Below are 72089 nucleotides of genomic sequence, written 5' to 3'. Positions count from 1 at the left end.
GTTGTAGTTCAAGTGCTAAAGCAAATAGCAGCGTTCACAGAATGCAATATCAAACATTCAGGGAGTCTATTGCCACGTCCAACAGATGAGAGTGCTAAATTCACTGGAAGTTAAATTCAAATCTAGATGTTTGTATTAAATCAGATCAAATAATTATAATCAATTTCAAGAGTTATTTTAAAGTTCTTAAAAAAGATATTAATTTAAAAGCAGTATAGATAAAAATGAAAATAATTAACTGGGCTCTTCCTGGATTGCCGTTTCATCCCAGCACTTGACAACAGATGTCTGCACTTGCCCTTGCACTTGCCACCAGCTGGCCGTACATACTTATTGTTATTCTATTATCCAATGTGCTGCACTTTTCCCCCCTCCTCTCCCCTGCACTTTTCCACTTCCCTCTTCCCATGCACTTGCACAATTTGAATGACACTTGGCCTAGTAGGATCGCTCTCTGTCTTCTCTCTGTTCCCCCTCTCTTGCCTCGTCACACCTTGAAACTCTTGTGTATAGGTGCGTTATAAATGCCATATCATATCATCCCACATCCTTCTTCCCAGACTCAACTGCCATAGGGCGATTTGAAACCGCTGATCGTGCTGTGAATATGCCTCACTGAAAGTATTTTTGTGAATTTGTATTCCCCCGGGTCCCAGTGAGTGCCCGTAAACCTGGTTCACCGACCTTGTATGTATCAGCTGGGTCAGTTCCCAGTGACTGCTGTCTCCTAGGTACAGCCAGCTTGAATACTTCTTCCAGCACCCCACTGACTTAGAGTGTATGCACAATTTTTTCCATGTGGCCTATCAAGCAAGGCCTCTCTGTGTCACTCCCCTGTGATCAATTTATCTGTGGTTTGTACCTGACGCTGACGATGCGGCGACCCACCACATGTTATGCCACCATATTTATCTCAAACCCCTACCCCACACACCCAGAGCCTCTCATGTCCCCCCTTAGGCGCACCCTCCCCAATGCTGTTGCCCTAAGCGCCTTTTAATACAATTGTCAATGATACCCTGTCCTGTGCCTGTAGTGCGCGCTCCTATTCCCCTTATTCCCGCAGATGGTAGGTACCTTTACTACATTCCCCCCTTTGGTAAATCTATCAACCAACGCTCTTTTGCCTGCCCACCATTTATTTGCTCATTGTTTTGGGCATCCATCGCATCCTTACCCTGTCCATGTCCCCTCCTTCTTCTTCGTACCCATCCAAGGTGGACCCTATAACCATGTAATCCTGCCCATTTAAAGAACATGCCACCCAAAAGGCATCATAATCTTCCACATTTGGTGGGGCACTGCAAAGACCACCTGCACTTGATCTTCACCATCATTCACTCCAGGGGGCTGAACCTATTTTTTGCTTCTCCCCTTCTTCACATCAATAGCAGACATTATATACTGAACTTTTTTCCTGCTGCAATTGCAGTTTTTAGAATCAACTCTCCTGTGCAGAAGGCGATGAACATCAAGACAAGCATGGGGACAAGTATCTTGAATATTCAGACCAGCCACTTGTACACCCAAGCAAACAATAAGTTCAGCCAACTGTCTTATGTGGTATCAATTGTCTCTTTGGTCATTCTTTTGTGTAGGTTGCGGATCTCTTCGACAACCTCCATGAGTGTCCCATTGCCAGCATTGTTAGTGTGTATTGCTGTGCTTCTGATGCCTATTTTGTGGCAGACTTGCCCCTCCATGGCTGTTATCATCTCCAAAACAAAACGGTTTTGAAGTGCTAGCAAGTGTAGGGCACAGAGTTCCTCCCTTACTGCATTCAATCGTTTCTCGGTTGCATTTGTCAGCTGTAGCACCTCGTACTTGGTAATCTGCAGGCACCCCAGGAAGTAGCTGCAGTGAGGCAAAAAAGACACATAGTTTGCTGAATAGCTTGAAGTGATGTGGAATGGCATTCAGGCTTTGTGACAATTATTCTGATATGTAATTGCTTCTTCTTTTCCTTCTGGTCATCGTTTTCTCCTGTCCACCCAGTGCACCCTGCACTCTCCTGATCTTCTTTTGTCAAAATGGGGGAAGGTTTTTGAATGGTAAGAAATCTGCTTGAGGCATGACCAAAGCAGGGTTGTGGAGCTTGACAAAGGCACACACCCGTCCCCAATCTGGACATATGCTTTGCATCCACAGGCCCACCAATGTTCCATCACTGCTGCTGTCCCACTCTGCAGTGCCAGGATGCTCATCATCTTCTTGCAGCCAGCGTTCACCCCGACTATGGCTGTCCCTGATGCTCTGAAACAGAAAAGAAATTGTAAAAGAGGCTTTATGTGAACTGGTTGTTGTCTCTCTTATCTATCCAAGTGAAAGCATGCATATGTGCATTCCATACTAGCCAACATCTATCATTCATTTTTATCACCACCCCGTTCTCAAATCCACCTAATCCCTCTGTGCGACACTACACCATCCCCTGTTCCCATTTTCCATCATGAAACACCAAATCTTGTATTCTCATCAGTGGTCTTCGTGGCACCAAGGGATATCATTCCCTGAAGAATGTTTGCAGTACACCCTACCGTGGGCCATGAGCAATTGCTCTCCCCTCAATGTTCCTTCTGTGACATATGCTATTATTATATGCTTTGTGGTTTTGTTAAGTATTTCAATCAGGCGATACACCCTGGTCCCAGCCTAGTATGCTGCACACAAATGAAATAATGATTTTATTATGTCTATAGGTTCAATATTCTGAGTGATATACCACTCATATCACACCCCTTCTCAAAATACCCCCAGGTCACAATGGACCAGGAATCAGGCTGGTTGGATAACAGAAAAGGATGTCATGTTTTATGGTGTTACTATCATAATGTCTAGGAACCTCCCCCAGCTCCTATAACCAAAATCTAATTTTCCCCCAAATACATATTTATACAGTGATGACCTCTGAGTAAATCAGATGCACAGGTTACACATTTCAAGGGTCACATTTCAATCCAAATCCCCAGTCTGTGGGACGTGGTTTAGGCTTTCTGTGACATTTTGGCAATTTTAACCATGACAGATGTGGCCTAAAAGTTTCCAATTTTGTGCATAGATGTGTGTTTTCCCCTGGGATATGTGTACAAAATGTCATGTGTGCAATTTCCATACTTTACCCACAAACGGTTATTCTTCACAACTTCTGTTCCTTATGCAGTAATGGGTTCAATCACGTCTTCAAAGAAAGAGCATAACATTAGATTTAAAACTACCAACTTTCAGATTTTTCCTCATTCTTGTGGCAAAGTTAAATGTCTTTAAAGTTCAGTTACAAATAGGCATTTAAATATCAAATGTCCTTAGCAGTTTTTTTCTTTTCTTTCAACTGGCAGCAGCTGTCAAATTCCTTTGAAACAGGATGAGGGGCCTCTTTCCATTCACGGAAGTTTCCTGCCTTTCACACTTGACAGGTGACAGTCTTAGCCTGCTATTGTCTCAGCCGTAGGCTGAGACAAATGTCTGATGCACTGGGGAACCCCCCCATTGTCTTGGGATTCAAAGCACCCATGCTTGCAATTAGCATTTCCTGCTCCAGAGGTTTATGAGGTGTCACCCTTTCTCAGGGCTGGCACTCTGGGATAGCAGGTTTTGTAGCAAACCCTTTCACATGCTTGAATAATCAAGCCTTTACACAATAATATACTTTTAAAATAGGCAATTTTGATCTTCATTCAGGAAAAGCACATCTAACTTATTTCTTTTAAATTCGGTTTTCCTCTTCAGCAAATACCATTTTAGTCAGCTCTAGTCCTTCTCGTGAGTGCTGGAATGGTTTGCACCATGGATGTATTTATCAAGCATTTGTTTAGAGTCTTTCTCTGGACAGCTGATTCTTGATACTTGTTGCAAAGTTTTAGCCGCGTTTCCCGTGGAAAGTGAAAAACACAGTCCCTGGTTTGCTTTTCCAAAGATACTGTTGCCAGGAGCTGTTATTCAAATGAGGCCCGGTTCCTCTGAGCCACAATGGATGATCCTGAGCATTTCAGGGCCTTTTTGATCACAGTGGTTTATGAGAAATGAGTGGATTTGGAGCCAAACAGCACTTTGAAAGATTAGGAAAGTGTCATATAAAAAGTCATTTTCGGGTTTTCGGCACAATGATGCTGTTACATTCACTTTGCTCCCTGTAAAATGTGGCAGAGCCCACTGGCATGCACCTGCAGGGAGAACTCTGTTTTCACCCCACCTGAACCGTGTGTGGCAGGGTAGGCAGCCTTTCTCTGGTTGAGACACAAACACAGTTTTAAAGATTTTGGCATGCACAGGAAACAGCGCAGTCATTTCGGGCTGTTTCTTTCACCATGGCAGTAAAGTGATGTAGTGAGGCTCATCTGAGTGGGTCAAAATATCCCACAGCTTCTTTTTTTAAAAATTCTCTTTATCTGTATATAATTATCAGCATATACTTCTTCCCCTTCATCTATACAAAGAGCAGGCCCTTTGTTTTAAGAGACAGGGGAATTAGCATCCCTCCTCCCCTGCTACTACTTCTTGAGGTAAGAATAGTTTTGGTGTCCCTGTTACATTTGGGATCAGCAAGCACACATAGCAAGTGCCATTAGCCCTCTCTCGTCCCACACATTTCCTCTCATCACACCAGACATTCCCAGATGCCGTGCCCTGTCACCCAAATTGTGTCATAAAACCTTTCTATGCTAAATATACTTCTTCTGTTGCACATACCTTTTGCACAATCTTTACTTATGCCACCATAGTATTTATGCAATATAAACCAGAAGAGAGAGACAGAAACATACAAAACAATCCTATTAATGGCACATATTTTTTACATTTTCTTCCATTCCCCCCAATGTTGACACACCCTATGTGCTCTTCCTCTATGGGCCTTCTGTAAAATCTTATTGCAGAAAAAAGTGTTAGTGAGATTTAATGAATACTTCCCATCAACCTGTTGCCCTATCTTCCTCTCTGGATGGGGTGATGTTGTCTCTACAAATGTCTGAAATGTTAATCTATGCTGTTCTTTCTTTAATCTTCACTGCTGTAGGTGTCAAAAATACCACTTTGTGAGGACCCATACATTTTGGTTCTTACCACTTCCACACAAAGTTGCAGACAAATACTATGTCACCAGATCGAGGGGTGTTGCTCATGTAAAAGAGTCCTTGTCGTGTGCACTTGCAAGTGTTATATTGTTGGTTGGCTGGCTTGTTGGTCATCGTATCTGGCAGGACACGTATTTCAGTGCTTTAGTGAGTTCATAAAGATATACTTGCAATTCTCTCCCAAAACCTGTGCTTCTATGTTAGCGTACATAATTGTACATGTAGGAGGCAAGGCACATGCATCCTTCTGCCAGTAACAGTTTCATGCAGTCAAGTGATGATCTGTGCCAGTAGAGTTGCATGATGCGAAAAGCACTAAGGGGAGGCAATAAAGACACATTTTGTACAAAGATGTTAGCTTTGATAAGCGTTCTTTAAGCAATCCTTTTAAACACTCTACCATACCATTTGCCCGTGGCCGTTACACTGTGCAAAAGTAGTGCTTGATTCCAGGGAGGTTTGTAATCTCCTTGAATGAGTCATTCCTAAAATGTTGCCCATTGTCGACCTTAGTTCATCTGAAACTCCCCATCTTGAGAACACTTCCCTTACCAACAATGTTGCTGCCGACTTTGCGTCAATGAGTGCACAGGGCCCGTCTCAAGCCAACATGAAAACGGACAGACAATGACAAGCATGTACCTATAAGAGGTACATCTGTCTTGCATAATGACATAGTTGATATGCAAGTTTCAGAGGGCCTTTCTCATCAGAGTAGCATGCCTCTTATTGTTTTTAATGTTTGACCTGTCCGAAACAGTTATTACACCACACACTTCCCTGTAAACTTTGCTAAAAAAGTTAATGGAGCTTGTGGACAAACCACCCCTCATTTATTTCTGCTGCCACATGCTCTTTGGACACATGGGCGGGAAAATGTAATTGCCCCAATGCTATAGCCAAAAATGTTCTAGGCATTACTGGTTTCCCTGTCATAATTTTCCTCCAAATCAGTTGGGAGAGGGAGCGTCTCCTCTGTGTCTATTGATCTTTTTCTTCCTGGAGAGCTTCCTTCTGCATGTCATTTATCTGTACAATTGTCAGGTCTGGGTCTGGTATAGAGTAGATTGAACACCGTTTTGTACACAGGTTGTCCGAATGACCATTACTATGTTCATGAAGCTTTAATTTATCATTGGCTGTTAATAATGTACATTTCATTTAGGATATTGGCAACAGGTTGGTTTGGCCTTAACTTTACTTTTTACAGAGGGAAGATTTACCAATCCATCATGGTGTCAATGGTGCTGGGAGCTGATGGGTTAAAGGGTGCTCTTCAAGACTTTACAGGCATTCTAAACTGTCTTTCAATGTCCAAGTTCAAGCAGGAAGGTCCTGTGTGGGAGAAGCTCTAAGTTTAGGCCTAAAGACACAGTTTAACAGGAATACAGGAGAAGAAGCATTTGAAGTTAAGACCCTCAGTGAATTCAGAGCTGCGAGGGACAAGAAAACCAGATTAATCGGTGGGAGTGCAGTGCCTTATATTTGCTGGAGAAGCTGTTGTAAAAAAGCAGTTTGTTTTAGATTCCCTTTTCGGTACTCAGTTAGATAATTTGATTTTTTAGCTACAGTTTTATTTTCCTATTTTTGTTGTAGCGACTTCTTCATTTTGTCCCTCAGAGAAAAGAGGTTATGTGATGTATATGAAGCATTTAATGCAGTGTTCATGAGCTGACTATCGTGTTTTCTGAAACTGACATTAGCTGAACTGGCTTCGCGTGCTGGGCAATTTGTGACTGAACTTCAGAAGCAAGACTTTAGTTAACCTTGCAAATTTTGTATTTGTTTCGAGCCAAGAACCAGCAACTCAGAGAGCAATGTCTCCATGTTCTATCAGTGCCTGACGGAGAGTAGTGTCTCTCGACTGATCTTTTAGTGCACGCGCCGGCAGGGGAGTAGCATCTCTACCATTACACAAATGCAGTAAAGAGCAGTGCCGTTGTTTTTTCATTGTGATTGTTTCAAAGCTCTGGAGAGGAGTGTTTAACGTTTAATGTGCAAGAGCAGTGACTATAGTATATTTCACACAGCCAGCAGGCTTTGATAAGGAGCCTTTTTAAAAGAAAGCAACAAAGGAAAATATAAGAATTAATTAATATGCAAAAAAGTTTTACTGGATATAAGGCAAGGTTACTCTAAACACGTGTGAAGTTACTGAGACTTCAATCTACTGCCTAAGAACTCTGTATTTCGTCAGTGAAGCTTGTAGTGTCTAAAAAAACGTAAGTGATAACCAAGTCCTATTAAGATTGTCAGAGGATTGGTTAGTTAACTTCACTGCTTTCAGCACTGAAAATTCTTCCCAGCCTTCAGAGGAGGAACACAAGTACAGGTTTTAATATGAGAATTGTGTTGGGTGAGTCAGGGGTTTTAGAGTGAATTTCAACCTGCTTGTCTTGTATTTTCTCTGCAGATTCCCGCCTAGCCAGTAAGCAGATGTCTGTTTTTTGTTATTTTCTCCACTTCCGCTTTCCCTTGAGGATGTTTGTTTTTCAGTTTTTAATATAAGCAGTTGTTGATCAGACGTCTTGAGGGGTCTGTGGGGCTCAGCAGCTCTGGTGGACAAGGACTCATGAGGCACAGACAACAATAGGTATTGAGCTGAAGGGCTCTGCGTTCTGTGACCCTTCATTCCTTTTTTCCCCTGCAAGCACCATTGGCACCCTCCCTTCCCCACCTGGGAATAGTCTGGTGTTCCATTCTTCAGGTACTCTGCTTATTTTGCTGCTTTGTGGGCCATACCGTTCCCTTACGAGCTCACGTCCTGCCCATACTTTATTATTGCTACCTGTACTGGCAATTTTAATGCTTCTATTAGCTCACTCAGTAATTCAGAATGTTGTACCGGGAACCCGTCGCTCCTCCTGAACCCCCCCTTCTCTCCCAGCGGACCAATCCTGAATGTATGGTGGACATGACAGAAGTAGAGCCTGAGAAAATGTTTCCTGCATGTCCCCCTGTTATGTTTAGTGCACATACCATGGCCACTTATTCTGCTGCCTGCACTGAATAATGCAATGGTAGCCTCATTTGGGAGGCAATTAGAAATCTCCAGTCCTTATAGTACACTACTGCAGCACCAGTGTGTCTTCTTCCTGTATTTGAGTCTATGCTTGAGGACCCATCAATGAAGACCATATCCCCTCCCTCTATTTATTTTTCTTTTATCTGAATGCTCCCTTCCATTCTGTCCATATATGCTGTGTAATCATGCATATAATCCCCTGACTCTGCTGGCCTTGCTGTGAATGTTGTTGGGTTCACCACACAATACTTTACTACCTGAATTGCTGGGTTTGTCAGTATAATCTTATAACCTGAAGCCCTCTTCGTGATATTACTTTTGGATTTCTCCAGGATGGCAATAAGAGAGTGCTCAACCTACCAAACCACCAGGCAGCCCATGGTGCTTGCTGCAGAGTTTTCTATCTCAAACCCAGCAGCTGCAAGTGCTTTCTCACACGGGAAGTGTCCCTGCATCTCTAGGTCTAGGAGACCACTGTAGTAGGCCAGAGGCTTGTGTCCCTGTGGCTTCTTCTGCCTGAGGACCGCCGTCATCACCGAGCCGTCAGAATGGGAAAGCAGATAAACATTTTCTTTGTAATTTGGGATAGCCAACACTGGCAAATGGGCCAATGCCTCCATGAGTTTGGCAACATTCTTGTTCATTTCTGAAGTCCATTTTATTGCCCTTTTTTCCTTCTGCAGCTCCTTGAGTGTCTGAAGGAGAGGGTTTGTGAATGTGGAGTAGTCAAACATCCATGCAATAGTTGCATAATCCCAGAAACTGCTCCATCTCTTTCACCGTGTGGGGGATGTGGGGTCTTGTGTATCACTTCTACTCGCTCTGGGTTTATCTTGCACCCTTTTTTGGATATAATCTGCCCCAAGTAGAACACTTCCTCCTGGCAGTACTGTAACCTGTCCTTATCAACCTCATACCCTTCGTCTAATAATAATGTCAAGAGGTAGACTTGCTCTGCCCGGCACTCCTCTTCATTCTCACTGCACCCTAATAAGTCATCTATAGTACTCGTCCTTTGCAGATTACTCCAGTCCATCTGGAGCCTCGGTTAAATATACTTGGGGCCTCGCAGTACCCTTGAGGTGTGCTCAAATAAGACCCCTGATACATGAACGCCGTCATGTACCTGGAATCTGGGTGTAATGGGATGGCAAAGAAAGCCTTTTTAAGATTGATGACAGTGAAATATATATATTTTTTTAATTTGATTATGTAGTTAAATTAAAAAATGCATGGTGTCAATCATCAAGAGATACATTCACTAAGATGTACAAATCACATTGTAATATGCGGTCATGCTTCAATTATAGGGATTACATCATAGATTTCATTCCATAGTCTGGAGAAAAAAAATGGATGCTTCCTTTTTGATTCCCAACATGAATAAGTCCCAGAGATCATTGGAACTTTCAATCGACTGGAGGCCAGCAGCAACGATGGCCTTCTGTCGGAGAGCTGCCATTGCACCACAATCGAAAAGGAGGTGCCGCACAGATTCAATAGCAGTGTCACCGCAGAACCGACAAAGTCTATGGTGCCTTTCCATCCTATGCCAGCGCCAAGTTGTTTCAAATGATTTGATAGCATTACACTTAATGCATAAATAGACCCATGCAAGATGGTTACCAATGAAGTTTCAATATGTATGGGAAAAAGCATTCTGAAGCCAATTGCGAGGCTAGGTCAACTATCATCTGGTCATAGCTATAAGAGTCCAACTGCAACCTCATGGTTTGTTTGTATTGGCCAAGTTTCATTGCCATGGGGTCCATTCTTAGTTTACCGAACCATGGGTCAGATAAGATGTTTGAGTGCAACAAGTGAGAAAATGTTCATGTAGGCAGATTTTAATGAAAAGATTCATTCAGAAGGCCCATGAGAGTATTACTCGCACCATGGGCAGAAGGTTAGACTCATCAGCATAATCCGTTAGCCTATAGGTGTAAGGCCAAATTCCAAATAGAGCATTTCTGGTGACACATAGAGTGGTAAACATAGTAGCCGCTTAAGGGTCATTTACTCTATTCTGGAGATGGCTTTCATTAACCCAAATGCCCATGCCTCGTATAGCAGATCATTGGCGCTATTATTATTATTATTATTATTATTATTATTATTATTATTATTATTATTATTATTATTATTATCATCGAATACAGCTTGACAACAGATCCCACTGAATAGCCTCCTCCCCTCTAAGCAAGTGAGCGAATGCTGCCTGATATTTGTGCACTACAGATTTTTTACTTACTCAGATGTGAGACACCCAGTAGTTTTGAATCAATTGTAATGCCCAAATATGTATATTCACTCACTACTTCAAGTGGAGCCCCTTTGAGATTCCATGTTGAAAGTGCCACTTTTTAGATTGGTGGCTTAAACACCATGATTTTAGTTTTGTGGTGTTTATTCTTAGGGAATTAGCTACAGAGAAGGACAAGCGGTTGTCTATGGCTAGTTGTACTCCATATGGTTTAAGATCCAGAATGGCGATGTCGTCAGCATAGCCAAACCATTGAACCTCATGATTGCAAAGGGCATGGTGGTATACATCTACTATTGGTTAGGTCAGAGCCCATGTCAGATAAGTACAGATTAAAAGTCAATGCAGCTAAGGTACAGCTCTGTTTGAGGCCCAGTTTTGTATTGAAACAACTAGATGTCCTGCCATTACTCTCTAGTCACACTTTAACACACGTCTCTTCTTGCAGTTTCATACTCATTTTCAATAGGCCCAGTGTAATTCCTCAGCTCTGCAATTTGCCCCATAGCCTTCTATGATCAACAGTGCCAAAAGCTGCACTGTAGTCAACACATGCCACATATGTGGGACATCTCTGGATCTTCCAGTCTTGTTGAATAATGGTAATGAGAGATAATATGCTAACTGACGTAGAACTCCACTTACAGAATCCGGTTTGGATCCAGGGAATTATGTCGGACCAGTCTGCCCAGTTTGTTAGTTCCTCCAACAATATTTTAGCAAATATCTTAGAAGGAACATCAAGCATAGCCAGGAGTTGATAATTTCATGGATCCGTGTGTGAACCCTTTTTCAATACAGGAACCAGAATACTATCACACCAGGACTGTGGGAGCAGTTGGGTAGAAGCTATGCAGGAGAACAGGTGGTTTAAAACTTTGGACCACAAATCGACATTGGATTTTATCAAGAGATTGCACAGACCATCTGGGCAAGGGACCCGTGATGATTTACTCTGACAAATCAATCGGGCCACATCTTATGTGCTGTTCTTATGTTGCCACTTTCCAGATTGTAGAGGAGGAGAAGAATGGGCCAGGTTGGTGCCATCAAGCGTGTCGTTGATATAGGCAATCCAGACGGCGTCAGACACACCATTAATTACTGAGGAACTGGTCTTGTTCTCATTGTTTATGATCTGTCAGAATGCTCTAGAGTCATTAGTTTGGACACTCCAGACTAGTTCCCTGCATTTTTCGCATGCCCGTTGCTGGCAGTATTGTTGGAGACTCTTGTTATAATTTGCCCTTATTGTTCTCTGCTCTAGGGCACACTCAGCATGGACGTCCTTGTGTGTGGCCAGGCAGCACAACTCTCTGTCACTTATCAATTTGTTGTAGTTATGCTTGTGGGTGTTCTTCAGTTCAGAGGCCAGTCATTTGTTGCTCATTACTTTGGGGACAATTGCTGTATTAATAGCAAACACACTCCTCATAATTAGCCAGTGTGGAGTGACCTTTGTGTATTTTCGGTGTCTCATAGTTTAGTTGAAACAGAGATGAGAATTGACCAAACACAGACGGTAGAATTGTTATATGATTCAAATACATTTGATGCTAGTCATGGCGTTATTAAGTAGGACAATCCCCGTTGTTTCAGTAATGAGTTTTTACTTTATCAAGACTTATTACGAGCAGAAGATGATCACTCTCATGACGTTGTATTATGGACAAATCGGTTACCAATAAAGGATTGTTTGCAACAAATGCAGAGTCGATGATACTGGAACTGGTGGCGGAGTGCCTTGTGTATTGAGGGGGACAATCAGATGGTTGGCCTCTGTTCATCATTGTAAACCCTCTCGACTATAATAAGGTTACTCCGTTTGATTCCATGGGGGCAAGTATGATTGAGCCTCAATCTTTCAACTGGTCTGGAGTGGCGTGGTACATTGGACATCTCATTGTGATTGTCGTAGCACGATATTCGAGAGTTGAAATCGCAACACATGATAATGGGAAAGTTGTTAATATCAGCTTCAAATCAATCTTCCATTCATTTAAAAATAGCCACGTGGGGAGCAGTGTAAGGACGATCATATAGTGTAGTAATGATCATTTGTTTCCGCTCCACAGTATCCACGGTAGTCATTTTGCCTACCAAGATATTCGGTGATAGGCATTGGATTTCTGTAAGAGTGTCCATTTTTGTTACATCAATTAACAGGCTACCTTTAGGTCTTCCCTTTTTACCTTTGGTGGCTGGTGTTTGGATGATGGTCCAGCCATCCATGACTAGTGGATCGACCATCCAAGTCTCCTGCAGTACTAATATATTGAACCCATCTACATGGTCAAACATACAATCCTGTTTGTATAAATGAGTGTGGCCTCGAGTGTTCCAATTTAGAGCAAGGAATGCGTTGTTAGGATCATTGCTGGTGTCGCTTTTGTATCAGACCAGCTAGCCATTCCCAGGGATCTTCATCGCTGCAGGGGCCCTGGGCCGCGCTTCCCAATTGCTGTGTGTTAGGAAAGATTTCCATTTATGTGTACTTTTCCCTCCAGTTGTGAGCCCCTCAACATTTTGCTGTTGTCTGACAATCCTAGCATGACTTTTGCCAGTGGAGCCCAGCCTTATGCTGTACTCCGCTGGGCTTTCGCTCACTTTGTTATGGGGAAACTGATATGCCCTTAAAGACAGTCAGTACTTCGAGACTTTGTTTGACTTTGTGTTTCATTTAGTTGCTTTTCTTGGCAACATTTTATCAGTGCACTAAGTATCTTACAGTACAGTGCGCTAGGGTCTTCCTTTCATTTGTAAGGCCCAAGACACCCTCAAAGGATTTTTTGGTAAATGTACAAATGGGCCTTCGACAGAGCTGAAATAGTATGGATAAAACCGAGCATACACGGTCACCGTGTCGCCCAGGTGTGTTGACAAACTTTATGGATGCTTTGCTGCTGTACCCCTCCTGTGCCCTCAGACTCGCTTCAGTGGAATTGGCCTGATCCATTCATCAGGAGCAGATAAATCACCACTATTCCACCACGGAATCATCCCTGAAAGCTGCAGAGCCGCACAACTACAGGATTTGAACCTGCGACTGAAGTGGACTCGACTGCCAAAGCTTGGCCCGGAGCATGCAGAGGGTCTGTGAGTACTTGCAACCCTTACCAGTGTCCCCTGGGGTATCCACCCATTATTACGCACAACTGTCCCCTGAGCCCACTCTTCTTTATCAAGGTAGCCTGTGTGGGAACTTATTCTTCACTGCCTCCCCCACCTTCCTGAGTTGACAAAGCCCTGCAAGAGACTCCATTTTGCCCAACCAAGTGATTGCGTGCACCAGCACCGATAGTACTTTTTATCACAATGCTCCACTCATCTTAAGGATTGGGCTGCCTCTCAGTTAAGGTTTGATAAGTGAAGGACTGCCTAAACGATATTTTCACTGTATGCTCCCTTTCTTAACAGGTTGTTGACCCTTAATGTGCTCTATTACTTTAGGAGGGAGGTTATTATCACACAGTATGGAAAAAGGGAGACAACCAAGCTAAAAGCTAGCCTTGGGGAAGGACACGCTGACCCTATCGGAGGTGTCTCATCCTAGGTGGCCTGTGGTGCAACACCTATCGAAAAGGTACAGTCGGACTGTCCACTACAAGACAAAAAGCTAAAATGGCTCTTATAAAAAAACGCTCACTCCATGTATGTGAGTGTGCAATCTGGTTAGTGAAATCAGTATCTCTAAATATTCATAGGAGATATCTGGCAGGTCATGAGAGCCATCATGAGATCAAGGGTCGACCGGTTTCGATGGCAATAAACAAGTGAGCCATCCTCTTCAGCACCAGGATTAGAGAGAAAAACAAATTGTACTTATCCAGCATTGCTGTACTGGAAACACCCGTGTAGGGTACATGCGTCCCCTGTGAGGAGACAAAAGGAGAGAGAGAGAAACAGGGGGATGAAAAAACAGTACCGGGCCTGAATCTCTCTACCTAGGTGGCGGGGGTTGGTATCCTGTATCTGAAAAGGCTGATAGGCAAACATCCTTAATGGGTACAGGTAATTGGGGTGCCTGATCACCTGGGTGGGTTAATGTGTAGGTCTCGTGGGCTGGGAGGGACAAAAGAAGAGAGGGCACCCAGAAATCGATGTGGGAGTGAAACTGAGTACCGAAGCCTGAAATCTCTGTGCTTCCCTGTCTGTCACCAGTGCTCAGGTAACTGTAAGGGAGTGGGGGCCTGTGGGCTAGTGCAGCATGATGTTTATTCCAGATTCCAGTAATTAAGACCCACAGGCTTAATTAAAACATGTTTGTACTTAGTTTGGAATACATTGAGTAAACCTGGCCTCCAGGTTGCTACCACGTAGATGTTATGTTATGTTATCTACATTTATAGAGCGCACGGTCGCCCGAAGGCATCATGGCGCTGAAGAGGAGGACTGCTCAGGTAGGAGAGGAAGCCGCGGAGTAGAGAGCTAAAAGAGAGCTTTTTTAAGTGCTCTTCTAAAACCAAGATGGTTGGGAATTTTCCTCATGACAGGAGGGAGACTGTTCCAGAGATTAGCTGCTGCTATGGAAAAAGCCCTACCACCGACCCTCGTACGATGGAATCTTGGAACAGCAAGAAAATTCACGGTACAAGAACGTAAATCCCGTTCGGGGAGATAACGGGAGAATTTAGCCTGCAGGAACTCGGCTCCTTGACCATGAATAGCCCGATGAACTATACACAGGGCCTTGAAATGAACACGCTGGCCGACCGGGACCGGGAGCCAGTGAAGGGAGCATTGCACCGAGGAGATGTGAGCTCCATACGGGGTACCCGTGGCCAGCCTAGCCACCAGATTCTATATGCGCTGTAGCCGCTGTATTAAGCCAATGGGCTGTGACAGGTACAGCAAATTAAAATAATCCAAGCGGGAGACAACTAGCGCTGCGACTACAGGAGGGTGCATGGGTTCAGGTAGCATGGGTAGAAACTTCTTCAATACCCTGATTAGATAGGTAGCAGCTTGGCACATAGCCGTCATGTGTTTATACATGGAAAGGGAAGCAGAGAGAATGACACCCAGGTTTTCTACCTTGCTTACTGGTCTGGGAAGATGACCCAGAGTGAGGGATCGGGGGGGACAGCCCACTACCAGTACCTCGGTCTTGTCACCATTGAGATTGAGCCAGTTCTGGTCCATCCAATCGCTGACGGCACTCAGACAGTAATATAATAATAATAATTTTAAAAAGTCTTCCAATAGCACATGAGTACTTTTTTGGCTCTGACAAAGGCACAACGCCACATCTACTCGATCCTAATCTAGGCGGATCAAGATTTTAGTGTCGTCAGCATAAGAGCAACAGTTGAGTCCATGGGCACAGATGAGGCGGACCAGTGCCCAGATGTAGATGTTAGACAGGATCGGGGAAAGTGAAGAGCCCTGCGGGACACCACAAGTGAGAGGACAGGACGAGGAAAGGAAAGGGGGGCATAGCAATAGTTTGTGTGTGGTCTGATAGGAAAGAGGTGAACCAAGCAAGGACTTGGCCGGATATTCCGATCTGTGCCATGCATGGCAGCAGGATGGGGTGGTCGACCATGTCAAACGCAGCCGACTGATCTAACAGAATCAAGGCACCAACCCACCCAAGTCAACTAGCCTGGACATATCGTCCTGCACGGAAACCAGCACACTTTCAGTTCCTCTCCCTGGTCTGACTCCTGCACAGGATTGAAGACCTTTGAGGATTCCAGAAAGGAGGATAGAAGAGGGGTGATGAGAGATTCCTATAGTTTGGAAAGGAAAGGGAGCAAAGAAATAGGGCGAAAATTAGCCAGAACCATGGGGTCGAGTGAAGGCTTCTTAAGAAGGGGGACAACCCTTGTGGATTTCAACTCCAAGGGGACAAGTCCGAGATTGACATGAATTAGTTATTGCCAATGTGAATTCCACCAGTAGATTTGGAGCAATCTTCTTCATGATTTTGATAGGGATGGCATCCTCAGGAGATGATGATTTGATTCTTTGAATAGCGGCTAGAACTTCCGTCTCAGTAAAGAGAGGGAAGGTCGACCAGTTAGCAAGGGGTTCAGTGGGGAGAGCAGGTGGTGGCTTGACAACCTTAGGAGTCAGTATAGCTGGAGATTTAGCAAAATTTGTGCGGATTACTTCAATTTTATTAATGAAGAAAGAAGAAAGATCATTGCACAGCTTTTGAGAGGGTTTAACCCTAGAAGTAAGGGTGTCAGAGGAACCTAATGACTTCACGATAGAGAAGATGGTTTTTGGCTCACATAGCGCAGTTTCGATCTTCTGAGAGAAGAAAGTGGCTTTAGCTATTTTTACGTTGGCCACATAGGTAGAGAGGCAGGATTTTTCATGATTCTCTAAGTCCAGAATCATAATTTTTGCACCATTTAAGTTCTGTCTGTTTTAGTTTCAGGTGGGCGGTTTTAAGTTGTTCGGAGAACCAGGGTTGAGAAGGTAGCCTACGACCCTGAACCAATTTTAGTGGGGCACAGATGTCTGCAGCGTCCAAGAGGGATTGAGAGAGTAGCCTCAGTGATAATGGCCTAGAGGGGGCACAGTTGATGGGTATTTGAGCACTGGGTGCTTTGGTATCGACCGAGCGCCAAGAGGGCAGCAGGGTTTTTGGAGGAAGGAGCTTACTAGGTGGACTCACAAGTTTGAATGTGCAGAATACTAAGTGGTAAACAGACCATACCACTGGTTCAATGAGCCCAGGGCATAGCAGTGAGTCCTTTGAGAATACCAAGCCAAGAGTATTACCATGAATGTGAGTGGGGTCTTGAACCAGTTGGTACAGGTCAAGATCAGATAAGCTGTCAAAAAAAGAGCTCAACTCATTCGATCTAGGGAGATTGAAGTGGAGATTGAGATCTCCTAGCACCACTAGTTTGGTATATTGTAGACTCAGATCTTCCACTAAATGCTGTAGAGCTTTCCCAAGGTACCCTATAGGTCCAGGGGGGCGATATATGAGCAGAAAGTGACTGGTGCAGGAAGGTTCAATAGAACATCTGAAGAATAATGCTTCCACATTAAGCTTATGAGAGCAAGATAACTGGGTGATAACATATTCAGCACGGAAAATAACAGTACCCCCAACACTATGGAGGTGGGCTGTCATGATGAATGAGACGGTAAGCAGAAGGTATGGCTTGAACCAATGCAGGCGCCAAACTCAGTGCCAGCCATGTTTCTGTCAGGCAGAGAAGTGCGGGCTGCCTGCTGGATAACAATTCCCAGATTTCACCAGTATGAGCTGGGAGGGACCGTGTGTTCAGTAACAGTAGAGTGGGTATTCCAATTGCAGACCTCTTGCCACTAGTAGTGTTATTAAAGGCAGGAGCAGTAGAGGGAGAGCAGTGGTTCCGCCCAGCTGGCGAAATTGTATTTACTGGAGTAAGAGAAAGCAAAAGGTTCCTATCAGGCTGTCCCTCCATCCCATCCCGGCACGGACGGGCACAGACAGGCTTGCCTTAAGCGAGCCTTCGGTGCACTGGCTCCGTGCCCGCTGCACCCGCCCACTGCACCTGCCCGCTGCGCGGGTGGTCGATCCTGCGCGGGTGGTCGATCCTGCACATAAGTGCAAAGATCGGCACGAAACCGAGGCAGAGGGCTGGTGTGATGGGGCTAGAAAGAGGACTCAAGAGTAACACAGACACCCAAAGCTGCCGTAATAGTTCAAGATAAAATTAAGCAGCATACAATTTTATAAAATAAAATTTCACTTCATTCAAATCACCAATTTAAAAATACAATCTCACCCAATTTAAAAATACTATCTCAACACTTTTTTTAAATTGTCAGAGAAATATGCAGCAGCACAGGCTCTCTAAATGTCTGTCTGCTAACGGAGCAGCCTTACCTTCAGAGCTGGCTGTGACAGAATTTAATACCCAGTTCTGTCTATTGCTGCAATAGCCAGTAGGAATTGTTCTGAATTTATATTACAGTGTTTGAAAAGGCATATGCCACCATTGTAGAAGGATAGGGACAGCTCTCTCCTCTATCACTTTTAGATAGGCATTGCACCACACACCACCTAGGGCGAGGCACCCCTGATAGAGTCAGGGTGTCCTTCCCCAGGGCTATCTTTTTCTTTGGTTGTCTCCCCTTTTCCATACTGTGTGATAATGTAAGATCATTTGAATAACCTCCCTCATTCAGACCCGTTGTTCTGTTTTTTTTTTTACAAACTTTCCGTTTGTTTATAGACTCTATTACTTTAGGCCATTGGTAACTGTATATATGTTTAATGGTAGTGATGTGTTGGTTTAGTTATTACTGCTGATATTTTCTTTGTGTTTGATTTAAAAGGCCTTTAATAAATGTATATGTATTTTTGATACATAAACCTAACTGAGAGTAATGTGTAGTGTAATTTACTGTGTGTGCTCATTGTGGGCTTTCAATCACTCTCCCTTTTCCTGAGACATAGTCTTGACCGCCGCCAATGCTATCTTGATTGGTCTGGCTTGATCAGAAGGTTCCCCGTTCCAAGAAACTAGGCTAGCCTTCTGAACCTCTGCCCACCAGGTCAGAGTTCAGAACTCCATCTTAACACTGTGTTAGGGTTGTTTACCTCTATTAGCAATAGAAGCTTGATGGACAGATGGATTGGACTTCCGTTCGTTCATAGATGTCCGTTCTCTGCCATCATGCCCAGTCAAATCTGGGGCTCTTTTGGAAAGTAGCAAAGTGACTTCATAACCAACACATAAGAAGTGCTGATAATATTCCATTGCATAGTCCACCATCCCTTCGGGAAAGAAGCGGACCATTGAAGTTACGTCTTTGGCATCTTTGCATTAGCGCACAATTTTGATTTCATGTGGGAGGATTATTCGCAAGGGTATTATAGATTGAAATAGCTCCATGACCTGCATTTGGTAACAATAGTCATGTTGGTCTTTCCAAAATAGACTTTTTATTAGCAATGCCTTTTCTACGTGCTCATGCTGAGAACGATGTGGAGGCCTCATTATACTCTCCTGGTAAGAACCATGAGTCTTAACTGCCAAAGAATTCTTTTCTTGTGGGTGAGGAATCTCTATAACACATTCAGTTGTTAAGGCAGAAGTCACCTAAGGTTGTAGGGGGCTGTCTTTTGAGCCTTTATGCATGCCATCATTTGATACTGTTGGTGGCTCCGGTGTGTTAAATAAGTGTTTGAGATTGTAGACTGGTACATTGTTATTTGACCAGTTTCCCCCATTTGCAGGGTGAAATAATCAGCTTTTGTCTGGGTGTTACATATTATTGTGGTAAGATTCAGCACAAGTAGGAACTCGACATGTACAACGTTGCTCAGGGGGCATACATCCTGTATGAATTTCCATGATCCTGCCCTTTGAATTCTTTATTGGGTTTATGGCCGTGGTGCATTGGGACGTTGATGTCTGTATTATGCCCTGCTTTGAGGGACAATGGGTGCTGCTTTGCTCTTGGTAACAATGTGCCCTCTTTCAATTTCATTCTTACAGCTCCTGCTCCTTTTAGCATCCATACATCATTGGGGCCCGTTGTCCACAATTTCTCAGGGAGCTTCTTTAGATCTTACTGTGTGTGCCTGCTCTCATTTTTCACCAGTTGTGTTAGTTGTGGTACTAGCTTCTCTACCACTCTTATAGGGCAGGGTATCTGTAGTTGAAACACCATTTTCCCTCTTCTTCTACTTCCCCATTTGAGAAAAGCTGTTTGTCAGACACACCTGTTATTGTCAGTGTTGGGTCAATGCACAGCATGGTATGCCATTCTATGTCATTGTTATCTGTCCCATATAGTATCACCATGTCCTTTTGAAAGACCACTTCTTCAAGATGTAAAAACATTAGGGTGCCCGGGGCACCTTCCGTGTGGCACTGAGGCCGGGATAGAAATGTTGATGCTAGTTGAAATGTCTTCCCTTGCATCCCTGGCATCCATGCCGGCAGTACCTGGACCGCATATGGCAATACCATGGGTTACATGGATTGCCGTTGCAGTGTGCTGTGGGCATATACTGCCTGGAGGAGTGCTGCCATTCTGGCATAATACACACCTTGTTCTAAGCATACCATGACCTTTTCCGTGAAAGATATTGTTGTATTCAGTTTTCTCAATAAGTCCCTCCCCAGTATGTTCATGGCGGGGGTTTTTGAGTACAATAGGGGTGTTAGAAATTGTTGTGTCCCTATCATTAATGGTAACTCTTTTGTTACTAGAACTGTGAAAATTGTCCCAGAGAAGCATTACATGTCCATTGCTTTGTTTGACAGTGGACATCTGTCCTCCTTTATACATGACTTGGTGTCCCCCGTATCTATCAGGAAAGAGAACTTTCTCAGTCCTATCTTCATTGCTACCTTGGATTCCTCTTCCCGGTATTCAGTTACAGCTATGACTGGACACACACGCACTCCCTGTGAGCTCTCCTATTGGGGTGGTATGTTCTGCTGGAACGGGAAAGGATTCCCACGCAAAAGACTGACCCCGGTGGGGTACAACATTCTGTCCCAGCATCGTTGTATTTCCTGTTACCTGTGCAGCCGCTGATGGCATGCCTGGGGATGTTCCCTCGCTCCCACCATGCACCTCTGATGTTTGTGGCCACGGCTGTGGGGGCAGTGATTGTCCATGTTGCATTTGTGTTTATGGGGGCTGCGTCTGTGGTGGGACCTGCTGTATGAAGCAGCCTGGCTGTTTGATATACCTGTGCCTGTGATTGCTGCCCAAAGGGACAGATGCACCTGAAATGCCCCTGGTTCCTGCATATGAAACATGGTCCAAGGGACTGGTACCCTGTGCCTCTATATACTGCCTGTATCCCCTGCTGTGGGTATCCTCTGCCTTGTGGATAATATCCCCAAGGTAGGTACATGCCCTCTAGTGAATACCCCCTCTGAGGTTGCACCCCCCCACTGTGGTGCATACTGCACTGGCATGTATCCTCTTGTGGGGCATGTTCCCTACTGGGAACCCTCCCTGTTGGTTGGGGGACACTGCAACAGCATCTGGTATGAACATGGCCCCTTCCATTGTGTATTTTGCAAGCTCCAAGGAACCTGGAGATCCAATGGAAGTCCTTTGGCGAATATATGGTAAAATAATAGTATGTATTTGTCCCAAGTTTTTTCCGTTTCCAACTTCCCAAGTTCCTGGACATGTTGTATATATTCTGTGTGGTCTTTGCCTAGCTTCATTGTGTCTGGATACATGCTCCTTAACACCTTCCACGCATGAGCTCAGCAGTTATTAAATGGTGCTCCATCATGTGTGTTGGTACTCAATTTTACCACCTTGTGTCCTATCCCCTTGCTCTCCTATGATTGCTACAAATACACTTTTCATGTCCCCTCTTGCTAATGATACTCCTGCTGTATCTTTTCGAGTAGGTATATCCACTTGCTAGCCCCTACCATAAAGGAGGGCAAACTGCAAATTAGGTTATGGATATTGATATTGATAGTTTATTTCTATCGTGCTCGTACTCAAGTGTTTCAGAGCGTGACAAGGCAAGGGAGGGGAAATGGGAGAACAAAACAGCGATCTTACTAGGCCCAGTGACATTGAGAACGTGCAAGTGCATGGGAGAGGGGGAGGGGAAAAGTGCATGGAAGGGGGGAAAAGTGGAAAGTGCGAAACAGAGGAGAGACAGATAAATAATAATAAATAATAAAGGCAACAAACAGTGGTAGTGCAGCCAGCAATTTGCAAGTGCTACGTTTAAGGCAGCAGACAGGGTAGGTCTGATAAGTGCTGGAAGAAAAAAGGGGGGCTGTATGGGTACAGATACAGACCCCAGTGCAAGGGGTGGCCTGAAGGCAGTGCAGGAGGATGGCACGGTGAGCAGGTACCTGGGCCAGGAGGACAGAGGGTGGCCAGGTGCACAGTGCTAAGAGAGAACAGATCAGCATGGGAGAGGGGAAGCAAAGGCAGAAGAAAGAGGAAGATCTTGAGGTGCTTACGGAACTGGAGATGGTTCTCCTCAAGGTTTAGCGTGGCAGGGATGCTTTTCCAGAGGGAGGCCACAGTTGAAGACAGAGATCTACCCTGAACTTTTTTTCTTTGAAAAACAACTGACCCTGAGGGAGTTAGAGGTAGAGGAGTGAAGAGCTCTAGAGGGGAGGTATTTGCGGAGGGATAGCTGAAGGTATTTTGGACCCATGCCCCAGAAAGCCTTGTGGACAATGCAGAGGGTTTTGAATTTAATCCTTGCATCCACTGGAAGCCAATGGAGAGATTTCAGAGCTGTAGAGATACGATCCCAGGGCTTGAGGCCAAGGACAAGTCTCGCAGTCCTGTTCTGGATTAGTTGCAGAGGGCGGAGAGTAGAGGCAGATAGATTTAGAAAGTGGCTGTTACAATAGTCCAACCTAGAGAGAACCAGAACTTGGGATACCATGAACTTCCGGGGGAAGGAGAGGAAAGTCAGTGTACCTCTAAGGGGGTGCAGTAGGAAGTTTTGACTTTTTAGAGACCTCAGAGATGTGGGCGGAGAAGGAATGGGTGGAGTCAAAGATGACCCCGAGGTTCCTAGCCCCGCATATGGGGGTTGGTGGAGGGCTAAGGGAAGCTGGCCAGAGAGTAAGGGGAAAGCATGTTGAAGGTGTGCCGATGAGGAGGATCTCCACTTTGCTGGCATTCAGACAAAGATCATTGGTGGCACACCAATTTTGAATGGCAGTTAGGCAATCAGAGATGAGAGAGGGAGAGGAGGTGGTCAAGGGCAGTCTGAAAATGAGTTGAGTGTTGCAAGCGTAGCACTGGAGATTTGAGCAGAAAATGACCATGCTGTGGGAGAGAGTTGCCAGGTATTGGTTGAAAGGCCAGGGCGAGAGGTTAGACCCCTGGAGAACGCCAAAGGTAGAGAAGAAGATAGATGATAGGAAGGACCCAAGTAGGACCTGGGAGGGTCGATCAGAGAAGAAAGAGGTCAGCCAGGCCATAGCCTGATCAGTGATACACCGGTTTTCACGGAGACAGTTAAGGAGGATTAAGCTGAGAGATGGCCAACTTTTTCAGGAGTTTTCCCAGAAAGGGAGGAATGGAAATTGGGCGATAGTTAGCTGGACAAGAAGGATCAGCTGTGGGTTTCTTGAGAAGAAGATGCACAAGGGAGTGCTTGAGAGGGGAAGGGAAGGATCCTGAGGCAAAGGAGTGGTTGCAAAAATATTCAAAGGCCGGAGCGAGGGTGTCAATGTGGTCCCTGATTGTTTTAGAGGAACAGGGATGAACCTGTTTTGATGAGGCTTTCATAGATCGGACTTGTTTAGTGACCTTGTCAGGGGAGAAAAGAGGATAGGATGAGAAGGATTGTGGGGGGTGGCTAAAGGAGGGTCAGCAAGCACAGATGGAGAGGGGAGAGGAGGTGTGCGGGTGGAGAGGGTAGACAGGATGTCCTGGGTTTTTTAAATGAAGTGAGACGCAAGGGCATTGTGAAGAGCCTTGGAGGCAACATGAGCGGTAGAGACTGCAGCAGGGTTGACCAGCTCCTTGCGGATTTTAAAAAGTTTGGCCGAGTTGTTTGATGCCGCAGAGACACAAGCTTGAACATGGACTTTCTTCTTGGTGAGGACAGGGAGTCGGTATTGCCTTTGCAGCAGGCGACAGGCCATTTTGTCAGAGGATGAACGGGAAGCCCTACATTTCCTATCAGCTGTGCTACACTTATGTTTAAGTGTAGCTAGGTCAGAGTGATACTAGGAATTGCATTTGGCTTTGGATGGATCCTCATGACAGGGGCAAGAGTATCAAGAGTATCAGAAATTGAAGAGTAGAGCAGAGACAGGGCTGTGTCAGGATGTGAGACAGCCAGAGGTGGAGGGGGGGGAGAAAGTGGCAACAAAAGCTTCAACTGACACATGCTTCATCGGCCAGATGTCCGAGAAGGTAGGTGGCAGTGTTGGGGTAGGCTTGGCTTGGGGGGAAGAGAGGGCGAGATGAGAGGAGAGGAGGGAGTGATCGCTCCAGGAAAAAAGAGTGGTCAGGGGGATGGAGAGGGGGAGGTCAGAGGAGATCAAGACATCGAGTGTGTGCTCTGCAGAGTGAGTTGGGCCAGAGGGGAGGATGGACAAGGAGAGGGAGTCGCAGAGGTCACGGAAGAGTACAGAGGACGAACAAGGAGAGTCTAAATGTTTATTGAGGTCACTGAGGAGGAGGAGGAGGAGGAGGTGAGTGGTAGAGGCCAGGAAGGAGGAGGAGAGGTCCGCCAACTCACAGAGAAATGAGGTGATTTGACCAGGAGGCCAGTAGATGGTAGCCACAGTAAGAGAATGAGAAGGCGAGAGAGAAAGCCTACAGACAAGGCCTTCAAAAGAGGAGTAGGTCTAATGGGAATGATAGAGGCAGGAATACACTCAGGAAATATCAGGGCTACTCCCCCACCGGACCGGGAGAATCTGGGTGCAAAGAGGATCTTATCGCCATCAGGGAGGAGAGTGTCAAAGCTCATGACAGAGCTGGCCGTGAACCATGCCTCAGTAAGACCAATGACATCAAGGTCTAGTTCTTCAAGGAGGTGGCAGATGTCAGAGGAGTGTTTGACAGCAGAGCGAGAGTTGAGAGTGGCAATATGAAGAAGGTTGCTAGCCTTAAAGACCTTCCGGGAGGGGTACAGATCAGAGGTACACCCTGCGGAGGAGAAAGAACCCTAGGAGGTGCAGAGGAGGAGGACGAGAGAGAGGGCCGTGGAGGTGCAGTAATTCACAGAATGTGAACCTACCTAATGGAATGGTCAGCAGCCAGTCACAAACTGTACATGTGCAGGAAAACAACAGATGGCCAGGAGGGTGGAAACAGGACCTCACTCTTAGTGAAAAGCAGATGAAAGAGTATCTCTGTCCATTGTCTGCCATGGTATGTAGTGTGCAACTCCTCTCCCCTTCTGCAGAAACAGCATCTGCATTGCCCAGAGCCCAGCCGCCCCCCCTTTTCACCTGTGTCAGTCCTATGTTTACTTTCTCCCCCCGGTTGCAGAGGATAGTTGACCAGTTCCTACTCGTGTCCCTATGATCCTCCCATCTCCTCTGCTTTCGACCGCTTCTCCTCTCTTTGTTCAGTATCCACTGTTCATCCTCCCCTTCACTTATCTCCTCTTCCACAATACTGTCCTTAACCCATATTTCTGTCTCCTCCTCCCCCTGTCGTGCTCCTCATCGTCCAGTTTACATTTTAGCTTCCCTGATGTCCACCCTTGCCCAGCCTTTGTGTCTCCCCCCCTCTCCCCTTTCTCCATGCCTCCTTCTCGATAACTCTCTCTGCTTCATCGAACAATGCTCAGGGGCAACGCGATCATCTTGGAAGCAAGACGACACAGAGCAACACAGGTTTGATCCCCAGCTCTGTGCTAGAAACCTCTGTGTATTAAGCATGTTATAAATAACCAATTACAATTAGAATTACAATTACATGGGTTGCTGTGTGCTTTGTTTCTATGTCTGCCAGATACTTCTTCTCTCCCTTGTCATATGTCCCCCCCCTTTGTGTTCCCTGCTTTTCTTTATCCCCTCCTCTCGTTCTGGGGACACCCGCTGCGTGTTTGTATACACTGCTTCAGGTCTTAATGCTGGGTACACTCCAGACAGTGGAGGCGGGGCACTGGGTTGATCCGTTGCATCCTCTTTTTTATTGGTTTGGTTTGCTGCCTCATCCTTTTTCTCATCATAAGATTTCCAGAGCCCTATTATATTTTGTCTACTCTTTAATTTAGAGCCTTTTACTAGTAGATATGAGAACATTTGCCCCATTATTTTGCTATCAAACATTCCCTCCCCTGGCCATGTGTGCAAGCACTCTCCCGCAGTGTCCTGAACCCATTGAAATGTTTCTTTTATTATTTTATCACGATACAGGGGTAACTTTTCACACATGTGGTTGAGGGGACAATCCAGAAAAGCTATTGTTCAACTCCTTCTCTTCTCTCTTCTGTCCTGTCATCCTGATCCCCTCCCCTTTCTCTATTCTCGCTCGTACCCCTTTTACTCTCTTGTTTGTTGTTGCACCTTCACATTTATTCAATTCTCAAACACATACTTTCGACTCTTCCTCCTTATGCCCTATCCACACTCTCTCTGGCTTTCTCCACTGGGCCACCCACACACACCTACCATGCACGCTGGCCCTCTCCACAGGCCCGTCCACTCACTCCATGTTAGTATGTCACCGGCCCTCTCTACGGGCTCACCTTTACCTATACTAATGATGCCGGGATACTCCCTTTGTCCAAGCTGGTGCCCACCGCTTCTATGCCAAGAACAATATTATACACACAGTACCTTTGGTGTTGACCCTTCCTCCTCGGTCTAAGCCACAAAATTAACACTACTTGACAACAATTAATCATTACAAACATTCTGACATATTGTAGTCTATAGTCCTCTTCCTTGGCTACTCCTACAAAAGAACACTGCTTCAACAAATCAATGCAAAATGCAAATGATGTAACTTTACAATCACCTGCACTACGCTCAACTCACATCTAACAGTGTCCGCCTCTCACTACACACCTCTCTGCTCTAACGCAGGTGTGCCCCACACACATCCACTCCCTATGGGTAGAGTGCGCTATAATCTATGACTACTATGACTGATCATTCTCCCACCTTGTGGATGTCGCCCAATCACTGTATAAAAGAAAATCTCTCCCCCCTTGGAGGAATGCAACAATGATACAGTGTGTTCATGCATGGGTGCACTCACATGTCCTAGAGATCCTCGAGCACAGGACCAGACAGACCTTTCTGAACTTGACATCTGCAGGGCCTCCTCGGTGGTGCACATAGGAGTGGTCTGCGGTTGCCAGATCCGTGCACCCCAGGAGGTCGGCCATAATACCCCCACTTGGCCGAGGGAACTGAGGATCTCGCTGGGCCCTCCAAACTGTGTCATACGTCCTCCGCGAGCACGTAGTTAGTAAGGTACAAAAAGTAATCCAAAAAGGAGCCTATGCCAGGGAAGAAGTAATCCTGTTTATTACAGCTGGGCAAGCACAAATCAAACAGCACAGTGGAATAGAACTGATTGTTAAGAGCCGACAAAACCACCCACTACAATGCAATCTTTTATACAGTTAGAACATTATTTGCATATTGAGGAACAGTTGTCATTAGTGTTTTGATGGACATTCTACTAAGCTGATTGGTAGGACCACATGAGTCCCCTTTATACCTTGACATAGGTTAGTTGAAGATTATTGGTGCAAAACAGTCTTGGACCACCCACCCCCTTGTTCATCACCTCCCCTGTGGCACCACATTCCTTCCCGCTCCACCCCTTGAATAATGTTTAGCGTGCAATATGTAATTGTGCTGACTTCTGGAACTTTATTTATTTGCCATTGGCCAGCACACATTGTAAAAATGTGAGACACCCTGAGCTTGTGGGACGGGAGGCATTCACACTGCATCCGACCAATGAGGGGCTTCTTGGGTAACATTGAGGAAACAATATACTTGTTGACTTTCAGGGACACCAAAACTCACCATCTGATTGGCTCTTCCTTGATTGCCACTTCATCCTACATCCTTCTTCCCAGACCCACCTGCCAGAGGGCAATTTGAAACCACAGATCAAGCTGTGAGTGTGCCTCCCCAAAAGTATTTTTTGTGAATTTGAATTTCCCCTGGTCCTTGTTCCTGCACCCCACTGCCTTAGAGTGTTTGCATGATTTGTTACATGTGGCCTACCAAGCAGGGCCTATCTGTGTCACTTCCCTTTGATCTACTTACCTGTGGCTTGTGCACTGTGACACCCCACCTGTTATGCCACCATATTTATCTTGCACCCCTACATCACACACTAAAAGCCCCTCAAGTCCTTGCTTGAGCACCCCTGCCCCAATGTCATCCCCTGCCTTCTCGGGCTACATGTGTGCCCTAAGCACCTTTACTACAGCCGTCAAAGATAACCTGATCCATGTATGGGGTGTCCCCTCCTGTTCCCCTTATCTCTACAGCTGGTAAGTACACCCCCCTAGACAGTGCTGTATCAGCACCTTTACTACATCTTCTGCCAAAAATATAGCTATATCTCCCATGGTTCTTTGCAGCAGAAAGGCTGTGAGGCTTTTCTGAAATGACAAGGCATCAATGTTTTCCCCAAAACTCTATTTCTAATAACATTTGACTTGCTGGATGGATTTGGATGAAATTGTCCAAACAGAACATTTGTCATGCCCCGCTCCCCTCGGACCCCCCTGAATGTCAGGTTTGGGAACAATAAGTTATAAAATGAATATGTTAAAAAAACACCACAGTTCTCTGCTCATTCAATTTCCCAAAGAGAAAAGATGCAATATTTGAACAGCTGTAGCGAGGAAATCGCTGGGCAGATTTGGACCAAATAAAAAACCTCTTAGGTGCAAAGCGTTGACTTAATTTCCATGACTGGCTTGCTGTAAATCCATGTAGGATCTTTTAAAATATTCAACAGACAAGTGGGTGCCCTCTGCTCTTTAAAACCTTTTATATCACCCTTGGTACATTGCAGCAGAGAGAATGAGCAAGGCTAATAACCTTTGCATTGCTGAAAGGATTTCAATGAAAGTTTCCAAACAAAAAGGTTGGCAAGGGCCCAACCAAACTGGACATTTTGGGAGCAATTTGTTAAATTGTAATTGTAAATAATGAAAATGTTATCAAGAAAACATACAATTGCAGTTTTCAGCCTACTGCCATTAATTTTGTCATGGAGAAAAAGTACAGTTTTTGAACAGCCGCAGCGTGCAATCGCTTGGCAGATTTCAATCAAATAAGAAACAATTTGGGCACAAAGCATTGACTTCATTTCTGTGGCTGGTTTGGCGTAAATCCATCCAGTAATTTTTAAAATATTTGACAGAGACTTGGGAATGTCCCCAGTTCCTTAAACTCCTTTTATATATCAGCCTTGGTGCTTTGCAGCAGAGAGGCTGAGAGTCTGTTCATAAATGAAACGCCACCATTTTTTTTCGCTTGATGCAAGTGATTCCAGCGATATTACCGGGAGAAGCCACAAATGAAAGAACTCAAATGATGCAATCTATCTTTGGAATTAACTCTCCCACAACCTTACAATGCTCTCCACATCACACAGAGACTCAAAACACTTCTGTTTATGTAGTCTCTCATAGGGGAACAATGATTGTTTTGAACGACAGAGCTTTGCTTAGATGACATGGCTATAGGTGATATACCAATAGCAGAAGCAATAGCAATTACATAAGGCTAGAAGTCGGCAATGGCAAGGAAGACACTATGTGTAGGTGAGATTTTGGGGGTGAGTTGGGGAGCCATTACGGGTAGACCATTTTTGGTTTATCGTAGGAAGACCAAAGGAATCTCATGAGATTGCAACAACGCAGTAAGATGCACACAGTCCATCAGCCAATGAAGCTCGACGGCAGGCGAGCCTTGAACATTGCACCAAACCTGGTGACTTACATAATCTGCATCACTTGAGTAATGTTTTGAATGACAGCCATCTTCATTTTGACTCCACTTCAACATCTGCTTGCCGCTGGACCACTGTAACTGCAGCATTTTGGGAATCCTCGTTCATGGATGTCGAACTGCAAAGATGTTATAAGAGATATTAGTATCCGGCGAGGGTCAAGCAGAATGCAACACGCATTCTGATTGGCTCTCGCCGGGTCCTTACCCGGCCGAGAATCCTTTGATGGGCGTGGCAGCCCCTCAGCCAATGAGGAGGCTGGAAGCGGGGCCATCCCCTCTCCGAGCCTCCCTGCGGCAGAGAGGCTGCCTTCGCCCCCCGCCGGGGACTCGGGTAAGGCTTTTTTTTTTAAACTCCCTTTCCTCCCTCCCCCGCCCTACTCCCACTTACCTGCTTGTTCCTGCTTCCCCGGCGAGGGATGAGGGAAGCCTCCAGCCGTGTGGAGACTCAGAGCGGGGCCATCCCCGCTCCGCGCCTCCACACGGCTGGAGGCTTCCCTCGTCCCTCGCCGGGGACGCAGGTACGTTTTTTTTTTTTCTTCCCTCCCAACCCCACTTACCTTCTGCTTATTTTTTTTTCTTTCGGGAGCGGACACGCTGGGAAAACTTGTGTTCCCAGCGCGTCCGCTCCCGATGGCCGCCATGGAAAGGGAAGACGGACTCCGTTTTCCCTTTCCATGTCGGCCATTTCCTTGGTCGTTTCTTTTTTTTTTTTTTTTGGCTGCAGCGTTTCGGGACAGAAAAAAATGCTTTTAGAACCCCGGTCACGCACATAATGCGGGCGGGGTACTAATAGCAATATAACCCTCGCGGCGGGGGCATTATAGACTCAGGTAATGCCCCCGCCGCTCAGGTTATATTGCTTAATTATTGCCTGATGTCTTCCGCCCCTGGTCCATTTCGGGCTAGAGAGACTAGCTAAGTCACATTAATATATTTCTGCATCTCAGGAACATATCATTTGAACATTATGTTTTTATAGCCTTTTCTCACCCTGTATCATTACTCAGAGTGACGCATATGTTGTAATGCATATTTTGTATTATTTCTAAACAGATGAGTTTTCCATTTAGTTATTATTACATGAGGGTTGTTTAATTAACCTTGATATAACATTCATTTATTTTGAACTGTGCTACTGTTTTCCATTGACATCAGTCATGAGAGTATAGCCTTCCTTCGGAACATGTTACCACAAAAGTCAAAAGGTGGTGTATCTCTTAATTGTGCTTGTTTTACCCTAATTATTGTGTTGGCTCTTTGTTTTTAGGAGTGTGAGGGCTGAGAAGGCACTTAACCCTCTACACATCCTTGTACTACTGCAGGGCAGAAGTCACTTTTTCATAAATGTCCACAATGGTCACTGTTTGAGCTATCTGGAATTTATGAAGAGGTCAGGCACAGAGATTCTTCCTGTTGTCATTCATTCCTTTCGATGTTGGGACAGAATGTCATGCCACGTCTCTTCAAGCTTTCCCATTACTTTGGCACTCTTTGTTGCTCTGGGGGTATGGTGCGATGACACTGAATAAGAGCAAAACCTTTTATAGATTGTAGCATGCGTGCTGGGAGCAGTTTGGATTGGCAAACAGCGTGGGTCCCACTTAGCAACCTCCTCATTCAATACTACCACCTCCTGCTTACATAACGTTGGCTCGTTTACGTGGCTACATATATCTTTGACATCTATTTTACCTCTGGATTGTTGTGTGCCACTCATTATTGGTGGATGGCATATGGCCACCTTGATTAACAGTGGATTCATGAATTTGTAATAGCCACCGCTCGGAGTCATGTTATATTTATTTGTGGCTTTTCTACACCTGATAATGTTATATCATGCAATAACATATTTCCAATTACATTGTATGCAGTTTCACACTCCCTAGCAGTAAAGACTGAATCATGATGAATGATTCATTTTGCCATGTGATGCATGATAATAATCACATGCAATCTTACTGGGTGATTTAACACCAATATGAAATAAGGAAAAATGGGACCCAATAGACCCACTACAGCTTTGCTGACAAGAAAAAGTAGGAAATGCCTTGATTTTAAGTTTTGTTTACAATCTCACAATCTAGAAGGAAGTTAGGAAGTTCAACATCTAGTGCTAAGTTAATATCAAAGGGACTTATTACAATTAAGGCCTGCACTGGTTCCCTACAACTAATGCTGCAATTGTGGAAGGTAAGCCCCTTTGGGCTCAGAAATATCGCCGGGCATCCCCCACCCATATTTTAGAAAGTTATGATATTTTTTGTCAGTTTTGCTGGAGTGCACACAGCACACAGAGAAAATAAAGAAGTGTTGCAAAATTGAAAAATCAGCAAATCGTTACTTTCCTGTTGCATCTATGTAGTGTAAGATGCTTTAAGGGGAATGGAATCCTTTTTGCTGTATTGACCCTGATGTTCATGGGCTTTTTTCTAAGATGGCCACTCCAGTCTATACCAGTGGAGCCATCCTTTGTTGAAGCCTAGCCCTATCCAATTGGTTGCCTACCTCCTATTTCATCCAATCAGGGCAACCGAGAGGCAGAAGCCGGCCCTAGACTGAAGGCCTGCATCTAAGGCCCTGTCTGTGCCTTTCCAGGCCTTGCTGGACTGTCCGCTCCCAAATAACATAGAACAAGAAGATAAAAAATGTGACGTGATGTTGGATACCTTATCTACTTGCTCTGTGACTATGGCATCCCCCATCTGCAATTACGTGAGTGCTGACTGTTTGCTCTGTTTGCCTCCATCATCTCTCATGACTCTGGGCCTGTGCCACTCCTGACAGTCTCACTAACCTATCTCAGTTGGCATTTTACCCCTGTTTCACAGTCTACAACTCGTACATTGTCTTCTCTTCTTGAGCTCTCACTTCCACTGCTCCCACCCTGCACTGCAATACTTTGATGTGCTCACAACCTGTGTTGTTAGCACCTGTGTAAAATCGTATTTAGGTGTCCTCACATCCTGCATTGTTAGTGCATGTCTGTGTAAAAATTTACATGGATGTCCTCTCATCCTGCATTGTTAGTGTCTGTTTAAAAAATTGTGCGTAGGTGTCCTCACATCCTGCATTGTTAGTGCATTTCGGTGTAAAATTGTATTTAGGTGTCCTCACATCCTGCATTGTTAGTGCCTGTTTAAAAATCGTATTTAGGTGTCCTCACGTCCTGCATTGTTAGTGCATCTTTGTGTAAAGTCATATGTAGTTGTCCTCTAATCCTGCTGTTTATCCCCTGCACTTGCCTCGACTCACCCTCCACCACTGGAGGTTGCACTTACCTTTCTTCATAGCACTTCTCCTGCTGCTCTCCATGAGCACCACAGCACCTATACCATCCCTTTGCCCCCTGCACTTGCACGTTCGGAACACTCACAAGGCATAGTTGGTTCATCTTCCCCTCCCCATTGTCTCTTCTCCTTTGTTGTATTTCATTATTTAACATTTCTGTAAATAACTTTCATCCCCTGTCCACTCCCTGTTGCCCTGTGGGCACTTTGAAACAGTATTTGTTTCCTGTATGAGCACCTAACAAGTGAACAATAAATACATAAATGAATACATAAATAAGGCAGTAAATTGAGCGATAATTACACCAGATGGAATAACCATTACCACTGTGGTGTCTGGTGGATTTATCTCCACATCAAAAAGTGACAGGAGTATGCACAGGCCATCAGTGGTAATGGTAATTCCACCCGGCAGAATTATCACCAAAAAGCAACTTCGGAGAGTAACTCCACCCAAATCATGGCAGAATTACCACTACCAGCGATCGGGAAAATTGACATTAATTCCACTGGAGGCAATAACATCATTGCAGGAACAGGAAGCCTGGCAGTGACCATCTTTAAAAATCCAGTCTGCTCTGAATCCCACTTTTCCTGTTGCCATCCAAAAATAAGAGATGCGTTGGGTGGGGGGGGGGATTTCTTAGATATCAATGTGTGCCCAACATCCAATATCTTTTTGACTTTGATAAGTATATGGGCCTCATTACGACCCAGGCGGTAACAACATGCTAAAAGCAGGTGTTAATTCCTCCATGGCGCTAAGGGACCTCGGAATCAGGCGGTAAGGGTCGGCGCTGTTTACGCCGCCGTAAACCCCTTACCGCCTGGGTCCTGGGTCCTAATGAGGCCCTATGTGTTGCACAAGTGAGATAATCGGAGGACTGAGACCCTACCTCGGGTTTAATTAGTAAAGGTTATATCTCACAAAAAAGCTGCACCACAAACTAAATGTTTAGCAGATTTATTGGTAATGTAGCTCCACTCCTGTGGAAAAGCCCATACAATGACACGTGTTTCGGCACATTGCGTGCCTTTTTCAAATCTGGCCACTAATTATTGTCAAAAAACATACAGTACTTGAATTCAAAGGAAAATACTTTGGTATGCATTTAAAAAATGACAGAGAAGGGGGAGTGGTTGAGAGGAGAATTATTAGGATCAGATATAAAACAGATAATGAACCACAAAAACTAAAGAAAAAAAAAAGAAATTAATAAGTCTTATACGTTTCAGTTTTTACATACATGAAACATCATGTCTCAGTCGAAAGAAAAATATCTAGTTTCAACTATTGTTGCTTTGACTAAATTTTCATTTCTGAAACTACCTTCCAATTATTTACTATTTTTAACTTCTCCTTTGTAATTATATCAGAACGTTATAAGCTACAATCCCCATTATTAGTCTGAATGTTGAGTCCTTTGCTCTAATAACACATTACTTTAATCAAAAGATGTTTACACTATAATGTTATTACTTGTCTCTTCTAATAAAGAGTTGAAATTACAAATTTAGCTTACCATGTATGCGTATATTTCTTTTTCAGTCTTAGTCATGTCACAGGAGCAGGCCAAAGGAAAGGTGCAGTACATGAGGCCACGAAGGCAGATGTTTAGTGAGGCTGTCCTCACAGATGAGGTCCGAGCTCATTCTGATGAACTATATGACTCAAGGCTCAGGAGGACATCTGTGCAGATGAAGTCTGCCATCTGAGCCAGCATAAGGGACTAGGTTGTGGCAGTGGGCATGATCCCACAGGAGTGAGGACTTCTGCAAGTGCAGAAATGACCCCAAGGCCATGGTCCGCAGCCTAAAGTGGAAACACCAGTGTGAGACATATGAGACAGGAGGCAGCACAGTAGAGTCCCTTGTCTTGACCCCATGGGAGGAGAAAACAAGCAGCATCCTCAATATGCCGAAGTTTGAGGCAGCCACCAAAGCAAATCTGGTAAGTATGAATACACCCACTTCCATGAGCATGTACGGGCCAAATATGCATGTGAGCCCATGCAACCATGAGAAACACCCATGTGTATTGTGAAAGGCTAAGTGGCAAAGTGAAACCCCAGCTCCATCACATGTATAAGACCCATGGCCCGCCAAACAGGCAATGATCCCATGCATATACCGTGTAGACCCTCAGCAGACATTCCTCCTACCTTGAATTAGCCATTTTAATTGTCCTAAAATCAGGCAAGCCCATAAAACGGCATGTGTATAGGATGACAATCCATCATGTTTCATGAGTGACTTGCAAGCCCATATATAATTAATCATGATGAGTGACAGCATGTCATTGTCCACCCAACATGTTCAATTGAATTAGGGTGACGATGCGGGCAATCGACATTTCAGGGTATGTCCACTGGTGCAAGCACACCAACCTCCAGCCCTGCACTGCACAGACATGGGAAAAGCAGGAGGAAGAGCATGTGCGATGCACCAGGTGCAGGGCACAGCAGTGCCATGTCAGCCATCCCATGGCTCCCTACAGCTGCACCAATCCATTGGGCCATGACTCCCCCTCATCACCTGAGGCAGACAACCAGGCCCATTTGCAGCATTACCTGGATACAGGGTCTGACACTGCTGCCAGCAGACCATGTAATACAGGTGACAGTGGATATGCACCCCCAGCTTCACCCCAACACTCCCACTACCCACATTTCATGCAGCAGCATTTCAGCAATGCAATTTTGAGGAGGCTAGAAGCAATGGAGCAGCAACAGATTCACATTGAGACCATTGTAGGACACATGTGCTGCATCTTCAGTTATCTGTCTGTGCATGAGTTAATTCTTGCGGCACTATGCATTGGTGGCATGCTACTGCATAGTCCTGCTGGGCATAGTTGTGTGGGTTGGTGGGTGCCATGTGCGGCCTGAGAGGGCAGGACCTGCATGTATCTGCCATTGACAGGGCATGCATTGATCAGTACTGGTAATGTTTGACCCCCCTTTTCACATGGCATTCAACTGGTTTGGCAGGATTATACTGTGTGATGGCACATGTACTCACCCAGCATCCATGTTTGTTGCCCTCTGTGGCTCTCCAAGTACGCAGGCAGGTGCTGTTACGCAGGAAAATTGTATCATGGGTGGATACAGGAAATCAGTCACAGGAGTGTGTTATTGTCAGGTCAGCATCACACTTAGCCTGCAACTTCATGGAGTGGAACTGATTCCTGTTTAAGTATGCCTCGTTGGATGCCTGGGGGAACCAATGCCACATGTGTGCAGTCAAGTGCCCCAAATATTTAGCATGTGTGCTGCCTCATAGAAACATGCCTTTGTCAAATGTATCTTTGCGAGGGTGGTGGTCAGGGAGATGTGGCAGGATGCATGTCACAGAATGCCTCTAGCACCAGGCAGAGCACAAGTGAGAAATTGTGCTAGGGCATACCATGCAGCATGTCCATAGTGTTATGGAATGTGCCACTTGCATGAAAATGTAGCACTGACACAAACTTTAACAGCAGAGGTAACGCTGTTGATCTGGCTCTGAATGTTTTTGCAGATCATGGGCAGTACCCCTGCAATGGTCTCCCTGTTCAGCCAATACAGGGTAATGAGCTCGGCATCAGTAAATGCTCTAGGTGAGGGTCTGACTCAGGGAATGAACGCTTACCTTGCATGGTGTCTCCTCCTCCCTGCATCATGTGCCCTGAGCTGCTATTCCTGCCTCTGCTGCTCAATGTGGAGCAGGAGAAGCTGCATATCCCAGTTAGTGACAGCTAGGGCCAGCAGGGTGTTGGAAAGTGTGTTTGGGTCAGGTGTGACCCTTATGTAGCCTTTCAGATTGGATTGAGTGCACCTGTGACTTGTTTCCATCTTTGGGTGGAGGTAAATGCACCTTAATTTTGCCGGAATTACTGTCCATTTTCGGTGGTATTTCAGTGATACTTCAACTTGTAATGCTGCAGCAATACCATTTCGCTTCTTGGCTGTAATTCAACTGGCGGAATTAGCGCTGGCGAAATTACTGCCAGATGCCGGCACTATTTTCGCTGGTGCTAATTCTGCCAGCACTAATTCCTCTGGTAGAATTAGCACCCATTTTCATGTACCCCTGATTCAGCAGTGCAGTATAAGTGGTGGTAATTCCATTACATCTACTTTTACTGCATACTGCCATACTTGTAATGAGGCCCAAAGTGTTCATTAAATGTCACAATATAACTAATTCACGAGTTAAAAATAAGTTTGATTAACTGTTAAAGTGCTACAGGCTGATTACACGAGACCTGAGTTTAACAACTATTGCTCCTGCCTATTTCATCATCCAGTGGTTCCACCATCTGTGAAGAGGGAGGTTACTGTGGGTTTACGATCTTATCTCAAATCCCAAAACCTCACATAACATACTTTGCAGTAAAGTACGAATCGAAAGCACCTACTTGTGTGGCCTTCTTCCACCAGGGGAGCTGACAACAATAATAACTTGGCGTGGCTAAAAAAATAGTAGAGTCCTGCACGAAGTAACAGCACAGTAAATGTATACAGAGGTGGGTAGTTCTGTTTAAGGGATTCCCTGATAGAGGCAGCACAGTAAGACTGTGCTAAATATGTCAGCTTAGTAGAATGCACATACAGGAATCCAGCCTTGTTTTTTGATGATTGTCATTCAGGACTGTGGTCTACAGAGTAAGACTCCTCATGTCAGACAGTAGAGATACTCTGTGGATTGCTGTAGCATGAAACAATGGCATCTTGTAAAGGTTGCACAGGCATGCATGCCATTGCAAGGTTGTGACAGAGCTAGCTATCAGTTCTGTGATACCTAGAAAGTCAGTGGGCCTCATTAAGAGTTTCCTGTAATCCAGGCCAACAGAATCACTGTTACCGGCACTTGATCTGCTGGAATTACTCGCAGATTACAAGTGCCAGTAAGAGATGTTAATCTCCATTCCATAGAGTCCCAATGTGCTCCATGGGGGGATTTGCTGGTATTACCAGCACCAGCAATATCGGTGCTGGCAATACTGGTAGTTTTTGCTGGTGGGCTGCTGGAATTCCTTCCAGCACTTGGCTTGAGTTAATTCCGGCCACCCCCACCAGCAACCCTGCAGCTTTCCGGTGCAGAAGCATGCCATGTAACATAATTACCAGCATGTTATTTCCACACCGGAAAACCTAGATGAGGGCCACAGCCTTTGCAGAGATCATTGGGGAGAAGTGGGGTGAGGAGTCATGTGTATCTCTAGTTTTTACTGGTGCTCCTCATCTTGCCATGCCTATTCATGTATGCTATTAACTGCTATGTCTGCAGTCATCGTGGGTTGCTGATAGAAATGTGATCTGCAATGCCGGTTGTCAGCGCACTTTGTAAAAGAATGTATGCTCCTTGGAGCAAGCTGTTTCAGTAATCAGTGAGCCAATCACTGCACTGCTTGATGCAGCAGGTCTTCAGGAACACCAGAATAGGCAGAGTTGTGACTCTGTGGAGAAGATTGGTGACTACACCCAGGGTAGGCAGTGGCAGTGATAACTCAGTGCTCATGTCTATATCTTATCTGCTGGCTCTCTTTGCAACTGCAAACTTGAGTAACTAGAGGTCAAAAGTCCAAAGCAGACAAGAACAATGCGTTCTCCTTCACCCACTGTCCACATGATTTCTGCCATGTCCTTCTGTATCTACAGGCCATGCTCACATTCTGCAACCCACTGCCCAAATACTCCCTCCGTTTACCTACTTTTTAATTAGTTGACTGGATCTTCAGTCTAAAATATATTTCCGTCAGTCTTGTGGTTTGCCATGTACATGTTTTCCCTCTGCTCCCATTGTTCCCTGTGCCTGTATGATGGCAGTGCCACCACCCACTGCCATGGGTGCATGCTCTCTGCCCTGCCAATGGTTGCACACCTCCACCCCTGAATAACTAGAATGCGTATAAAAAATACACAGGACTTGATGGCCTACAATACTGTCGGGTTGTGGAGCAGTAAGGTGCCAGTCTGATGTTGGCACAAGGTGCAGGAAGACGCATCTACGTGAATGTGTACCGCTTCAGTTGCAGGGATTTGCCAAGCAACTGAGATTGCTCAGCTAGTGATCTGTGAATCCCAGTTATGTTGCACTCTGTTACCTACCCATCAATTGGCAGTGATTCTCTTCATACGACATTGCAGGTTAGATGCCATCTCCTTTACCAGCTTCCTTGGAGTAAGTGTTTGCACAGTCGGCTATTTATTATGTGGGAGTGGGTACACACGTTGTTACATGGAGCCATCACAAAACTGAATGCAGTGGGTATGTGTGGTGAAGTCTGGTTACACAGCAGGAGATATGAAATAGATGGATTAATTGAACTCACAGGTAAAATTGTAAGGGAGAATTCTCATGAATGTGCTAATTCCCTTCACCTTAGAGACCCTGAACAACTTTGCTGGATTTCTAGGACTTTAATTTTTACTTGGAAAGAGTGTGAGCCTTCTTTTTCCCACTCTCTCATGTATTTTGAATGTGTTTTACTCTTGTGTTCTTTGATTATGGAGTTTTAGACAACTCCATAGACATCTTCTTTTCATTTGTGTCACACAGCACCCTCAGTGCAGTGACACAGGGAAGCCTTCTAGGCTTTCCCAAGGTTTAAATACCTTCTCTGGGATAAACTACTGTTTCCCAGAGAAAGTAAAGTGAAATTGACTTTACTAGTCTTTTCAAACTCCGAGACCCAGCACACCCTATTTTACAATAGAGTGCTGGAGGGATTACCTAGTATCCCCTGTGTCTAGAAACTCATGTAGCAGCCAAATGCTACCCTTTCCTCTCAAAATGGCTGATGGCAGTGGTTTTACAACAAAATACCATAATTTTTCCCGACAGCGAACACCGGTAGCGTTAAATCGCAGGAGCCATTTTTTTCAAGATGCCATCTGAGCCCCCTTTGTTTAAACACGTCCCGGTCTTCTTTTTTCACCATTTCTTTTTGGAAAGGTCCTTCTAGAGTTTGTCTCTGCACGCCAAACCAGATTTGGTCCCTTTGTTCCTACGCCTTTGGTGGGCTTCAGGACTGGAGGCTGCCTCTGGCGCCCGAGTGTCTGGGGTGGGCAGGAAGTGAGGGAGGTGCCTGAAACTCCTTGTGCTTAGTCTCCTAGGAGACCCAGATGCACTCTGGCATAATTGGCTGGCTGACTGTCCGGCAAGGACAGCCATCCTGCTGGATAAAAGGCAAGTCTCTTAGCTTGGAAGGCATAGTCCACCACTGGAACAAAAGAACCGAAGACGAGCTTGAAGAGGACGGCTGCTGCAACTCCTGGATCGTTGGTTTGCCCGGTGAAGCCCTTCTGCAGGTCCGACTCGCCAAGTTCATCTCGACAGAGAAGCCCTGCAAGGACGACTTCTCCCTTTGAGTTGGTGGGACCAATCAACTCGACACTAAGCCACCTGGATACCATTCTCGGAACTGCTTGTATTTTCCTCAGAGTGCTGCAAGAAACCGAATAACCATGGAGAGGGACACCAGTGTGTGTGCTTGACTACAGCTACAGGAATTGAGGATTTGCCATTTGCCAGCTTTTTGACCAGTCCCAGTGCAGTTCAGGAGTCCCCCGATGTCCTCCCTCTTGTCCTCACGACTGAGGCTCAGGAACAGCGAGATCTGCAGGAACTGCCAGGAACAGACGTCTTCAGCTGCATCTTTTTCTTCATTGTAAGGTACTGTGAAAATCTGACCGAGTGAGTTTACCTCTCACTGCGAAAGTGCTTGAAACTTTGGCAACTTGCAGGCCTACTCAGCTTGTGACCCAACATATGAATCTTTCTTTTACTAACTACTTCTGAGAACTTTGGCAAAGACTTTTCCTTTTAACTACCACAACTGCTTTATCCTCTACAAGACTTCAGCCCATTGACTTTGGCCTAACCCATTGCATTGAATTAACTCCTCTGGTGAACTCAAACTATTTGCACTGTTTAAGACTAACTGTAATCTTCTTTTTATTAACCTATGACTTTTTGTTCCTTCTTCAAAGTACTGTGAATGCCATTTTGCTCCTCCTTCAAAGTAGTTTACATGCCTCAGAAATGTACAGTGTAAAGTACTGAAGTATATTGTTGTGTGATATAGATTTCCCCCTTCTAGTGAATGTTTTATAACTGACTGTGACATCAATTATTAAGTGTTTTACCAAGAAACCTTGAGTGTAAGAGTTTATTTGAATACTTGTGATTGTAGACCTCTGTGTAACATCATAACAGCTCACATTCCCTCTTGAGATAAGCCTGGCAGCTCAGCAACGCTACCAAAACTGTGTAGTACAGACTTAAACCAAAGGTTGGTTTGCTTACACCTGTAGTCCTAGTTGTGTGTAGTGGTCTCAAATTGTACTGCATACAAACTATGCCTAAGACACATCATGGAGCATTTGCTGTCTGGTGAGAGTGCCTGGTGTAGGTGAGAATAGCAGTTGGATGTTGAATTATGGGGATGTCTTGGGTGATGTGCTTTGTGCATATCTGTAGATGTTAGATTGGTTGTACTGATAGTTGTCAGTAATCTATGGGGTGATTGGCTCCCTGGTCGTATATTTGGGTTCTATTAAGGGTGTTTGATGGGGTATGTGGGTAGTCAATGTGTTTTGGGTTTTAATGGGGATGTTCGATGGGGTATAGTTGCATGATGGTATGTGTGGATATGTTTAGGTCTTATACGGTGTGTATGGATGCCTGCAGTTGGTAGCTAGGGAGTGGGGGTATTTGCTAGAGTGCATGAATGTCCGTTTGGCACTGATAGAATAAACTATGAGGCTGATTAAACAAACGTTTTTCAATCGGATTGTGCCATTATAAAACCCTTCTGTGGATCTGTCCCTAATGTGCGCTGGCACACATGACAGTATGCTGCATGTGCGCCAGCACACATCATGCATCTCACTACGTAAATGCTTTTTTTTCTCAGAAGTGTGTTCTTTGTCTTGTTGCAAAAATGTGCATTCCAGGGATGTTTCCCTAATTACCATATGTTAATTTCGATGCTAATTATTGACACGCGTTGCAAGGAGTGACAGGTTTTGAACACTGTCTGCTGTATATTATCCCCCAGCACCTGCATCACCAATAGGGGCATATCAATGAACGCATACAATTGTCATCTTTTATGCCGATCAGACTTTTCTGAAGGCTGTCTTTGTGACAAGCAGCTGGCGACCGTGAAAAGGGCCAATACAACCTATCCTGCTCAGTGAATGTGCAGACGCTATAATGCTAAGAGGGTAATTCATAGAATTCAGCGCACAAGTGGCGCACGTGGCTGGCGCACAGTGTGCGCGTGCGAATCCCTGCGCCAGCCGCGTGCGCCAAAATACATTTCCGCGCACAGCGTATTCATGGATTCCAGCCACCAAAACCAGCCGTGGCACACAGTGGCGCAGCGACCCTGCAGCAGCGCCAGTTACGCCCCCAAGAACGCCCCTTGCGCAGGGAAAAGGCATCAAAATCCCCAATCCAGCGCAAAGGGCTGCGCTAACCCTGTACCAGCACGGCAAGCGGGGTGCGTGTATCACTGGGGTGCGCGGGAAGTTCCTCACGTTATTTCAGCTGGGTATGTGTATTTCAGGGGTGCGTGGGAAGTTTCACATGCGATTCCATCAGGGTACGTGTATATCAGGGGTGCGCTGGAAGTTCCACACGCAAATGTCCTGGGTACGTGTATTTCGGGGTGCGCGGAAACTTACACACGTGAATTCAGCAGGGTACCTGGGGTGCGCTGGAAGTTTCACTGGGGTGCGCTGGAAGTTTCACATGCGAATGTCCTGGGTACGTGTATCTTGGGGTGCGCTGGAAGTTTCACACGCGATATCAGCAGGGTACATGTATCTCAGGGGTGTGCTGGAAGTTCCACACGCGAATGTTCTGGGTACGTGTATCTTGGGGTGCGCGGAAAGTTTCACACGCGAATGTCCTGGGTACGTGTATCTTGGGGTGCGCGGGAAGTTTCACACGCGATATCAGCAGGGTACGTGTATTTCAGGGGTGCGCTGGAAGTTCCACACGTGAATGTCCTCGGTACGTGTATCTTGGGGTGCGCAGGAAGTTTCACACGCGATATCAGCAGGGTACGTGTATCTTGGGGTGCGCGGGAAGTTTCACACGCGATATCAGCAGGGTACGTGTATTTGAGGGGTTTCGTGGAGTACTACACGTGAATTGGCCATGTGGGTCCTCCCAGGTGTTCGCTCCACAACCTCCACGGCCCCTGCAGGCAGCCCACACCACGGGGGACTAGCCTGAACCCCCACTCATGTCCCCCAGCACTGTGGGGCACCTGCCAGCAGGCCCCCAACTCATGTCCCCCTGCACCCCCACCCCCCAGCACTGTGGGGCACCCTCCACCAGGCCCCCAACTCATGTTCCCCTGCACCCCCACCCCCCGCACTGTGGGGCACCTGCCAGCAGGCCCCCACTCATGTCCAACTCTTGTTCCCCTGCCCCCCCACCCCCCAGCACTGTGGGGCACCTGCCAGCAGGCCCCCACTCATGCCCAACTCATGTTCCCCTGCACCCCCACCCCCCAGCACTGTGGGGCACCTGCCAGCAGGCCCCCACTCATGTCCAACTCATGTTCCCCTGCACCCCCACCCCCAGAACTGCGGGGCACCTGCCAGCAGGCCCCCACTCATGTCCAACTCATGTTCCCCTGCACCCCCACCCCCCAGCACTGTGGGGCACCTGCCAGCAGGCCCCCAACTCATGTCCAACTCATGTTCCCTGCACCCCCACCCCCCAGCACTGTGGGGCACCTGCCAGCAGGCCCCCAACTCATGTCCCCCTGCACCCCCACCCCCCAGCACTGTGGGGCACCCTCCACTAGGCCCCAACTCATGTTCCCCTGCACCCCCACCCCCCAGAACTGTGGGGCACCTGCCAGCAGGCCCCCACTCATGTCCAACTTATGTTCCCCTGCACCCCCAACCCCCAGCAGTGTGGGGCACCCTCCACCAGGCCCCCAACTCATGTTCCCCTGCACCCCCACCCCCCAGAACTGTGGGGTACCCTCCACCAGGCCCCAATTCATGTTCCCCTGCACCCCCACCCCCCAGCACTGTGGGGCACCTGCCAGCAGGCCCCCACTCATGTCCAACTCATGTTCCCCTGCACCCCCACCCCCCAGCACTGGTGGGCACCCTCCACCAGGCCCCAACTCATGTTCCCCTGCACCCCCACCCCCCAGCACTGTGGGGCACCTGCCAGCAGGCCCCCAACTCATGTCCCCCTGCACCCCCACCCCCCAGCACTGTGGGGCACCCTCCACCAGGCCCCAACTCATGTCCCCCTGCACCCCCACCCCCCAGCACTGTGGGGCACCCTCCACCAGGCCCCAACTCATGTTCCCCAGCCAACATGTCATCACAATCTAGATCCCTGGTCCCTATGGTCAGCCTCCAAATGCCAAACACCCACCCGAGTATTGCATCCACCCACTTAGAAATGGCAATAACATGATAGAACTCCAATTGCAAGTTTGGAAATGAACACATGTCCCTCACATACACCCAATGGGTGTCAGTGAATCTCAAAACCCATATCATGATATGCATGAAACCAATGAGATGATACTACACATTGAAGTTTGAACAAAAAATATGTATTAAAGGAAACATAAATTGAATCAAAAATAAACAAACAGAAATGGGAATTCAAAAAAATAAAAAGCAGCATGAAATAATGAAAAACCAAAAATCATAATCCAAAGGAATGGTGTCCAAAGTCACAGTCCACACAAGAAAATCCAATGGAAAATTATAATTGAAAGCCCTTGCCCCATGGGTAAATTGTAAAAAAAAAAAAAGAAAATCCAACAGTCAACTATATACAGATGAACAAGCCAGGGTCCATGATCCCAAAAGAAGAAATGAAACCTATCTAATAACACTACCTAATAAAAAAAAACTATATACAAAAATGTGGCCCATTGTCCAAAAGGTCCAAAAAAAAATGCAAAACCAAAGGAAACCTAACACTAACTACAGAACTATTTACAAGGGCAGCGGGCTAGTCCAACGGCTCACTTTTGGATGTCCCGGGCCAGGGCATCATCGAACTCCTGCTCAATGTCCCGGAGGCAGCCCTCCTCCATGACCCGAGGGTCCGCAGGGCCGTTGACGTGTCCACCTCCAACCCCCTGCGGATTGCCTCGAGGCACTCGGCCCGCCTCAGGGCCCTCCGCATGGAGTTCTCCGCCCTGACCATCGTGAGCCGTGCCTCTTCCGCCTGCTGCCGCTCCGCATCTATGGCGTGGCCCAAGCGCTGCCACACGGAAGACACTTTCTGTCCTGGGTCCTCCTGCCCTCCGGCCGATGCCTGCCCCTCCGATGACGAAGGCCCCGAACCATCATGGCTCCCACCACGTTGCTGCTGCTGCTGTGCCTCTGCCCATGCACTGCCTCCTGCTTCCTGCACATCCTCCGCTGGCTGGGGTGCAGTCGTTGATGTGGCCACCCCTGCTGGACGTCCGACTCCCGACTGTGGCAGGGATGCCTCCTCCACCTGCCTGGCCGCACCGTCAGAGGCAGCTCCACAGGGCAGCCAAGTGACTGATGGGTGGGAAGATGGCACGGAGGACGACTGGCGCATAGGGGGTTCAGTTGAGGAGGGGGTTGCAGCAATCCCCATCAAACAGAGGAATCTGGCCTGGGTGACCTGTCCCAGTAGGCCGACGCGGTCAATGAGCCATTCGAGATGACGTGCAGTCTCCTCATGAAAAGACTGCAGGTCACCTCGCATGTCCCGTTGACGCAACGCCACACCAGTCAGGACAGGCTCAACCCGACCCGGATAGCCACGTCCGCAGGCAGAGGAAGGCCAGTTGTCGTGAGCTCATCCCCTGCCTGAAAACGGGTCTGGACGTAGGCATCCCTGCTGGTGCAAGATGATGCAGGGACAGGATCAGGGACAGGATTGCACACAGGCAACTCCGCGGCGGCCTGTGCTGCCTCCTGTCCCTGGTCCTGCACTGCACCACTAGCACCAGTGGAATCCCCACCTCCAGACCCCGTCTCTGTTGCTTGCATGGCCTCCTCCTCCACCAAACCCCCCACCAACCTGGATGACTCCATGCCATCTTCCCCTTTTGGGCCCTGTGGGGTCCCAGCTGCCCCTTCTGCTGCTGAGGAGTCCAACTCCAACCTCCGCCTCTTGGACCTCCCCTCAGCAGCTGCGGCCTGGGACGCGGCACCGGACTCCTCACTCCCCGACGAGATCACAACCTGGGAGGGGAGCCGGGCCTTGCGTCTCCGGCTGGCGGTGGGATCCCCGCCGCTGTGCTCCACAGCACCTTCTCCGCCCTCTTCATCAGTTGACGCTGCAGACAGGGAGAAATAAAACACAGGCATCAGGGCACTGTACAATGGACACATACACACATGACAGTTGTACATGAGTGGCATTGGCAAACCTCAGACATGCCATCACAATCCCCAACACACATGTCATTTCAACTTGCACACATGAGCCATACCACAGCCGTATCGCAACTGCCAGCACCATCCATACACATACAACAGCATGAGCAGGCAATGGTGAGCCAGACATCTCATGCAACACAGGGAGTGCACTACACATGTACACACACCACCACACTTGCATGCATATGTACACCTCTGCCAAGTGTCGCAGTGTTCAGATGGGCATCCATGTCACATCTGCCAATCAGGCTTCCACATCCCGCTGTCACATGCATCCATGTTGCATCACTGTTGCACCCTTGTCAAATACACACACATGCACATGTACACAGTGCTGATACATGCAGCTGAAAACAACATACATGCGTGACATCACAAACATGTCTACTTACATACACATTCATCCAAACATGTGTGCCCACACAACTGCATTTGGCATGCAAGCCTACACACACAAGCACCATCCATGTCTCACACATTACAGCCCTTGCATGTGTTAGCCTCACTGCCCTGTACACCCCCACCCATACTTGACCCCATACAAACAGATGTGCAACCTGCACACTACTGAAACATCACCACACGCACAGCTCACAATCAGGATGCATGTACACTTACTGCTGGACTCCAGACGGGTCTGCCTCTCAAGGACCTGGACGTGGAGCGCTGGGGATATGCATTCCAGGACCGTCATCTGATCTTCCGACAAGTGGCCCCGGCGCCCCTTAGCATCCGCTGCCTTCAAGAGGCGCCGGGCCTTGTTCAGGGTCCTGGACCTGAAGTCCTCCCAGCGCTTCTTGACATGTTGGAAGTCGCGGACTGCCACCCCCTCCACGTTGATGGCAGTCACGATGTCCATCCAGATCCAAGTCCATCCTTCCTTGTCGGCGCGGGAACTTCGGAAGAGGGCATCATACTGCCCCAGGACTTGCTCCACCAGGACACCAACTTCCCTGGCACTGAAGCTGGTGCCCCTCTGCCTCTCTGGCCTGGGGTTGTCAGTAGTGCCAGATGTTGCAGTGCCCGACATGCAACCCCAGAGGCAGGAGTGGGTGGGCAACTGGGTCCTGGGGCTGGGCTGTGGAGTGATGGAATCCCAGTCGGGAGTCTTCGGTTCCAGCAGGGGTGGTCACAGCAACAGCACCCCTGGCTGATGTGCAGGCAGCAAATGGCAGGGCACGTGGGCTTCAGGCAGTCAGGCAGCAGCAGATGGCAGGTGGGAGCGTGCTTGGGGCTGTGGGGGGCAGTAATTCTGCCTTCTGGGCAGGAGCGTGGTCTTCCGTGTGCTTACGCGTGGCCAGCTTGATACGGAGTGATTTGGCACGTGAAAATTCTGCACGTCAGCGTGTAATTCGAGGAAAGGCCCTTAGCGCGTAAGCGCATCTGCACGCATACGCAATTTCATTGGACAGAAGGCCCCTCAAGCGCAAGCGCCCCTGTGACGTGACGCGCGCAGGCATGCATGGGCGTTTCAGTGTGCGTGAAAAAATGCACGTCCGTGTGTAATCCGAGGAAAGGGCCCATGCGTGTAAGTGACGTGACGCGCGCGGACGTTTCCCTCAGCACGGGTTAAAGGTGAGCGGGGCCAGCAGTTGGCTGTACGTGCCTTTCGTGGAGACCAACGTGTGTTGCTGCTTCCTGTTGTTTCGCACGCCATCACAACTTCACAGCTTTCAAGGACGTATCTCTTCTTTTGGCGGGGGTATTGGCTATGCGTGTTTTTCTGCATCGCGCTAGTCAGACGGTGAGTCGCACACGCTCTTTTTCCCACTGCGGGTGCCCCTCTGTATCGCACCCATTTTCGATGTCATAGTAGCATGCGTGTCCTAGGCGTACGCGTTATTCATGTTACTGGGTGCCACCGCGTACTGCGGGAGGTTAAATCCACGCACGTAGGCTGCAGGGTTGCGTGCACGGTTTTACTGCAGTTTTGGAATGCCTGAGCGTTGCGTGACCCGTCACTACATCACCGGGGTCACATACAGCCTTGCAGGTGCAGGGGGGCTGTTAACATCTTGCTTCCCACCCCCTTCACCCCAGTTGCCCAGGTCAATTGTGGTGTACACCTCCCATTGGCACCACTCCATCTGTGCCGGCACTACTACATCTGTGCCATGGTTTGCGAGGCCACCAAAGGTGAGGGGCGCCTCTGCTGGGCGTACTCCTCGTGGCGGGCGTGGTCGGGGACGTGGCCGTGGTGACCAGGGAGTAGGGGGACTCCATGGTGTCCAGGGCGGCCACAGAGGGGGAAGAGGCAGGGGTGCGCCACTTGAGCACAATGTTGTGCCATGTGTCGGTGCAGTCATGCCACCACCCCCTGTGGTTCCGGGGGATGCAGCTTCTGCATCTGGCACTGGCGCCCGTGTGACCCGGCAGTCCGTTCCATCGACTGCCACGGGCCCAAGGGTAGTGGTAGCTGCAGGTGCAGCTGTGGACACCGCCACCCAGGCTCAGCGTCTGCCAGCGCAGGCTGCATTGGCACTTGAGGAGCCCTTGGTAGATCTCACACAGGCCAGGAGGGAAACCATAGGGGCAGGCCGGGCTGCTCAGATCAAGACACATGTCCCTGGGGCAGTCATGTCATCTGCTGCCCCGAACAGCCGGGTGTTGGCAAGTGCAGGGGCAGATGCACCCAACAACTCCCCGGTTGTGAGTCTGCCAACCAGGACCGTTGCGGTCAATGACCCTGTCACAGCTGATGTTGCTGCGCAGGGTCCATTAGAGGGGACCCAGCTGCCACTGACACAAGTCAGGCCTTTGGTCGTCCCTCCACCTGCCACTCCCTCGGCTCAATCCACCGAACCCACTGGCCATACTGGTCAGGGCGGCATTAGCCAGCCATGGTCTGCGCCACAGTCCAAGAGGAGGAAGGCTGCACCTGCAGCACAGGCTGGGACCCCACATACAGCCACAACCTCCTGCACGTCGAGGAAGAAGCCTTTCTGCAAGCAGGAACTGGACTTCCTCGTGGACTACGTGCGGGGCCACAGCCGTGACATGCTAGTGGGTGCCAATAGTCAGACTACGGCTACCCAACGTGACACCCACTGGAAGCATGTTGCGGAACATGTCAGTTCATTCGGCCATGAGGTGCGCACGGTGCAAGAGTGCAAAAAACGTTGGAATGACATCAAACGCAGCACTAAGGCTAAGCATGCCTCTAATTACAACTTGACTCTGGTGACTGGCGGTGGGCCTGCACCAGAGGAGGAAGAGCTCAATCCGCATGAGGCACTCGTTGCGGAGTTCATACCACCTGAATTGATAGAAGGAGTGGGAGAGATGCTGGACTTTGATGCCCAGTCCAGTGAGTGTTGATGCGTGTTTGTTGAGGATGTGTGTGTTTAACTTGTGGGATGTGTTGTGCATGATTGCCACTACATGTGACGTGTACATGGTTCTGATGTGTAAGTAATGCAATGCTTCCGTGATGCATGTCTCCTCTGCCTGCATGTGGGGACTCCATGTAGGCATGCTCCCTTTGCACTGGTCTGCTTCAATCTTGCCAATGTGTACTTTCTTGTTCATGCGTCCTGTGTAGATGCTAACTTCCAGCGCAGAATCTGCCAGAAATATGCCGTGTGGTACAGCCCTAGTACTTGATGCAGGGTATCTCACTTGTACTGTGCATAGGTCAGATGTCCCGCAGGGATGCCCCTATGTGTCCTTGACTGGATGATCACTGTAATACAAGTCCTTGGTTACATACATTGCATGGCATCTCATCAGCCTTCCCATGTCAACTGTGGCTCAGTACTGCGTTGCACACATGTTTAGGGTCTGACAATCTGTGTGGCTCACAGGCCTCAGCCTGTTCAATGGCCAATGACTCTGTCCAAGTGTTGTTGTGTCTTCTTCACACATGGGCGGCATCCAGAGTTTTCAGCATGTGTCCTGCTTACTGTCCCATCATCATTTGCAGTGTTGTCACTTGAATCACATTAAGCTGTTGATGCCAGTCAACACTGCCTGTCAATACACAGGTGTATGGTCAGCCTTTTGATACCATGCTAGGCATCCCCGCTTTGGTACTGGGCTGGAGGGGTGCTTGGCTTCTAGATATGGAACACATTGAATGCACAATGCACGTGATGCCTGAATTTGACCTTGCACTGCCTTCACATTTCCTGGCACACACCATGGAGTCCTTGTACATGTAGGTAGTGAGTGGCGTACACATTTTCTGCACTGCATAGACCCACTTCCATGGAAACTGCCACCTTTCAACAGGTCTGATCACAGAAGCAATTCAAAGTTGACACAGCATGCATGCCAGGTTATATGTTGTGTGTCACATGTCTGCCTGATGTGTTTGAGCTCGGTGTGTGTTGTGTGCTTCTGACATGTGTAGTGACCTTTTTTCTCTCTATTTTTCAGGTGATGACCCAATGGAGGCGGAGGATGGTGTTGTCATGCCAGACACAGGGTTGTTACCACTACATCAACCCGGCACTAGTGGGGGTCGTGGGGTGATAGGCCACGAAAACCCCCAAGTGCTACAGTCCATCTTGTCTCTGGCTGCCTGTGAGTCCAGCCTTGATGACGACTCTGAAGTCCATGTTGAGTTGGATGAGCATCAAGTCCATGTGTCAGGGGTGAGTGATTCTGATGTGGACACTACTCTGTCTGCGACACCTGCACTGAGGGATCAGACAGTCTTGGTTCCTCCGCCCGTGGTGGATCGGGACGCAGGGTCACCCTCCACACCAGTCACTGATGTGCCTGGGACATCACGTTGACGGGGCATGTAGTCGTGCATCCGCGGGCGGTGCCAACACAGCGAGGACCCCCGGTTCTTGGGTCCCGCAGGGGTCAAGCCCGGCAACGCGGTCGCCGCGCGCAACCGCAGTATACTGAGTGGGAGCAAGACATGACTGCCAATTCCAAACGGCAGGGGGCAGCAATGGAGAACATCGCTGAGAGCATGGAGCGTGTGGCCTGATCTGTGCTCCCCCCTGCTAGGCAGGTGCTTCTCCAGCAGCAGGCGGCACGGTCCATGGCCCGCTCGCTCAGGCTGGGAATGGTGGCCTCAGACAGGGCACGCCAGGCTGAATTGTCGACTCTGCATCAAGCAATTGCTGCTCACGCAGAGGGGCACATGGATGCCCTGAGGGAGGAGTATGCTTCCCTCAAATCCACTCTGGGTGTCCTTATGATGTCCCAGAGGCAGCAGGCAGAGGAGAGGTTTGCACAGCTTGAGCGTACCATCTCGGCTGAGCGACAGGCTTGCCGGGAGGTGCAGCGGTTGTCTGGCCAGGCCTTGCAGGAGGAACACCATGTTACACGTGCTACCTACATCACATCGCCACACAGAACCAGGCTCACCCGTCCGGCAGACCTGCTGCCGACGAGGGGCAAGCTTCGGCTAGGCGTGGCCAGGCTACTGCGCTACATCCTCCTTTCCAAGATGAGCCAGACTCGGACGACCATCTATCTCCCACATAGGTTGGGCTGTGCAGGCCTTGAGCCCATGGAGGTTTTTTTTTTGGCTCAGCATCATCGCATGTGGATGTTGAGCAGCACCCTGTACCTCCCCCCTCCTGGGTGCCTCCCCTCCCCCCTGGGTCGTATGTGGCCATTTTTGATTTTTCTTTTAGTTTAGTTAGTTAAGTTTCTGTTTGATAGTTAGTTTAATTAGGTAATGTAGGTTTTCCATAGTTAGTGTAATTAGTTAATATAGTTTAAAATTGCTTGTCTATTGTGCTTTCATGTGACGGTGCGGTGCTTTGTGGCTTTTGAAGGCATCCACTGTCTGTTCCAGCTGGGCCCTTCAGGCTTGTCTTGTGTATGTGTTTGCTGCTTGGGGTCCTTGACTCACATATGCCACTCCTGCCTTCCTTATCCATGGGCTCGCAAGGATGGTTCGGTGTCACAACCTATTCCACAAGGGCTTTGGACTGTCATATCTGTGGCATGTCTGGTGCTGTGTGACTTGTGTTGACACCCCTAGTGGGGATGATTTCGGTGTTATTGTCCACTGTTCAGCTTTTGCTAGATGGGGTGTTTCATGATTAATGTGTACATTCATTGCTATGCATTGTGTAGTATGTTTCTTATCTTTACTGTACACGTGCTTGTTGCAATTCATGCCGTAGATAGTGTTCCACACTTTGGATGTGAAAGACGGACTGATGGTGTGATTTCTGATGTAACTCTCTGACATGGTCAAGTAATGAGATGTCTGAAGAGACACACACAGATGACTTTAAAGCATTAATCATGTGTTTCATGCCCTTTCTGCAGCGGGATGAGCCTCCAGAGCACCTTTGCCAGCAGACATGGCCCATTGGACGTCGGAATTCTGGACACGTTTGTTGGTGCCCACATGCACATGTGTGCACAAGCAGAGGCACAGGGATTGCAGACCAACATCCTAGAACTGCTGACGTGTTCCAAGGAACTCCAGGCAAGGTGAGCAGCACAGGGGGGCCACAACACACCAAAGCTTGCACCAGGCGAGTTGCACATGCAGGCTTAGTCACAGCACTGAGGGTGAGCTTGGACGAAAATTGGTGTTGAAGCACACAATGCAGCTCAGATGTGTTGGTGGACTGATGGCTGTTGATTGTAAGGTTGTCTGGGACACCTGCAGGGGCAGTGGCACATACCCTCCGGTACACCAAGGTCCATTGAGGCACTTGTATCAACCATGTAGCCTTCCGAGACATGGAAAGGGGCAGCTCACAGGGACATACAGCAAGGGACATACTCGGGTGCAGTGCATTTCATTTCCATGTACATTTTGATAAATGCACTGCCAACTTTGTTTCGGTCATGGTGGTACACAACTTGCTCTGAAGTCATGCCTTGCTATATGGGTCTGTCTGCTTACCCAGGGAACATTGCATGTTGTGTGAATTGTGACACATTGGTGTTCCATTTTCCACGCACCCACCGGCGGCTGACTTACTGCATTGACTGTGTATGACCCATCACAGGGGTAATGTTATGTATGGGTACGAAGCATCTACACCAGATTGTCTGTTTGTAGAGTAGTTTGTTGCTATGGGGCATGTTTGGTGGTGTTTTTTGTGTAATGGGCACGTACAGGTTGTTGACTGTGGCTCTCTTTGCAGCATTGCAGTGCTCCTGTAACCGGACCTGAGAGTGCGCAGGCAGGAGGCCAGCACTCAAAACCAGAGCTAAGTGTCTTGTTGTTTTTCTTTCAAACTGCTCTGCATAGGCTTTCTGGGGGGTGCACTAATGCATGGATGAATGTGTAATTCAATTTGGTATGTTTATTTCCCCCTAATCACCCGGAATCCTATCCAATTTTGAACCCTGTACCCTCTACCCAGTGTTCCTGCTTCCCGTACCTATCCAAGCAACGTTCCCTAACCCTCTTTCCCCGCTGGGGTTGTGGATGCCTGTGTAAGCCCCAAACTTGCAGGCGCCAAAACCCTAGAGGGGGTGGTTGGTTCGTGCCACTCCTAAGCCTGGACTACAGAAGGCCATGACAATGATGTCCAAGTTTGTTTGGATTGTGTATGTGTTCATGCAGGTAGTACATTTTCGTGCATTCACTACTTTCATGTGTCATTCCTCCTCCCCTCTCCTGCCACTCATTCCAGTTATCCAGTGTGCCAACACCTGTCCCGACTGCATATCCCTGACCCTCCTTCCCCACCAGGGTCTCAGAGGCCTGTGTGAGTTTGACCTTGCAGGCACCCGGGACACGGTTGGGGTGGTTGTTTCGTGACACTCCCGTGCCTGTACACGGGACCTGTGACAGTACACATCCGTTCATGGTGCATCATTCTATGTTATGTACCACACATGGTTCACATCCTGTTGTGACATTGTTTTACTGTGCTACCTTGGTTGTTGCATCATTGTGGTAGTACTTGGCCTTTGTGAGGTACTGCTACGTCAAGTCATCTACTGGAGGGTGTTCTGGTTCGTTTTTCTGGCTTGGATTTTGTGATTTTGTAAATGAGTGTGGACTCTGAGGGTGCAGGCACCTTTTTACACACAAGGTGGGAGATGGTGATGAAGGGGAAAGGTGATCCTGTGGCCAGGTGGAATTGAGGGTTGAAGGCTCCATGACCCAGGTGCAGTTGTTCAGTGGGTCATGGTCATTTGTGAGGGAGGGGGGGGTTGTTGTTGATAGTTGCCTTGCCCTGCAGTGTGATGGGAACCCTGACATTGTAATGGTGGTATCCTATGTACATGTTGTGTTCTGCTGATCAATGCCTGTTCATGTGTTGTGTTTACCTTTCAGGTGCGAGGGGATAGTTGTGGTTTGACATGCTGGGGTGTACACATGGTGAATGTTCACATGTGATGTGTAGAGGACACTGATGGTCACTTGATTGCACATGCATATGATGAGTGCATGTCCTTACTGACCCACACACTGACCCACACACTTGCACTCTGATGCACTACATGTACAACCACCTTGCATATCCACATGTACACTGTTTGCCTTCTGGTGCCCACTGTGTCCCTGCAGCACATGTTCTGTGACCAATTATGGATCCTGTACATGCCTAATTTGCTTTTTGATGTGGTCTGTCGCTTAGATGTGATGCTCAGGGTGTGCATCACACACAATGGCTGTTCACTGTGCTGTGCGCTGAGCAGTGTGTTGCAGGAGTTGGAGACAGCACACAGAAGCTGCAGTGTTGATTTTGCAATGCACAATGTGCATGTAGACAGGCATTCATTGTTATGTTACGTCTTTAACTCTTGTAATGCATTTGGAAATGACTTATTTTGGGTGGGAGATTGTGCCTGCGGACTGAGGGGCGCGCTGTCATGATTGCGAGTACCTGGTGTAGGCAGCGTGACTGCGTGGCCTGTGAGAGCCCCCCCACTGTGGCAGTAGTCCGCTGAAATGACCCAGTGGCCAAAAAATGCAGGACATTGAGCACCTTCTCCAAGGGGCTCAATGCTTGGGAGCAAAGGGTGGGGGATGTAAGGTCATCTTCCCACTCCCTGACCAGGTCTAGGATGATATGGGGTGGAAACCTATACCTACCGTAGACCTGGTCGTCAGGCATCCCAAAAAGGCTTGTCCGTGGTGCGAAAATGCGTGCCCTGGCTATTATCCTCCTCCTGTGGTGTCCCACGATCAGTGCTGCGACAAATGGGGCATTCATCGTAGCTGTATATACGTGTTTGTTGTTTGCGTGCACTTTTATACTGTGCGTGGGGACGCTTCCGCCTGCCTTTGTGTGGCGGACGCGTTGACGCCTGTGTGCGTCTTTTGCCGTGCGCGGGTTTCCCGTATTCGAATCCATGAATACGGGTTGTTGGCGTGCGTGTGGGTGTTCTGAGTAGTTCCCTGCAGTACTTCCCCAGTTACGCCTTCTTTTTCACGCGTTATTCCCCATTCCGCGTGTTACGCCCACTGTTACGCCCGCTTTGGTTGTGTGCGCTGCGCTATGTGCGTGCGCTGCGTTTCTCACGCTTGCGCTACCTTGCGCCTGCTTGCGCTGGGATTTTCGGCGCACGTTTGCTCCATGAATCGACCCCTAAATAACGCCTTCCTGGAGTTGCCTAAAACACTGTACCATAAACATTTATTTTACTTATACCTGGCGCTTGGCCCTTGATAATTATGCAAATACATCTAAACATAGTATGCAGAGTGACTTGCATCTGCTCTTTCACTTTACTAGCTGAAAGTGCACTCCAACACTGTGTTGCAAGTCTCTGCACAGAGTGCTACTGAACCATGCGCTGACACGCCCATTATGAAATACCGACCGACGAGAAATGTTCCATGAGAGTTAATGTGCCTATGGGGCAACAAGTGGAATCTGTAGACGTCATGTCCACAGTGCACCACGAGCCAGGGAGCTCCACCTCCACTACCTGATATATGCACGCCTAGGGCATACGCAGATATTTGTGGTATCTTTCGACCCACATAATTGTTGGGTCAAGGGGTTCTTAAAGATGCAACGTCACAAACTACAAATTATAGTGAAGAGGAAGTAGTTGTCTATGCACCAGTGTACAGGCTGGTAATGGGAAGGTGGAGGGTTTGGTGGTGGAGAGTGGGGTGTGTGATAAAGTTTGTAAAAATGCCAAGTTACAGGCTAATTGTTATGTTGATGAGAGAAGTGGTAACACTACTGGACCTGGTGGTGGACCCAGTATGGTGGTGAGTTCAAGAAATGTTCCAAATATTGGGGGAACGGATAGAGCTATGCAATTGTAAGTGGTATTAGCCATGGATACACATGCACCATTAAACAGAACGATGGTTCTTATAGTGCTGCACAGCATGGTTCCTCTTAGAGTGACAACCACAGAGGATTTAAGGATTGTGGGCCAGATGGAAGATGTGAGGAAGCCTACATTACATATATGGTTCTATTGAGAGGGGATTCTGGAAAGTATATTACCCGTTGAGGACACATCGTTTAAAAGAGACGATAGTTGTGCTGTAGTGAAGCTGCTAGGAGAAAAATGTGGGCCAGATGCATTAAAGAAGACCATTTCAGCAATGAGGGTGGGAGGATGCAGCAATCTCGGGATTGGAAGAGAGTTGGTATGAAAGAGGCATTGAATTGAAATATCACAATGAATGGGAGTGCTAAGTTGACAAAGCCCCCAAAGTATGAAGGCACAATCAATAAACTGAGTGCTGAGGATCAGTGTATCAACGGATATTCGCAGAGGCTACCCAAAATATTTCAGGCACACTTTTTAAACAGGCCCCGACAAGTTTAAAATGCCGGGCTTGTTGAATACCAAAGGGTGATCGCATTTGCTTGATGAGTGTGGCCTACTGGAACATGTGGACCAGTTTGGCATGTCTTAAGTCTTGAATTGTTATAAGGAATGCTGCACAAATAATAGACAGGGAACCAGCTCTAGACAGTAAATCAAAGTAAGTTTGGAGATTGAGGGTAGGATAGTTATACATGAAATGAAGGAAACATTTCTAGAACAGTCAGGATGGAGAAACAGACAAAGAGTAGCAAACCTGGGACTGCAAATCATCATGGACTAGAATTGATTGAATAACCAGGGGAGTGAGCTGAGTGTTCCTGTGACTGCAATACTGAAAATATCTGCTGTGGAGAAAAGGATTTTTTTGCTGTCTACTCTGAGAGGCGAGATTTACTGCCACCAACACAGCCTGAACATTTAAAACAGCTCAAAATTGCGGAGCGAGCGGAGTGAGCTGAGTGTTCCTGTGTTCGTGTGGCGAGTGAGAGCTGCAGTGTCGTCCGCTCTTGGAACCTTGTGAAACCCTGCGCATCCCCCTTTTAAACCTTTCATCTTGATTAAAAAGGTCGGAGAGAGCTGACAAAGACCAGCGCGCTTGTGCTTTTGCGGCAGTGCCTCTCTGCCACTTTGTCCCCCTCAATAGGAGGAGGAACTTGAAGGGGATCAGCAGCACTGGCCAGGCGAACCAAGTGTACTGACGGTAAGGATCTCACCACTGCGCAATATGCTTACAACAATCTCTTTAAACACAGGAAATTAAACGCAACGCAAGTATATTCCAACTCGACTGCATCTAACATAGCTTTAAATAGTCCTACATGTGCAGACATTGCAAACAATGCTGGGGTGGCTGCGGGCGAACTGTGTCGTTGAACCCCAGGCTGTATATCACCGAAGTGAAGCTAGAATACAAATCAATACATGTGTAAAAGGGGGAAAAAAACCTTCACTAAATTGAATTTTTGCAGTTACCTATGCCTAACGGAAGCAGAGAGGGAGTCTGAGAGGTCGCCATAAGGTGGTATGCACCAGTTAGCACCCATGAAGACCATGGCAGTTGCAACTGGCTTGACCGGACCACGCACACAGCAGAGTGTAAAAACCTCTTCAACTTTACAGCCACCCCAACCTCCTGCTTTACCCGTACTCACGGTCTATTCACAACTGCACAGCAGACAACCGTGACTGACAGAATTGATGATAACAGTAAAGTATAGAACAGCAATCACCTACAGAGACCGAGGATACCTACCTCGCTACTAGTCCAGATGAAAGAAAAGCCAATGTAGCAGGCATGACTAATTTGTTATTTTGGATAATAACGAACACCCTCAACCGGACGTAACAAAAGACATTATAAATATGGAATAAAGTGTTCTACTCCAAGCATCTAACGCTAATGAAGTAGAATCATCAAAAGTGCCTAAAAATCCTATGAAGAGGACAGCAGAGGGACATGATGAACACAAGCAAGAGAAGTGATTACAATCAGAAACTACCCACGAACGATCGAATACAGACACCCGAAAAAAACTCTGATCTAACTCTCTCTACCTCAGATAACGAATGAAATGTGGCATCCTCAGCCCAGAAAATTAAAGCGATCCAAGCCAAATTAAAATGGCAAATCAAATATGACAACTTTAAAATACACTTGTCGTCGCTAGAAAATCTTAGAATCACAACAACAAACAAACAAGTGGAAAGTCTATTGCTAGACAAGAAAGAAATAGAAGACATAATGACGAATCAAGAGAAACAAAATCATATTTTTGATTCATCTGAGCCCCCAGACCACTTAAACATAGTGGCAAATATGACATTAACTCCGTCCTTTGAAAAGAAAAGAGAAGTATGAATATTTAAGACCCTCCTCGAACACCGAACACACAATTTCAGCAGGACTTAGAACAGGAAAATAGGAGTGATAATCGACCTGTTCCAAATGCGAAATACAATTGCAAATATCTCAGCAATCAGCCTCTTGAAACGATTCGAACATCGATGGTTGAACTCCAAAATTTACTGATGGCCACATCAACTCATGCTCTGATTCCGTTCTTAAAACTATATGAAACTTTGGCAGAGACCATCAGAGACCAAGCCACCCTCCTGGCGATTATACATACCAAGCAAATCCCAGTTGAAAGCCTCATAACTAAAATTCAATCAAGACTAGACACAGAGGCAGCAACCTCTTGCCAGTGGTTGTTGAGGCTCTCAGATATCGCTAGAAGTGCTAGAGCAGAAAAGGCCCAAATAATGGCAACAATGCTGGAAATATTATCAGACAAACAGAAGAAAAATGTACCATCTGGCGAGAATGAGAGGGGTGTTACAAACATGCAAACTGCACGACAACAGGTTAAAGGTGCCCACTGTAATAGAAATTATGGAACTACAGTCAAAGTAAGTAGTGAGACAGGTGACATAAAGCAGAGCGCTCAAGAGGCCTGAGATGCACCTACCTTGCCGACCATCAATCCTGATAAAGATAACCTGCAGCACCCAATAGGGAATCCAGCACACCTAGAAGGGTCTTGTGTCCAAGAAGACACAATGATTCAAGTTAATACTTCAAAACAGACAGAAACATTTTTTCGTATTTGATCGAAACAAAAACAATTAAAAAGCAAAACAGTCGTCCATTGACACTAAATCAAAAAAGCCAATTCAACAAGGGAACAAGAAAGGGAATGTGAAAGGAGGATCAGGACCATTTCTATGAAATCTAACAATGCCAACCAATCCAAATTACATAAAACACTTAGACATACTACCCCATAAAGCCTGTGAGAACATTAATCAATCATCCGCAAATACAAAGGATCAGACGATCAACCTAACAACAGAAGAATGTGCTGATCGAGACAGAATGCTAGATATGTCTGTCTATTTAGATGATATACCAGATTCAAGGACTAATGGCGACTGAATGTTAGACAGATATGCTACAGATGAAATACCAGATCCAAGATCAAATGGCGATTGCATCTCAGACAAACCCATCATAGTCGAAATATCAGAATCCATAATAAAGGGCGATGAAATCGAAGAGGATATGTCCTTAATTATCATTGACGAGTATGAAGAAACTGATACTCACTGTAATCCAATCCTAAACCTTTCAGACAATCCATCTCAGAAGATGAAATAAGTATATTTGAAGAAGTTTACAGTTATATCACAGATGACTCCTTCTCAAATCAATCAATGTAAGAAACGAAGAATGGAAACATTGAACCTTTAATAAACAAATCACAAAGATCCACAGACACTTAGATTCAATTACCGATCTTCGTAGACCATAGAATTAGTCTGCAAAAGAATGTGATCTCCATAGAACTCATAACATCTAAGGAAGATGGCCTTGTGTTAAACAGAACCAATATCATAAGACTATTTCAAGCAATTCCGCAGCTAAACATGATACACTCACTGGATATCAATCTCGTGGAATTCATTCACACTGAAAAAACTGACCGAGTTCTCATACACCTTATGACATCCAAACTTTTAACAAAGGTGATGAATCATACAGACAGACAGTAGCACATTTGTATTATGAGGAAGCGTGTAGCCCAAGCACAAATAATGAAAATAGGCCATTGAATCCACGAAGGAACCCTAGTCCTACTAACCATCCAATTAGACGTGAATTTGACAAATTGGAAACTCAGGGATCCCTTAGTGATGAAAACTCAGAATAAAAACTCAACAATAAAGGAAACTCAAATATATTCCTTTGTAGTTGGAACGCCAGGGGATCAGGACACACGCTACATAATGAACATAATGACCTTCAGGAGCACCAAATCATCTGTTTACAAGAAACATGGCCCTCTACTGCCCCTATTTCTAAAGGGTACAAAGTCTAGATGAACCCCGCAAAAATACAATCAATAGGCTGACCTGCCTCAGGACTGTTGACGCTGATTAAATTAGATGGCACCCTCAAAATTATCCAATCAATACACCCTAATTATTGGACACAAATCACTATTGCACAAATACAAAATGCATAGCCAAACAGCAACGATGGGTTAACAGAAGTTAGGAATCTTTAACCTCTACTGGAATCCCATTGCAATTTTTACTACTAGCTTCATAGATATTGTACTGTCTGCTATATATGCTATACAATTAAAATACAACATAATAGAAATCATCATTTTCAGAGACTTGAATATTCATCTCTATGCACAGGATGGTGGGGAACTGGATCAGACGAAAAAAACTTCTTGGGCACGAATTTGGTCTAAAGAGATGGCCAAAAGACAACTCATGCTGATCAATGAACATCTTACAGAACACCAACCTCCAAAACCCACATGGAGAGGATGCTCCTCATCTGCAATATTGGATTATATCTACACATCTGAGGGGATTGCAGAAAATATTGTAAAATTTGCAAACAATCATGGAGTAGACTGTGATCATAATAAAATATCAATGGAATGTCAAGTGATAATAGCCCACCCTCATAAAACTCAACTGCCAAATCTGGAACTGAACAATGGAATGTCCTGCCTAAGAATCTCTGCAAAGCAAATAGCAAGTCTACCAAAAACATTCAAAACATCACTATGAGATGAAGAAGATAAACTAGAATATCAATGGATGTTGAAGCCATGTATGTGGCCCATTAAACAGAATATGAAAGCATGGAAAGATCATAACCATGCATATAATACAGTAATTGCCACAAAGAAAAGAGACTTCCGGAAGAACCTAAGGAAGGAAAAAAAAACCTGATGGCTTACACTCCTCAACAAATTTTAAAAAGCTGAAGCAGCAATACTATAATTGGCTAAAAGGCATTAAAGCAAATATAATGCAAAATGACGCAGAAACAATGCTTAAAGTACTCCAGATCCAAAATACTAGAAATCTGTGGACTTTGCTTAATGAAAACACAAGCTGGCATGAAAAAATGACCCAGAACGTCCCTGAGATTGCATGGATAGACCACTTTTCAACAATATACAAAAAGCGAACCGAACATGAACAAGTTACTAAAAGTACTCAATGGAGCATAACCTGGGACCCAACAGATATTCTCAAAAATAGCCAATACTTGAACCCATCAAGGGCCCCTGTTCCCGATGGGCTGAGTAACGAACAACTCAAGAAAGGCCCATTACCGTCAGCAAATTTAAGCATGGAAATGTTTAGAGTAATTAACATCACTAATACCATCCCCCTTACTTGGAAAATAGCTGTCATTATACCTATTTTAAACAAGGGGATAGGGCAAACCATAGGAACTACCGCCCTATAGCATTGCTGGACCCCTTGGTCAAGGTTTTTGCTTCTTTACTTTTACAAAAACTTGTAGCATGGGCAATATCTGCTGGAAGATTCGACCCGAGACAAACAGGATTTGTTAAAAATGTGGGAACAAATATTAATCTACTTCTTCTAAATCTTCTGAAACTGGAATCACTCAAAGACATATCTGTGAATCACGCAGCTTTCATCGATCTTGAGCTTGTGTTTGATGCCATCAGTACAAACAAACTATGGGAGAAACTTGAAAATTGGAAATGCCCTATGAACATTCTACGATCTATAAAAGCCCTCTATACCAACACATCAGTTAAGATAAGATTATCACACGCCGGCTTGTCTAAAGAAATCCTAACAGTTAAGGGTCTGAAGTAGGGCTACCCCCTCCCAGCAACTCTGTTTAGTCTCTCTATATCAGACATCATGGACTCTAAAAAGAACATCACTGCCAATCCTCCCTGACTCAACAATACTCAAATTGCACATATATTATACGCTGACAACTTGGTAATCGTTGATTAAACGCAAGTGGGACACCAAAAATGAATTAATGAACTAGCCTCATATATTGATGCAAATGATCTAAAATTAATGTAAAAACAACTTGAGTCATGTCTCTGGTTCATAATCCAAAGCTGAAGCAAAAACGTTTAACAATATTCCTTGAAGGAAAAAAACTGGAAGCGGTAACCATAATGAAATATCTGGGAGTAAAGATAAACCAGAAGAAGCCAAAGACCAAGTGAGATGCAAGGTCACACAGCCTCTCTCTTAGAAGACCAAATCTGGGTATATAAGTAATGTAAACTCTCCAAAGCTTGATGAATTCCAAAGTGAAATGTTTACATATTCAAAAATGATGATAATCATAGAAGTTCAGGGATTTTTCAAAAAGCCTTTTATCAACAAATGATTTTGTGAAAAAATAATGCGTCTCTTGATATGAGGCGTCACTAATATCTTCTTAGTGAGGAAGAAAAAAGCCACTAGCATTTTACATCAGACCAGAACATTTTTTGCCAATGCATTTCGGATTTACAAATCCTTCGCCAGGGCAAGTCTGCAATTAACATGTACGATTTCATAACATCCAAAAGACAGTGTATCACAATGCACATTCGCATAAAAAATGTAAATAACATACCAATCATTATAGTGGTAGAAGAAGTCGAAATTGATTGATACATAGAAAATAAAACAGAAAGAGAAAGAGCAATGAGAGGTCTGTTTATAATGAGGTTGGCGGTGACAAGAGATGCAGAAAGCATTTACCTGAGAAAATGGTAGAATGCTTGCATGGAAAGTGGCTTGGTGGACGGGAACCGTGAGGTAGGCAGAAAACTGCCCGGAGAAAATCAGCGCCGAGGCGCAGCCTTCAGTAAATAGGCTGTAATGTAAGAAAGGCATTGGGCCTCATTCCGAGTATGGCGGTAAGGGATAGCGGCCACCGCTAACGAGAGCGGTGGCGGTAATCCCTTACCGCCATACTCCGAGTTCCCTTAGCGCCATGGTGCTTTTAACACCTGCTTTTAGCAGGCGTTAAATACCATGGCGCTAAGGGACCTTGATGTTAATTACGCCACCGTAATTTACGGTGGCGTAATTGACGCCTTCCCCACTCCCATTATGCCCTATGGGGCAAGAATGGGAATGGGGAAGGGTAAATGGGGATTGGGGAATTACCGCCCCGCCAACCTTGGAATGGGGCGGTAATTCCGCCAACCACCAAGGCGCTGCCGGTCCGGGTACGGCGTCAACCAAGGCGTTAATAGCGCCATTGGTTAGCGCCGTACTCGGAATGAGGCCCATTGTAAGAAACACGGGTGTAATCCGCGTGAAAAATGCGTGTCATAGCATCAAGGGGGCTTACCATAAGACCAGCGAGGAGTCAGACTGATCCTCTCGCTTGCTGGCATGTAACTGCGTTGTTCGCATTGGAGCGTTGCCGAGACAACGCTCCTTTAATACACCACGTGACCGCGACCTGGAGGGGCACACGGTCTGGGACAAAAGACTGCATACGGGTCTCTGAGCAACATTTCAGAGATAAAAACGAATTATCAGCCTTGATGGGAATATGTCAAGAATTGTGGTAACAAAATGATGTAAAAAACAAGGAATGTGAAAAACATAGAGATAAAAGAAATACTCCAATGCGAACTCTGATGCAAAAATCAGGGAAAAAATTCTATGGAAAATCATAGGTGGGCAAATATAACAGGAGTGAAAAAAGCCATGAAAAAGATGTAGCAAATACAACACATGGTAATAAAATCTACATCAACATTAATATGTATTTGCCCCCTGCAGCACAAGCACCTTCCTCTTCGGCTTTTTTAGGCGCCCGCCCAAGAGGACCCGCAGGGGGAGGAGGAAACCCAAAGAACAAACCACAAACCAGACTCCAGTTAAGGAAAACCTAGTCATTAATATATCTAGTCGACCACTGAGCAGGTCAGAGGAAGACACGTTACCAAAAGGTTTGAGTTTTGTACCCACTTATGGTACCACTCTGTTCGACACAAAAATTGAGCTCTACAAATTCATTAGGAAATTGAAACTGAAGGTCTTTTTTGAAGAATTAGAAGTCCAAGAGAAACCATCTGATAGTCCAGATTTCCAAGAATTTAGAAGAAACAGCGGTTTTGTGCCGCCCATCACTGTTCCATCCATCGACATCTTTCAGAAATTGGTTACCCGTGACTTGGAGAGAATCAGCTACAAGAATCCTCCACACAAAAATCTGAAACCCCACAAGAAGAGACTCATCAAAGACTTGTATAGTGACAAGAACATAACCATCCGTCCAGCGGACAAAGGTGGGGCGTTGGTTATCCAGAACATGGCTGACTATGATGCAGAATGTAACCGGCAACTTCAAGATAGGACGATTTATGCCACCTTAGATCATGATCCTACTGTTACGATCAAGCAGAACCTGAAGACTCTACTAGACAAAGCTCTCGAACTTGAATGGATAAACAAACACACCCAAAAATGTTTGCTTAACGACCACCCAAGGATTCCAAATTTCTACACTTTACCAAAGATTCACAAATACACCACTCATCCACCAAGAAGACCCATCATTCCAGGCATGGAAAGTATCAACCAACCGCTGGGCATCTACATTGATTTTTTTCTACAGCCTCTGATTCAAAAAACCTCCACATATACTCGTGATACCACACATTTCCTACAGAAACTCAACTCTATAACTCCCGAACAGGATGATTTGATGTTCACTATAGACGTTAAAAGCCTTTATACATCTATACCACATGACCTCGGGATAGAATCAGTAGAATGGCTACTGTTACAAGCATCTGAAATTCGAGCACAGAAAGAGTTCACAGTAGCCCTCTTACAATTCATTTCAGAAAATTCTTACTTCCAATACCGCAATCGGTTTTACCTCCAAACCTCAGGGACATCCATGGGGGCAACTATGGCACCTTCATATGCCAATAGCTTTATGCATAAGTTTGAGACTGATAATGCACTTAATAATCAGCTTTGGAAGAATGACATTCACCTCTGGACTCGTTCCATTGACGATATTTTTGGAGTATGGAGGGGCACCAGGATAGCCTTCGACACTTTCTTTGAATATCTTAACAACATAGACCAACGGATCCAATTCACGAGAGAAATTTCACATGACACAATTACCTTCTTGGACGTTTCCATCAAAAAGGAGACTACGTGCTACAGCACCTCAATCTTACGTAAACCAACTGATCGTAACAACCTTTTACATCGCCTGAGTTTTCATCAGCCGAGTATACTCAAGAATCTCCCATATAGTCAACTCCTAAGGGTTAAGAAGATTGTTAGCGACCCCGATGACTGTTTACCCAACAACAGGTCATGAAAGAGAAGTTTTTAGCCCGGGGCTACAAACAAGCAGAACTTGATACAGCATCAGCTAGGGTCAGCAGCCTGGCATGAGAGACCTTGTTATCTACCCAAAATCCAAAAAACAAGAGAGAACTGAAAACACCTGTATTTGTATCTAAATTTTCAATCCAGAGTAACAGAATTAAGAAAACCATCAGTAAGCACTGGGGGATCTTTAAAAATGATATCAGAGTACAAGGTTTATTCACAGAATTACGGTGTTTGCTTACCAACGCAGCAGGAATCTGAGAGATGAACTGGTGCACACAAGACCACCTCTTAAGGAACCGATAACTCAACAGACCGGTACATACCCTTGTCTTAACTGTACGAACTGCAATTTAGTTATCAAGGGAAATTCCATTAACCATCCCAGAACAGGGAAAAAGATTCTGCTTAAAAACTATGGTACCTGCGACAGCACCAACATAATTTATGGCATTAAATGCCCGTGTGGAAAATTCTATGTGGGCCAATCCACAAGAATGGCCAAAACAAAGTGGAATGAGCATCGTTCATGTATTCGAAATGCTAACACCAACTCTGCCGTAGCACGGCACTGGATGGAGAACGGACACAATTTGACTCAGATTAGATTCATAGTTTTGGAGGTACTCACAAGAAACAGCCCACATGAAGACCTGAACCAGCGGTTGAATCGCAGGGAGTCATTTTGGATTGACAAACTTGGGAGTCTGGTTCCCAATGGGATCAACGAGGAGATTAACTATCACTGCTTTTTATAATTTTGTAATTTCTTTGCTTCTAGGTATATGTTTCTAGCTACTATATGCTGCGCTATACCTCATGTGTTATGGACCTAGACCACCCCGCTGTGTTTCCTGGACTTTTGTCTGGGACCCAAGGTGACGTCTGGCGACGACACCATTGCAGTGGGGGTGTACATAAAGAATGACTCGTGCCATTAACTTAACTGCCAGTTTTTCCTCTAGCAATTTGTCGGATTGAACCTATGACTGTATAAAACATGCCCCAGATGCCGTCACCTGACGGCACGGTCCAGTTGGGGCAAATACATATTAATGTTGATGTAGATTTTATTACCATGTGTTGTATTCGCTACTTCTTTTTCATTACTTTTTTCACTCCTGTTATATTTGCCCACCTGTGATTTTCCATAGAATTTTTTCCCTGATATTTGCATCAGAGTTCGCATTGGAGTATTTCTTTTATCTCTATGTTTTTCACATTCCTTGTTTTTTACATCATTTTGTTACCACAATTCTTGACATATTCCCATCAAGGCTGATAATTCGTTTTTATCTCTGAAATGTTGCTCAGAGACCCGTATGCAGTCTTTTGTCCCAGACCGCGTGCCGCTCCAGGTCGCGGTCACGTGGTGTATTAAAGGAGCGTTGTCTCGGCAACGCTCCGATGCGAACAATGCAGTTACACGCCAGCAAGCGAGAGGATCAGTCCGACTCCTCGCTGGTCTTATGGTAAGCCCCCTTGATGCTATGACACGCATTTTTCACGCGGATTACACCCGTGTTTCTTACAATGCCTTTCTTACATTACAGCCTATTTACTGAAGGCTGCGTCTCAGTGCTGATTTTCTCCGGGCAGGTTTCTGCCTACCTCATGGTCCCCGTCCACCAAGCCACTTTCCATGCAAGCATTCTACCATTTTCTCAGGTAAATGCTTTCTTCATCTCTTGTCACCGCCAACCTCATTATAAACAGACCTCTCATTGCTCTTTCTCTTTCTGTTGTATTTTCTATGTATCAATCAATTTCGACTTCTTCTACCACTACAATGATTGGTATGTTATTTACATTTTTTATGCGAATGTGCATTGTGATACACTGTCTTTTGGATGTTATGAAATCGTACATGTTAATTGCAGACTTGCTCTGACGAAGGATTTGTAAATCCGAAATGCATTGGCAAAACATGTTCTGGTCTGATGTAAAATGCTAGTGCCTTTTTTCTTCCTCACTAAGAAGATATTAGTGACGCCTCATATCAAGAGACGCATTATTTTTTCACAAAATCATTTGTTGATAAAAGGCTTTTTGAAAAATCCCTGAACTTCTATGATTATCATCATTTTTGAATTTGTAAACATTTCACTTTGGAATTCATCAAGCTTTGGAGAGTTTACATTACTTATATACCCAGATTGGGTCTTCTAAGAGAGCGGCTGTGTGACCTTGCATCTCACTTGGTCTTTGGCTTCTTGTGTATTTTGAATTAGGGTGTCTCCTTATTCGTCACAGCCTGCTCCTTTTTGTAATTTGTTGACAAGGAATTTTCGAGGATATGAACTTTTTCACAGAAACAAATATTTGAGAAACGTGAACATCTCACAGTGGTGCCCACTCTTTTTGCTTTCAGTAAAGATAAACCAGTCAGAAACTGAAAAACAATGGGTTGAGAACCTGAAAGAAAAAGCCTTATCTCTTTCTCGGCAAGGAACAATATCGCATCTCAAATATGAAGTCTCCTCCTTAAAGCTGATAATAACATTCTATAGACCGAAAATCATGGCTATCCTAAAATATGGTTCAGAAACTATGCTGAACGCACCATAGTATATGTGGAGGAACCTAGAAGGGATAATGGGGAGGAAAATCCTGTCTTTGCCAGCAAAATCCTGTACCATGCATACGTCATGAATTGGCGCTGCAATCTCTTGAAGCAGAAAAAACCTGGAAATCATTAACCTTATACAGAAAGACCCTTGTGAAAGATTATATACCATCGATCAATGTACTACAGAGTTACTTGTGCCTAACGGAAGCAGAGAGGGAGTCTGACAGGTCTCCGTAAGGTGGTGTGCACCAGTTAGCACCCATTAAGACCATGGCAGATGCAACTGGCTTGACCGGACCACGCACACAGCAGAATGTAAAAACCTCTTCAAGTTTACACCCACCCCAACCTCCTGCTTTACCCGTACTCACGGTCTCTTCATGACTGCACAGCAGACAACCGCGACCGACAGAATCACCTACAGAGACCGAGGATACCTACCTCACTACTAGTAAAGATGAAAGAAAAGACAATGTAGCAGGCATGAGTAATTTGTTTTATTTGGATAATAACGATCACCCTCAACCGGACGTAACAAAAGACACTATAATTATGAACAAAGTGTTCTACTCCAAGCATCTAACGCTAATGAAGTAGAATCATCCAAAGTGCCTAAACATCCTTTGAAGAGGACAGCAGAGGGACATGATGAACACAATGAAGAGGAGTGATTACAATCAGAAACTCCCCATGAACGATCGAATACAGAAACCCGAAAAACGCTGTGACCTATCTCTCTCTACCTCAGATAACGAATGAAATGTGCCATCCTCTGCTCAGAAAATTAAAGCGATCCAAGCCAAATTAAAATGGCAAATCAAATATGACAACTTTAAAATACACTCATCGTCTCTGGAAAATCTTAATCACAACAAAAAAAAAAAAGTGGAATGGCTATTGCTAGTCATGAAATAAATAGATGACATAATGACGAATCAAGAGAAACAAAATTATATTTTGATTTATCTGAGCCCCCAGAACACTTAAACATAGTGGCAAATATGACATCAACTCCATCCTTTGAAAAGAACAAAGAAGTATAAGTATTTAAGACCCTCCTCGAATGGATAACATCACAAATAAAGGAGGAACCGAATAATCAATTTCAGCAGGATTTACAACAAGAAAATAGGAGTGATCATGGACCTGTTCCAGATGCGAAATGCAATTGCCAATATCTCAGCGATCAGCCTCTTGAAACGATTCGAACATCGATGGTTGAACTCCAAAATTTAATGATGGCCACATCAACTCATTCTCTGATTCCGTTCTTACAACTATATGAAACATTGGCAGATACCATCAGAGACCAAGCCACCCTCCTGGCGAATATACATTCTAAGCAAATACCAGTTGAAAGCCTCATAACTAAAATAGAATCAAGACTAGACACAGAGACAGCATCATCTTGCCAGTGGTAGGTCAGGCTCTCAGATATTGCTAGAAGTGCTAGAGCAGAAAAGGCCCAAATAATGGCAACAATGCTGGAAATATTATCAGACAAACAGAAGAAAAATGTACCATCTGGTGAGAATGAGAGGGGTGTTACAAACATGCAAGCTGAACGACAACAGGTTAAAGGTGCCCACTATAATAGAAATAATGGAACTACAGTCAAAGTAAGTAGTGAGACAGGTTACATAAAGCAGAGCGCTCAAGAGGCCTGAGATGCACTTACCTTGCCGACATCAATCCTGATAAAGATAACATGCAGCACCCAATAGGGAATCCAGCACACCTAGAAGGGTCTTGTTTCCAAGAAGACACAATGACTCAAGTCAATACTTCAAAACAGATAGAAACATTGTCCGTATTTGAATGACAGAAAAACAATTAAAAAGCAAAACAGTTGTCCATTGACACTAAATCAAAAAAGCCAATACAACAAGGGAACAAGAAAAGGAATGGGAAAGGAGGCTCAAGACCCTTTCTATGAAATCTAACAATGCCAACCAATCCAAATTACATCAAACACTTAGACACCATACTACCCCATAAAGCCTGTGAGAACATTAATCAATCATCCACAAATACAAAGGATCAGATGATCAACCTAACAACAGAAGAATGTGCTGATCGAGACCGAATGCTAGATATTTCTGTCTATTTAGATGATATACCAGATTTAAGGTCTAATGGCGAATGACTGTTAGGCAGATCTGCTACAGATGAAATAACAGATCCAATATGAAATGGCGATCGTTATTTGGCAAATCCGTATTAAAGGGCGATGAAATCAAAGAGGATATGTCCTTAATTATCATTGACTAGTATGAAGAAACTGATACTCACTGTAATCCAATCCTAAACCTTTCGGACGAAACCATCTCAGAAGATGAAATGAGTATATATGAAGAAGATTACAGTTATATCACAGATGACTCCTTCTCAAATCAATCAATGTAAGAAACAAAGAATGGAAACATTGAACGTTCAATAAACAAATCACAAAGATCCACAGACACTCGGATTCAATTACCGATCTTCGTAGACCATAGAATTAGTCTGCAAAAGAATTTGATCTCCATAGAACGCATAACATCAAAGGAAGATGGCCTTGTGTTAAACAGAACCAATATCATAAGACTATTTCAAGCAATTCCTCAGCTAAACATGATACACTCACCGGATACCAATCTCGTGGAATTCATTCATGCTGAAAAAATGGACTGATTTCTCATACACCTTATGACATCCAAACTTTTAACAAAGGCGATGAATCATAAAGACATACAGTAGCAAGTTTGTTATATGAAGAAGCGCGTAGTCCAAGCACAAATAATGAAAATAGGCCATTGAATCCACGAAGGAACCCTAGTCCTACTAACCATCCAATTAGACGTGAATTTGACAACTTGGAAACTCAGGGATCCCTTTGTGATGAACACTCAGAATAAAAACTAAAAAATAAAGGAAACTTGAATATATCCCTTTGTAGTTGGAACACCAGCGGATCAGGACACATGCTACATAATGAACATAATGACCTTCAGGAGCACCAAATCATCTGTTTACAAGAAATGTGGCTCTGTACTGCCCCAATTTCTGAAGGGTATAAAGTATACATGAACACAAGCCGGCATGAAAAACTGACCCAGAATGTCCCTGAGATTGCATGGATAGACCACTTTTCAACAATATACAAAAAGCGATCCGAACATGAACAAGTTACTAAAAGTACTCAATGGAACATAACCTGGGACCCAACAGATATTCTCAAAA

Source organism: Ambystoma mexicanum, chromosome 5p (assembly GCF_040938575.1).
Source record: "Ambystoma mexicanum isolate Mex_15411 chromosome 5p, UKY_AmexF1_1, whole genome shotgun sequence".
Classification (NCBI taxonomy): Eukaryota; Metazoa; Chordata; class Amphibia; order Caudata; family Ambystomatidae; genus Ambystoma; species Ambystoma mexicanum.
Note: the sequence above shows the minus strand (reverse complement) of the source record.